The sequence below is a fragment of the Notamacropus eugenii genome, chromosome 1 (genome assembly GCF_028372415.1).
Source record: "Notamacropus eugenii isolate mMacEug1 chromosome 1, mMacEug1.pri_v2, whole genome shotgun sequence".
Lineage (NCBI taxonomy): Eukaryota > Metazoa > Chordata > Mammalia > Diprotodontia > Macropodidae > Notamacropus > Notamacropus eugenii.
In genome coordinates this window covers 300,238,630-300,310,718 of record NC_092872.1, presented here as the reverse complement: position 1 = coordinate 300,310,718, position 72,089 = coordinate 300,238,630, and the positions used below count along the sequence as shown (strand labels likewise).

General features: G+C 36.1%; 1 protein-coding gene and 1 long non-coding RNA gene across 6 annotated transcripts; one reads left to right on the top strand and one right to left on the bottom strand.

Moving 5' to 3' along the window:
- Positions 1 to 16,824: 16,824 nt before the first annotated feature.
- Positions 16,825 to 63,647, bottom strand: NAA30 (N-alpha-acetyltransferase 30, NatC catalytic subunit). Of its 5 annotated transcripts, XM_072629309.1 has the most exons (8): positions 63,533 to 63,647; positions 56,906 to 56,938; positions 43,786 to 43,842; positions 41,593 to 41,780; positions 40,523 to 41,330; positions 33,925 to 34,048; positions 30,466 to 30,521; positions 29,587 to 30,042 (listed from the first exon to the last, which is right to left on the bottom strand). In XM_072629309.1, exons 5-8 carry the CDS (start codon positions 41,327 to 41,329, stop codon positions 29,881 to 29,883), a joined length of 1,149 nt encoding a protein of 382 aa, XP_072485410.1. In that variant the 5' UTR covers position 41,330; positions 41,593 to 41,780; positions 43,786 to 43,842; positions 56,906 to 56,938; positions 63,533 to 63,647; the 3' UTR covers positions 29,587 to 29,880. The 5 variants fall into 5 exon arrangements, with proteins under 5 accessions (XP_072485414.1, XP_072485410.1, XP_072485409.1 ...); XM_072629313.1 differs by lacking the exons at positions 29,587 to 30,042; positions 56,906 to 56,938 and adding an exon at positions 16,825 to 20,391 and having other exon boundaries at positions 63,533 to 63,644; XM_072629308.1 differs by lacking the exon at positions 56,906 to 56,938.
- On the top strand, positions 41,813 to 65,426 carry LOC140517776 (uncharacterized). The gene is made up of 4 exons (XR_011971748.1): positions 41,813 to 42,367; positions 43,179 to 43,269; positions 62,146 to 62,209; positions 63,650 to 65,426. It is a non-coding gene; the product is annotated as an uncharacterized lncRNA (long non-coding RNA).
- Positions 65,427 to 72,089: the final 6,663 nt, after the last annotated feature.

Genomic DNA, 72,089 nt, shown 5'->3' with positions numbered 1-72,089 from the left:
TATGTAAATAGAGAAGATATGCTGTAAGCATTTGGGTGAGTAAAAGGCCCATAAGTCTTCATCCCCCTTCCTGGGCCCACAAGTGGCCTTGAATACAGATCTCTGCTCTATATCTCTTCATACTTGTTCTTTCCTACCTTTGGATAAAATATTAGACTAGACTCAACCTTGTGAAAGGTCAGAAAACAGAGCCACCAGAGCTCTAGGAGCTGGAATCTATGACAGATTTTGGGTACAGCTAAACAGAATGAGAATTGAAATCCCTAGCAATCTGCTTGACCCTTCATTAGACATAGATCAAAACAACAAACATGGAATTGCAACCCTGAACTGGTTACCAATCAGCACTATCTGCAACCAGTGCCAGCAAAGGGTCTCATGTAATCTTTTTTTTTTGAACAGTTGTGAAATTCCCTTACTGGTTCTGGGCTGCTACTGCTGCCACAATCACTGTCACAGCCATCTCCAAGGGCCCCTGCAGGTGCTGACCTAGTGTGAGCTCTGGGCCAGTTCCCATCTAGGTGTCATAGACCCCTCCTGCTGAAGCTGTTGAGCTGGAAAAATGTCTCACCTTAACTTTTTCTTGGCTCTGCCACTTCACTGTTTAATTTAGGTTGCTGCTTTTAAGATGTTTTCAAGGGAATGCTGTGAGTGCTGCTTGCACCCCACCACCTTGACTCTTTAAAGTAGTTGCAACAGGAGACATACCTCATTTATCAGCTGTGCCATTTTTGGAAGCAATCTTGGAAAGAAAATGGCTTTGTGGCAACCACTTTGTCTTTTTAAAAATAATTTATTTATTTAAACATTCTTTTTTTCTTTTTTAATTTTTAATTCCAGATTCTCTCCCTCCTTCTCACAGCTTCCCCATCTTCTTAGAAGGCGAGCAAAAATATATCAATTATACTTGTGACATCATGCAAATCATTTTCATATTAACTGTATCACCAAGAAAGTGAGAGCAATAAAGAAAGGGAGAAAATTATACTTCAGTTTGTACTCAGAGTTCATCAGTTCTCTCTCTGGAGGTGGATAGCAATGTTGTAATAATGATCAACTGTGAAAGACTTGAATGCTCTGATCAATAAAATCATCCAAGACAATTTCAAAGGACTCATCATGAAAAATTGAAAAGTTGAACCCACTCTCCTCAGGGATGAAGGTGATAAAGAGACTGTGCCCCCAGATACTGGGGGGAAACATGTGTACTTCTAATTTTGCTATATCTTCTCAGTAAATATCTTTTTGTTCAAGGCAGGAAAAAAAGTTTCTATGTGATCTCAAATGACATACTACCTAAAAAGAACATGAAAGGGTATTTTATCATTTTTGATCAAATGGTTGATTGCAGGATAAAGACTGATTCCCTTAGAATGTAAATTCTATGAGGGAAGTCATTGCTTCATTTATTGTACTTATGTCCTCAACTGTGTCAAGCACACAGTAATTGATTAATAAATACTTGCTGATTGATTGGTTGAGCCTTACAATACAAGAAGATCATGAGGTTTTGATCTTATCCTCTGCATATAGCCAGTAAAACTCCTGAGTATGGCTGAACTAGACTAAAATGCATTTGGGAAATGTTTAATAAAATAAGAATACAATACAATATGTTGCTGTTGAGTTGTTTTTTAATCATGTCCAACTCTTCATGACCCATTTGGGGTTTTCTTGGCAAAGATGCTGTAGTGGCTTGCCATTTCCTTCTCCAAGGGATCCAGTGGGTCTATTTTGTTTGAGAGGTTAAGTGCCTTAACCAGGACCACACAGCTAGAAAGTGTCTGAGGGTGTATTTGAACTCATGTCTCCCTAACTCCTGGCCCAGTAATCTATCTTCTGATTTTCTAAGTCAATATGCATCCCACAGAGATCTGTTTCTATTTGAATTTAGTACTGCTCACTGCTTTAAAGAATCTGTTAGCATTTTTTCATAATACTTCCAAATCAAAATTTTATTTTTTTAGCTAGCAGGTGATTTTATCATAATGGCTCAATAAATACAAAAATACCACCAAGAACAGTGGTAATCAAAATACTCCCAAAGGAAATGCCAAAATATCTCATGAGTTTTATCATATGTTGGTTTGCATACAGGAAAAAATAGAAAATTGATCAAAGAAGAATAAATGTTAAGTGCTCAAGAAACCCTGAAAGTTTAAATATGTAATAAATAATATGTTAAAGGGTATAAGACTGAACATACAAAAGTCTATCCTTATACATTCAGCAGCTTCCTCACTTACTACATAATTAACCTAAGAATGAGAAAACAAATCAAGAAATGCGAAATAAAATAAATAAGATAAAAAAATAAGAAATATAAATGTCTTAATGATATTAATTTTGGCATTAACTATGACTATAGCATATGTAAATGCTAAGATTTAGGAATGCCTTCTTTTATTTTCTCTTTAGATAAGTTTCTTTAATTTTATATGCATTTGTAATTTGTCCAACCCGTTGACCTTTTCCTACTGAAAGGACAACAACAAAAGAAAATCCTCATCGTGAATATGTACAGCAAAATAAATTTCCACATTGGCCATTCTTGAAAATCTCAATCTCTCTGTCTCTGTCTCTCTGTCTCTGTCTTTCTCTCCATTTTAAGCTAATCATCTTTCTGGCAGGAGGTAAATAAAGTATTTCATCTTCAGTTTTCTGACCTCCTGGTTTATCATTGCACTTAATCTAATTTGGATTAGAGTTCTCTATCTGATATCTTTTTAGTTAAAATTAAAAAGGAAACAGATAATGAAGGAAAATCTTTGCAACATGTTTCTCTGATAAAGATCTCATTTCTAAAATATATACAGAACTGATTAAAATTAGAAAACCAAGAGCCATTTATCAGTAGATAACTAGTCAAAGGATATGAGCAGGCACTTCTCAAAGGAAGAAATGCAAGCTATCAAAAACCATAGGAAAAAAGTGTTTTTTAAAAAGTCATTTATCTATAATATTTGTACCTATAATGTTACAGTATAGTAAACTGTTCTAGTTCTGCTCACTTTGCATTGTGTAAGTTTATAGAGATCTTCCCAATTTGCTCTGAAATTATCCATTTCGTAATTCCTTATGGCACAATGCCATTCCATTTTGTTTATATACCATAATTTGTTTAATCTTTCCCCAGCAGGAGGATATCTCCCTTAGTTTCCAATTTTTTTTGGCTATTACAAAAGGGCTGCTGTAAGCATCTTTGTATATATGGGTATTTTTCCTCTTTTTTTTATTTTTTAAATCCTTAGGGTCTAATAGGCTTAGTAGTGGGATTGCTACATCAAATAGCATCTTTGGGGAGCATAGTTCCAAAATGTTTTCCAGAATGACTGAAACAAATCACATCTCACATCAAGAGTGCATCAAAGTGCTTATTTTCCTACAGCCTATCCAACATTTAACATATAATGTAATATATAACATATAATATATTATATTACATTTATATTATGATATAATGTATTATATAATATATTATGTAATAATATATTATATATATTATATTATATATTAAATTAAACTAAATAAATAATATTATAATAATATAATATTATATTAATATATAACATATAATAACATATATAACATAAATACTTTGGAATCTATCCCAACTTTCAATATATCCAAAGATGAATAAAACAGGAGGATTTTAATTCATCACCTTTTTCAAAAACCTAAGATTGTAGAAGATTTCATATCTAGAAAAGATTCCAATTCCATAATGTTGATAGAAGTAATATAAGTAAGATAGCCTGGTGGAAAGTTTACTTGTGGCTCTAGTACAGCTCTAGGGGTGGCTGAGGAGGCTGAAGCAAAAAGAATGGCGAGTCAGGAGAAGATGGAAAAGGCTGTGGTAGTAGTGAAAACAGAGTGATGGAAGGGAGAGCTCAGTCAAAATTGAAATCAAGGTTATTCCAGCAATTGCTGGAATCAAGCACTATGGATGCCAGGAAGGATTTTGTGGTTAGCAAGGTCAGGTCCTCTCTCCTTATGACTACTGTTCATAGACCAGGCTTTGGGTGTAGTCAGGGCAGTATAAATTACAGAAACACTCCCAAGTATTGTGCTGGTCATGAAAATAACAACAGGGAATCTGAGGTGTTCCTGTGTGACATAAGGCAGCATGCTTAGCATTCAGAGAGGCAGCATATATTTTATATGGAAATGCTATGGGTGAACATTAAAATTATGTACCAAATTTAACTTGAAAACCTTCTGTGGCCTGTTCAATACAAATCTTATTTAAAATTTTTCCTTGGAAAATGTCTTTCACATGGAATATCCGTAGATTTCTAGGTGTACTAGACAGGATGTAGTATGTTAAAGGAAGTTTTTGAAAAATTTGAACTTTACTGTCATAAGTGAATATGAAAATTTCCACATGCAAAGGACAGAAATAAAGGAATCCACACAAAAGAAACTGTGACTCTACTGAACAAAACTCATTCTAAAAAAAGAATATGGCAAATTTCACGTGGTAATTATAACACAACCTTTTTTTTGTCTGTGTCCCCTTGTGAGCTTCCTTCTGCTCTCTTCTGCATATTTTTAATGTTTCATTGGTATTTTTGCATTTTTTCCTACTTTTCATATCATTCTCACTACCCGCACTTCCGCTAACACTCATTGATTTACAATTGGAAAGGATCTTAGAGGTTATCAAGCCTAATTGAGGAAACTGAAACCAAGAGAGGTTAAATGACTTGTTGATGATATTAAATGAGAGATCTAGGGCTTGAACACAGATTCACTAACTTTTAATCAGACTCTTCCCTCTTCTTTAATAAATAAAATCACTCCCTTCTAACTAATAAACAAAACTGTGGTTATGCCTAAAATGTATATACCTTATTCTCTAAAGACAGTTCATCTCACATATCCTCTAATAAGTGTGAATGATGCTTATCATCAGTCATTTGGAATTAAACTTGGTCATTGAGTTCTTCAGTCTTTCAGAATTTTGTCTTCTACAATTATGTACTGACTGTATTTCCTGGTTCTGTTTATTGTACTCTTCAACATTCACACAAGTGTTCACAAATTTCTCTGAATCCTTCCATTTTTTTCATTCCTTATCATACGATAATATTTCAGTAAATGCACGTCATAACTTCTTCAGCAATTGATGAGAATCCACTTTACTTCCAATTATTTGTTATAACAAAAATCACTGCAATAAATATTTTCACACATATGGATTAATCTTCCTTCTATCCTTGGTCTTTTGAGGGTGAGCTGAGTAGTGGCATTTCTGAGTCAAATGGTACGTATAGTTGTAGGGGTATAGTTCTTTTGGGGGTATAGCTCAAAATTACTTTCTAGTGTGGCTAAAGCAGTTCACGTATCCACCTAAATGTACCTGTGTGCCTGTATTCCCACAGCTTCTCAAGCAAATATTATTTTCCTTTACTGTCATCTCTGCCAATTTAATTTGAAGTGGAACTTTAGAGCTCTTAAATTTTTGTTTCTCTTAGAGTTATTTGGATGATTTAAAAATAGAATTGTTAGTTTGAAAGTTTTTAGAGGTATACATTTTCTTCTGAAGATTGTTTTTGCTGCATCTCAAAAGTTTTAGTATGTTGTTTTATTGTTATTTTCTGTACTGAAAATATCTATCATGTCTATGATTTGCTCTATGACTCATCAATTATTTAAGATTAAGTTATATATTCTCCATCAAGGTTAAATCAATTCTTCAAGCACCATGTATGAGTCATAATTTTATTGCTTCATAGTTTGTGAAAATGTGATTAATGGTTATGTTTCTCTGTATTTATGAAGTTTTTATTACTTGGCACATAATTTTTCTACAAGTTTCAATTACAGAAAGAAATATGTACAATTATTTCAACTACCATTCAGCAATGAGATATCTATGATATTTAACTACTCTTGAATTCTATTTCAATTCATAATTTTAAAAATTTTTTTTGTTATATTTTTCTGGATCAGGAAGGGAACATTTAACTTTCTCTGTATATTTCCCACTGTATGTTACTTAGTTTTCCCTTAAAATGTAGATTTTATGCTATTTAATGTATGTAGTATATATGTATTTTTATACATGCATATATATATTATGATTACATGATCTGTGGAAATCTGACAGGAAAGTTCTATGGCACTAGGCCCGGAGCAGAGTGGAGACTGGCCTTGGCTGATGTGTGGCAGGGACAGGACTGGAACAGGCTTCAGGGGGTGGAATCCCTGGCAGCAGCTGCAGTTCTCAGATTGCTCAACCCACAAACACCAAAAACAGCTTCAAAGGTCAGTGAGAAAGCTCTTTCAACTGAGTGAGAAGGGAACAGGGTCTGGCCCCACTAGCAGCAGCCACTGCAGCAGCAGTGTCCATTTCTGGAACCCCCCGGGGGAATTGAGCCACCCATATGAATCTCAGCCCTGAGTGACTCTCCTGGGTTGAGGAAGCTCCATGGTGGAGCTGGAGGTGGTTGTGGAGAGGGAATTGTACTTGCAGATCGTAGGCAGAACAGAGTGCTTGTGGTTGCTCACAGACAAGAGCACAGGGCAGGAGAGGAGTAAGCTCCTCTCCCTTGATTGTGCCACCTTGGAGGAACTGAGAACTTACAGGTCCCCAGAGTATACCCTCTTGAAAATGACTCAAAAGTAAAGAAATTGGCTGGGAAAATGCCCAAAAAAGGGGGAAAAAATAAGACTATAGAAAGCTACTTTCTTGGTGAAGAGGTATTCTTTTCCATCCTTTCAGATAAGGAAGAACAAGGTATACCATCAGAGGAAGACCTAAAATTCAAGGCTTCTGCATCCAAAATCTCCAGAATAAATATGAAATGATCTCAGGCTATGGAAGAGCTCAAAAAATATTTTGAAAATCAAGTAAGAGAGGAGGAGGAAGAATTGGGAAGAGAAATGAGAGTGATGCAAGAAAACCAGGAAAAGTGAGTCAACAGCTTGCTTAAGGAGACCCAAAAAAATGCTGAAGAAAATAACACCTTTAAAAATAGGCTCACTCGATTGGCAAAAGAGGTCCAAAAAGCCACTGAGGAGAAGAATGCTTTAAAAAGCAGAATTAGCCAAATGGAAAAGAAGGTTCAAAAGCTTACTGAAGAAAATATTTCTTTAAAAATTAGAATGGAGCAGATGGAAGCCAATGACTTTATGAAAAACCAAGAAATTACAAAACCAAACCAAAAGAATGAAAAGATAGAAGATAATGTGAAATATCTCATTGGAAAAACAACTCACCTGGAAAATAGATCCAGGAGAGATGATTTAAAAATTATGAAACTACCTGAAAGTCATGATCAAAAAGAGTCTAGACATCATCTTTCATGAAATCATTAAGGAAAACTGCCGTGATATTCTAGAACCAGATGGCAAAATAAATATTGAAAGAATCCATCAACTGCCTCCTGAAAGAAATAAAAAAAAAAAACTCCTAGGAATACTGTAGCCAAATTCCAGAGTGCCTAGATCAAGGAGAAAATATGGCAAGCAGCTAGAAAGAAACAATTTGAGTATTGTGGAAATACAACCAGGATAGCACAAGATCTAGCAGCTCCTACCTTAAGGGATCAAAGAGTGTAGAATATGATATTCCAGAAGTCAAAGGAACTAGGATTAAAACCAAGAATCACCTACCCAGCATAACTGAGTATAATACTTCAGGGGAAAAAAAATGGTCATTCAATAAAACAGAGGACTTTCAAAGCATTCTTGATGAAAACACAAGAGTTGAATAGAAAATATGACTTTCAAACACAAGAATCAAGAGAAGCATGAAAAGGTAATCAAGAAAGAGAAATCATAAGGGACTTTCTAAAGTTGAACTGTTCACATTCATACATGGAAAGATAACATTTGTAACTCTTGAAACTTTTCTCAGTATTTGGGTAGTTGGAGGGATTATACACACACACACACATACACATACATACATACATACATATATATATATATATATATATATAGAGAGAGAGAGAGAGAGAGAGAGACAGAGAGAGACAGAGAGAGACAGAGAGAGACAGAGAGAGAGAGCACAGAGTGAATTGAGTAGGAAGGGATGATATCTAAAAAAGCAAAATCAAGGGGTGAGAGAGGAATATATTGGGAGGAAAAGGGAGAAATGGAATGGGGCAGGTTATCTCTCATGAAAGAGGCAAGAAAAAGCTTTTTCAATGAGGGGGGAAAGGGAGGTGGTGAGAGGGGAAAAGTGAAGCTTATTCTCCTTATATTTGGCTTAAGGAAGGAATAACATGCACACTCAATTTGGTATGAAAATCTATCTCACGCTACAGGAAAGTAGGGGAGAAGGGGATAAGTGAGGTGGGGGGGATGATAGAAGGAAGGGCAAATGGGAGGAGGGAGTAATTAGAAGGAAACACTTTTGGGGAGGGACAAGGTCAAAAGAGAGAATAGAATAAATTGGGAGGCAGGGTAGGATGGAGGGAAATATAGTTAGTCTTATACAACATGACTATCATGGAAGTCTTTTGCAAAACTACACATATATAGCCTATATTGAATGGCTTGCCTTCTCAGTGGGGATGGGTGGGGAGGGAGGAAGGGAGAGAAGTTGAAACTCAAAGTTTTAGGAAAGAAGCTTGAGAATTGTTTTTGCATGCAACCTGGAAATAAGAAATACAGGCAATAGGGTATAGAAATCTATCTTGCCCTACAAGAAAAGAGAGAAGATGGGGATAAGGGAAGGGAGGGGTGTGATAGAAGGGAGGGCAGATTGGGGCAAGGTGTAATCAGAATGCATGGAGTTTTGGGGTGGGGTGAGGGGAGAGATGGGGAGAAAATTTGGAACTCATAATTTTGTGGAAATGAATGTTGAAAACAAATAAATAAACATAAAAAATATTCAAATTAGTTGATCATTAAAGGTCTAGTAGAATAAACTTGTAAATCCAAAAAAAAAAAAAAAATCCGAGCAAATTATGGATTTTGATGACAAGTCTGGGCATTCTCAATTTGGAATTTCTTTTAAGAGGTGACCAATAGAGTCTAGGTATTTTCATTTTGCCTTTTGGTTTTAATAGATCTGGGCAGTTTTCTTTCATGATTTCTTAAATATGGTTCTTGAAATATTATAATTTTGACCATAGTTTTTCAGGGAGATTGATGCTTCTTAGATTTTCTGTCCTTGATTTGTTTTTCCAGGGCAGCTTTATAAAACAGTAAATAACTTAGATTTTCTTTTATTTTTCCAATATTTTAATTTGTTCTAATACTTCTTTTCTTGTGGACTTAATGAATTATGACCGCTCCATTTTATTTTTCAAGGAGTCTAATACTTCCATAAGATCTTTTACTTTCTGCTATAGGGTATTAGGCCTCATAAATTTTTCCTTCTTAGCTTTTATTTCATTGCTCAACTCTTGCTTCATTTCCTCCAGGTACTCTTCTAGTGCTTGGGGTCAAACCATTCTTTTCTCTGAGGTTCTGAATTTGCTATGGACTTACTCTCCTCTTTGGGGTTTAGCTCTTGATAAACTCGTATTTTTTTTAACTCATAGTGTGTGTGTGTGTGTGTACATATATATGTATACATATACACACACTACAGAGAGAGAGAGAGAGAGAGAGGGGGGGGGGGGTTGTTTACAAGTTTACTTGTATCTCATCTCAGTTTCTGAAATAGATCAGATTCCATTCCTTCAGTGGTCAAACCCTGTTTGGTCCTACTCCCTCTGTAGTCTGGAAAGTTATGGATGTGATGACTAGCACTAGCCCCGCAATCTGCAGGAATTCTTGACTTCTGACTCTGTCTCTTAGTTGTTCCTCTCAGACTTTGGCTGCTTGTCTCTTATTCTGCATAAATCTCAACAAGGAGTTGTTTTGGTATCTTGCTATAGACCTGTTATCCCCGAACTGGATGCTTTTTATGTTATTAATAGGTATTCTGAAAGATCTAAAATGCTGCTCTGCCCATCTTCTATCATTGCCCAGCCCCAGTCTGACTGGGTGCTGTACTGGGTTTGCCTCCTGCTATGGTTCTACCTCCTTTAGCTTGTCTTAGCTAATAGCCTCCACAAGCTTCTGAAAGTCTTCCTGGGCAGTTCTGGACTGGATGGAGCTTATGGCTATTTCTTTTTGGTTTTCTTCATCATCGTTCCTTCTGATGCATTTTTAGAAAAGGAAGAAAGGAAGGAAAAAAAGGAAATGAAGAAATAGGAAGAAAAGCATTAAGTCTCTACTATGTGTATCTGGCACTATGCAAAGCACTTTACAAATGATCTCATTTGATTCTCACAATAACCCTGGGAGGTAAGTGCTATCATTATTTTCATTTCACATGAGGACACTAAGGTAGCAGAGATTAAGTGATTTGCTCAGGGTCATACACCTAGTGTCTGAGGACAGATGCGAATTCAAATCTTGACTCCAGGTTCAGTGCTCTATGCACCAAACCACTTAGCTGTCTCTACTTGTATGTTTGTAGATTTGGGCTCATCTGCTTCCTCTCATGTCACCAACTTAATCACTAAAGCAGCTTGTGCTGGACAGTAACTTCTTTAGACCTTCTCTGCTAAGGTGCTTCCCCTCCTTTCCAATTTATAGATCACATTTGGCTGCTTGGAGTGCAAGTCCTAGGCAAGGGAGATTTCTATTCTCTAATATCACATCTCCATACAGCTCCTTCTGAGAAAAGTCCAAATGATTTTCCCTCCTTCTGGGTGAAGACCATAGCCATATCTTTGAATGTCTGACTCTCATCAGGCATTGGTTGCCAGAAGCACAGGAACCATTCCAGGCCCCCAAAGCTCATTCCTTTTGGGAAAGGCAAAGCCCTTTGGATGTACACCTCCCAACAGACCCTATTATAGTTTAGGCCATGTGGCAGTCAGGTCCCAGTGCTGTTGGAAGATACTAATGAATTTACTAATAGGCTAAAGAGCAATGATTTTGATTATTTTCTTAAAACTAGGTTTAGCTTCTTGATTTGATCAGTCTCTTTAATGCCCTGGTTGTACAGACAAGAATGCCTTTTAATTTTTTATTATGTCTTACATTTCAGGCAACAAATTACTATTTTACTGTATTTTGTTGGGCATTCTTTGGGAATCTAATGCATTATAAGTTATTTTATATGTGTCTTGACTACCATGATATGGATATTGGTTATCCTAGTTTTGCATGTTTAAAAAAATCTCAAAAAGATATATAGTGCAACTCAACAAGAGCAGTCAGCATTTTACCAAAGATGGATATCTATACAGTCACCAAAAAACATATAGCACTGACTTCTCAAGTCCCTGGCTAATGTTATATTGTATCCTGGGTCCTGTCCAATGTCCCCTGATTTCGTTTTTCTCTCTTAACTCCCTTTGCACCAGTATTCACTACCTTTAGCATGTCTCTAAGATAAGTTATCTTTAAAATGGCCCTGCATCTCATGGCATGACTCAAGAACTTTCCCCTACAGCAGTGTCTCCATCTACTGCTACCAGCGTATTCCTCAATACCCTCTTAATTTAGATACCTTATACATCCTTTGTTATGGCTCTCTTCTGGCAGAACTTGTCATACATCTTACCTAAATAGAACTAATGTACTATTTAAATCTATCATTTCTGTTTTGAATTGAGGAGTCTTTTGGGTGTAAAATGCTTCAAGTTAAAGGGCTGGTTCTTCAACAAAGAAAAATTCTTCATTAATGGTCATTTCTTTGAGCACTCAGCACATTAACCAACAGTTAATCTGGATCATTATTCCTCTATGGCATTTAACAGTTCCATTTTATGGAGGAAACCTGACACTGTAATGAATGTCTCAAACTATTATTACATTCATGGCCTACCTGTGATCAATGGATTGAAGGTCTACTGGGCACAGATGAAAAAAATGTAAAATAAAACATTGTTTTACATACTGCTCAGGATATTTAACCTAATTTGAGTCTAATGGACTCAAATACTTACTACATGACAAGCTGATACTTTATTTCACGCACATTTCATCTATTCTCCATCAGAAATACACTTTGAAATAGAATATAAACCTAAGAACTTCAAGGATCTGCCACATCCACAATATGCAAATCACAACCCCTGAGATAATTTACTGATTAAAAGCAGCAATGAATCATAGAAAGAGGTCTGGATTTGGAGTTAAAGGAACCTACAGAGGTCATATCTTGGCTCTACCACTTATAGCTTGTGTGATCTTGGGCAAGGCATTTTTATCTCACAGGAACTGTTTTGTCATTGGTATAATAATGTGTAATTTGTTAAGAGTATTTGTAATGATCTTTCCAGCTCTAAATCTTCAACCCTATGATCTTAGATGATCCACTACTAATAGTAATAGAAAAAAAGTACTTTTGCTTTTAACTTTTCCATGTGTTTTCCACACCTATTAGATATAATTCAAACTAAAATCTGATTTGCATCCCTAAATTTATTCTAGATCTGATATTTGGTCAAATCTTCACCGCTTGCTTTCCTCACTAGTCACATGGTACACAATATGCTTTATAATATGGATTGACCACCTCTACAAAAATGAGTTTAAAGTATTTAAAAATTTATCTAAAATGTAAAATTTCTAAGATTAAATATGTGGGTATTTATATATTTAAAAGGAAAATATTAGAAATATTAGAAAATACAATTGGTATTTTTCTAATTAAAATTTAGCAAAAAAATTCTCTTGCTACTAATTTTGTAAGACTTTTCTAAAACATTACTCACTATGCAGATTCGATTTTCTAGACATTGCTATTAGTGGTATCTTAATAAGAGATGACAAACTGTACAACAGTTTAGAAATAAGACAAAACATCAATTAGATATAAGGAAAAATAGTAGCACACATTCCAACTACTTTCCCCCTCAAAAAGAAATACATGGAAAAGTTTGATTTGAATAATAGTTACCAGCATCCTAGATGACACTAACAAAATTTAAGAGCTAGAAAACCAATTAGACAATAAGGAAAATTATGCAACCTCAATTCTTTAATAGATTTTTTAAAAATAGGGCTAAGATCAAATGTTTAAATTTAAGTGAGCAGAATATTTATTTTATGCTTGATAAAATGAATACATTTAAATAATTTAGCAGGATTCATTTATAATGAATAATAAAATGCAACACATGGAGAACTTAAGTCATAAAACCTTTGTCTTCTTGAGCCCTCCCACAATTCTTGTTTAATCGATCAACAAACATTTATTAAGGATTATTTGCCTGCACCAAGCATAACAGAGGCAGTCCATACCTTCAAAAAGTTTACATTGGGTTTTTGTGTGTGTGTGTGGGGGGGGTAGTCAACATATATATAAATGAGCATATGCAAAATAAAGTACTTCAGAAGGACATAACTTTGTTGGAAGGGGAAAAGGAAAGGCTTCATCTAGAATGCAACCTTAGAATTGGGTTTTGAAGGAAATTAGGGATTCTAAAAGGCAGAAGAGAGGAGGGCATGGGGAGCAGCCTTTGCAAAGGCATGGAAATGTCAGATGGAATGCTCTATCGGAAGAAAAGATGGATTTGGCTGCAATAATAGATAACACCCTCCTCCTCACCCCAAATCCAAGTTTTCACCTGTAGGCAAAAATAACCAGTGCCAACAAGCAAAATATTCAGACTAGACTGAAGCAATCCTTTCTTCTACTTAAGTTATGGAAAAACAACTCAGGTGTCCAGTACATAACAATGTAATAGATAGTTACCTTGCTAAGCAATATCTAAATTCACCAATTTATAATTGAATGAAAATAGTATAGAAACTACTCAAGATAGTAAAACACTCCAAGATAGTAAGATGACTTAGGTAGCTATCATTTTAAAATAAAATCTTTAAAGAATAAAAAAAAATAGCTGTTTTGTGCAACATATCAGCCTCTAAAAACATGCAAATTTATTTGAAAAAAAAAACTGGAGAAAACATCAAAAACATGGCACAAGAAGAGAACACTAGATTTGGAGAGAGTGTCTGTTCAAGTCCCATCTCTATCACTCTGTTATCCTGGGCTTTGAGCTTCCTCATCTATAAAATTGGTAGATTACATGTATCTAAAAAAACTTTTCCACTTTAAATCAGTGATTTGAATTTAAAATGCAGTAATAAATTAACAGCAAGAGAATATATTTCCTGGAATATACACTCCTACAAATAAGACTACAATTACTGCAACCTTTGACTGATTACACCTGAAAATTTTAGGAAACACTAAATCAGTTTACCAATTAATAAATTCTCCAATAATTTATTTATACAATTTGCTTAAAAATTGAGCTCTCCTAGCACATTTTAAATTATTTTATTTACAGAAATTTACACACAATTTTTCAGGAACATATCTGTTGTGAGAAAAAAAAATGAGGTATATATCCACACAGTGAACAGCAGCTATCTTATAACAGAAAATCCATTAACTAACACATTTTATATATTACTGTTTGGCATAATATAACACTCCTCAAATAGAAAATATCATAGGATTAATTTCTCCAACTACAGGGTTAACATCTTACTTTATTCACATTTGTAACAGGTGCATTTTTAGTAGTTGGAGAGAGCTATTCACTATGTTCTACTGATATTGTTTAGAATTTGATTAAAAGCTAGAACATTTCCCCATGAAGGTCAAAGAAAAACAATGGTCCACTGTGTACCAATATATTCACAGCAGTAGTTTTTATGAACAGTAGGTAACTGGAAACAAAGTGCGTACCCATCAGTTGGAGAATGACCAAACAAAGGTGGTATATGAATGTAATGGAATATTATTATCCAGTAACGCATTACAAAAGTGAACTCAGAGAAACATTGGAAGATCATATGAACTGATGTAGTAGGAAATAAACAGAACAAAAAAAATTTAAATGACAAATACACAATGTAAATGAAAAGATCACTAAAAGGGAGCTGAACTCTGAGTAGCTGAAAAACCCGTAAAATACTACTTAATATAATAAAATATACCTCCTTCCCCTTAGCAGAGTGATAGGGTACTTCCAGGGCAGAATGTTGTACATATTATCAAGGAAGATGACTGAATTTTTTGTTTCTGTCTTAACTGGTGTTTTTTGTTTTTAATAATAAGGCAGGGTTCAATTCTGGGGGTTAGGGATGGGGGAAAAGGAAATTTCCAGAAATGACTGAAATACAAAGAAATCAATAAAACTTTTTAAAAGAATAGCTAACACATTTCAGTGCTTTATAATTCTAGCAGAGGCTTTTCAAAAATGTAAAATATATGCTGCGTTTTATACACAAAGATTAAACTGATCCAAAATTAAAAGAACTTGTGCTTTACGCTGTTTTTCTCCAAGACCAGTTATTAGTGGTTCTAAGCTACCCACCCATTCTTTGACTTTGTGCCCTTGTGATTTAATGCACAGGTATTTAAGGTGATCAACTGGAGTCTAGTCTCTATCGCCATGCCAGGACAACACTGACCTCAAGAACTAGCTGTGCTGAACTACAGTTTTAATCAGTCACAGACCTGTGATTTGGAAACTCTTATTTTCCAAGAATGTGAGCAGCGCATACAATTCACTAGTCACATGGTATACAATATGCTTTATAATATGGATTGACCACCTCTACAAAAATGACGAAGTTTAAAGTATTAAAAATTTATCTAAGATGTAAAATTTCTAAGATTAAATATGTGGGTATTTATAGATTTAAAAGGAAAATATTTCATAAAAATATTTCAGGAAGTAAAATGTAGGCACTTAAGGCTGGTTTTTGTTTTTTTTTTTTCTTTTCTAAAAAGCACAGATAACTTCAACATAACCAGAACTAAGGTCCTGCCTCTGGGTAGTTAAGTCACAAAATCTTAAATATTAGGGACAGAAAACAGTTCTATGTTAAACACATTATTAAGGTAGATGGGAATTAACTACACATTTTTCCTCCCAATAAAGGCAGTTTTTTTTCAACTTAATATTTTTAATTTACAAATGACTGTTGAGAGTTTGGGGCTCTAATATCCTATTCTTAAATACTTTCCTCAAAAGTCATTGTTCAAAGTGACAGGATTTGCAGCAACTTAAGTGACACTACTAAGTTCTGTTAAGATAACAGATTTCATTAAGACACTGCTTTTAAAGATTTTTTAAAATAAAGATTTTTTTGAAAGATCACTATATCTTTGGATTACCATTTTACATTGGTTTTTGCTTGTAATTGCAAAAGATTACATTCCATCAGTTTTCTAATTATTTTGATACTAAACATTAATTTGGACATATGAAAAATCTAGTATCACTGAAACCTCAGTAAATAAAATTTACATATTCAAATCCTCTCATATGATTACTGAACAGGAATAATAGGAAAAAGGATTTTTCATACATAAAGGTGAAGAGTCACCCAACACTCCCACTGGTGATTAATACTGACAATTCCCACTTTAACACTAATATTTTAAAGTCCTTAAAAATTACAATGTGCTTTCTGAGGCATAGAATGTCTGCCTTTTTCTTCTGTCCGAAAGCCTCAGCTAACAAGTCACTTAAGTCTAGCGATTACAGTTGTAAACAGAAATATAAGCACCTTAGCAACAAATTCAACACAAAAAAAATAAAAATATTTATAATAGAAACAATTGTTAAATGCACAGCAAAAGTACCCTGCACAACCTATTAATACCCAACGTAGAAGGCTCATTTTTCGTGTACTCCTTTTGGAAAATAAAGCTCATGTAATTGATATTCAAAATATTTACCCAACTTAAGTAAAACTACTGTTAGTAGAAAGTTAATGATTTTTTTTTCCCTAAGTAACTCTTTGATTCATTTAAGAAAGAGTAGAAGTGGGAAGGGGTCAGGGCATTTTCCTACCTGGCAAAATTTCCAGATCACATAAAAGAACACATCTGCATTTAAAAGAAAAATGCAAACACAACTTAACCATGTTTTATTTGACTGCATCTTGTTTAGACAGCTTGCACATTTCAAACTTCATTATAATCCCTTTCTCCAAAGGATAAGGAACAGAAGAAAATAATGCAGCATTATCATCAAACAGCAGTTCAATATTTTTGAAATACACGTGATATTTTATAGATACCCAACTCATATCCAACTCCAATGTAATTTATGGTTATGTTTTTACAAACCTGACAGCCCATTATAGCACTCGATTTTAGTGATGTCATGGTACACTGAAAAATAATTTTGATGCACTATGCCAATTAGATTATGTCTCCACTCCTGGAAAATGAGGAATTTCATGATTTGGGGGCACTGTAATACACATATCCAGACTTATACATGTCAGCCATCCAGGATACAGTGAGAAGTAAAGTTAAAGCCTAAGTGAAAAACACAAACTCCTTTGTGTATACCTGTCAAGCAAATGGGGAGATTGTTGGGGAGAAAAAAGGGGAGGGAAATCCTTAAAATCAAATCCCAAAAAGTTAATCTGTTGTTGCTAGCTTTAACCTGAAATACTGTGGCAATGTCTTCTGAATTCTGAATTCTGAATTTTCTGAATTATGAGTATTCTGATCTTAAAACAAGGAGAATTACAATTAGATCAAACATCAACCACGAAGAGTACGTACCCATTTAAGCTTCTTTAATGCTAATATGTACAGCTTCTTTATAGCCTGTAATAAAACTATGTTAGGCTGTGGAAACTGTCAAATTGTCAATCTTTAATAGGTAGCACTGTTTTAAAAGAAAGTTGTACCCATTTTGCTCAGTGTTAGCTGATTTTCAATGTCATTTATAAATACAAACTGAATGCTATTATAATTAAATTCAAATGAAAGTCCGACACCTCAAAATAATGGATATCCAATATTGCAAAATTGGAGGAAAACCCTATTTTTAAAAATGCATTTTAAATGCCAAAATGATTTGAACTGAATAGGGTTTTAATTTTGATAGTGGGTTGTTATGGTTCTATACTTTCAATTGGGCAAAATAATTTGTGTGCAGGTAAAAAAATATAACAAGTATGCATGGAATATGTTGAATAATTGTGTAACCATGTGACTTTTGAACTCAGTCATATAATTAAGGCTTTGTCTACATAATGCCAAAACAACCAAATGATTCACTCAGTTCAGCGAAACTGGTCAAACTGAAAGAAAAAAGGTGTACATCCATTATTTCAATGGTCTGACAAGTTAAAATTCTAGTCTGATTGGTGTATACAAACATCTTGCCTTCTTTACAACTATGCATGACAGTAGTCTAATCACACTGAATATTCATTAGCTTAAAGCAAGCATTCACCTCCAAACCATCAATTAAAAAAAAAATTAGTGAACTAATGCTTCAGGACTTTTTTGCAATCAGTCTGTTGTTTCAGTTCAACTTTCCTTTATAGTTAAAACACATGAAGTACCACTAAGATTGGTACTATTCTTATTAAATGCCAAGGCCTGAATGAAAACTGACTGCTTATCCTTAAAATATGGTCTGTTCTAAAGGTTGTCATCTTCACAGTGCTATGTGGGTTCATCTGCACCAATCCTATTTTTCATTGTACTTACTGTTTGTATATAAAGCCTTCAAAAGTGGCACCAGAGTAATAGGATTGGGCACCTTTAATAATAAAATCTCTTTAAAACTAAGGCAAATGATCCCACCAGCAGAATTAAAAATAATTTTTTTTCACCATACATACAAACTGAAAATTTTATTTGAAAAGTGCTTGTTCACTTCAAATACACTCTACTGAGCAAAAAGTAACTTTCCTTTAAAAAAAATTTTTCCTGAAAGTGGAACTTTTTCAAATATTAATGGAGGTAGGGTTTTTTTAATGTACAGTAATTATAGTGATTAAAAAAATTAAATTAAAACCAATTTCTAACAGTATAGGTATAGTAAGGCAAATCTGAATTCTGAGAAAAAGTATGCTTTCTATAGAACATTCTTCATAGTGAGTGCATCCCTTTCCATGGATACTAAGGTTTTCCAGTTATAGGAATAAACCAATATTGGTTTACTGCTAAAACTGAAAAACAATAAATTTATTTTAACAAGCTGCTGTATCATGCCAATTGACAAGTTAGCAAAATACAACGTGGCCAGTGATGATCAGTGGATCACATGGTGATCAATCACCATGATTGATGGGATTTTTTTGTGCCAAAACCCACATAACTCATTCAAAATGAGTTTATTTTTAGGAGGGAAAAAAAAAAAAAGATAGATCCTCCCCAAGAACTTGCTCACACAGTTGAGAGGAAAAAAAAAAGCAGCTGAAATAGATAAAATACACCTTGAAATTTATTTCCAAGACCAAGTGAAAATTAAAGCATTTTTAGAACACCGAAGCAATCTCAATCCAAATCAAGTGAAAAAAGTTCCAACTGCTTTATAAATGCTGTTTTTCACAGCTCATAGCAATAATTTTGATTAAATAAAATCATACCAATTTACATTAATTTTCTATTCCTTTCCAAAAATTCCTATCAAAAAGAAAAAGTGCATCCAAACCCAGCAATTTACTGGAGCCTTCAAGTTCCCAACCCTGTTACCCTCACCCCCTTTTAGTAATTACTCAAGAAATTTCCAAACAGCTTCTATTTTTTTTGTTGTATAAGAATAGCTCTGTCTCTTGCCTGGGAAAAGTATCCAAATTATAAAATCTGAAATAATTTATTATCAAATTCAGAATTTAAATAGCAGTTTCTTGCAAAGACATTTTAAAAGGAAAAAAAAGAAAGCATGCACTAAAAAATTAGAGATGAAGACAAATATACTTATTTATACAGGCACTGGGAGACGCAATTTAATTGTTACTGTTACTCATTGTAACACACACCCCACCCTACAATACACTTTTTTCATTCACTAATCACTGAGGTACCAATATTCAAAAATGGAAAATTCAATATTGAAAAATAAAACCTAAAATTGAAGCTTTCCCTCCCCCCAGAAAACTATGGCAAGTTTTGTATGAAATGTTAGTATACTTAGAGAATTTTACAATCTAAATTGGCTTTTTTCAGGAACAAAAATTATGTTCCACATACAGGTTCTGTGATAAAATGTTCACTGGGTATATAACGTTGTCAGTAGACTTGCAAATGAACAAACAAATCTTGGCTAGCAACTGGCACATCTCGCTGGTACCAAAAGAACTCTTGAAGTTTGAAACAATCTTTTAATTCAGAACAAATGTGCCATGCCATAGTGCAACAAATATGTGCGACACTCAATGAGACACTGACAGGTAAGAGCTGCATGGAAATTATGAAATCCACCTGCAAAGCAATTCTGTACAAATTGCATTGCATGCAAAGGCCGACTGTGCGCTGCTGGAAGTTGTTCCTTCATGTAATAGTTTCTTTTAACGCAGCCATAGTTTAAGACGCAGTGCATCAACTCCATTTAAATAGTATCTGAACAGCCTTTTATCTCGCACAAAACCAAGATTTTCATAAAGTTTCAAAGCAGATTTATTTGTTATTTCGGTTTCCAAGACAACCTTCAAAGAAATGAGAAAAAGATTTATTAGTTGTTTCACAAAGTAACATGATGTGAAAACTTAACTGTCTGACTTGAACAAATCTAACCACACTTGCACAAAACAGTTATTCAATATTAATGATCTGAATGTATATAACAGTCAATGCAGTTTACACATTTTTCTTTCATTAAAAACTATCAGAAAGCAAAACAGTTCACAAAAAAGGAGAAAGAAAATGTAAGGAGTTATTCTTAACACTGTACTTTAGTTAATTTTACTTATTTCCTCTAACAAAATATAATTTTTCCCAAAGGCTAACAGATGTGCCTGGAAAATAAACATATCAAAATTTAACAGAAAGGGAGCACAAGATTTCTACCCTGAGCAGCTGAATTGTCCATTACAGTTTTCTTGTGCTTTTTTTAATGAATTTTGTCTTATTATAAAAAGTAAATTCAAATTCAATATAAATTCATAAGTAATGCTTCAATTCAATTCCTTTTGTCAGTGCAAAGGAATCAACTAAAAACTTCAAAATGAAGTATATAAAGTTCTATCCAATATACTCCATAAAACATTGAGCTATGATACGACCAGTAGAAACACAGCAGCAGTCACTGAAGAACTATCCTTTAAGAGAATATTAACACATATCAAATAATATCCAGCCTAGCATCTATTTATTTGGGGGGAATAAACAGCACCTTTAACTTATCTAAATTAATCATTAAATCTGAAGCAAAATGTTGGCTGAATAACATCCTAATATACCAACAATGGGAGACACCTTTTTCAAGAAAACCTAAGAAAACCTTTTGCTTTATTGTGTCAATGTTTTTATACTTTTCACCATCAGTATATGCAGCATAGAAAGAGATGATTTATAACTTAATAATGACTTGTGAAGTCATGATTACTAATCACTCAGAAAGAAAAAAGTATTTGTCTAGCTGGCATGGGGAAAAGCTTTATAGGTTTTAACAATCATCTTTATTGACCACTAGTTCATTCATTTCCAAGTCCTGAAATAGTCAAAGCAATGTGAAAGCCACTATCTGTTTGTGCTCCTACTAGGTTCTATTTTTATGTTAGATAATAATCTTATTTTTGTACCTGTGAAAAGGAGTTTATAAAAGAGCTAGTATGGCAAAATCCAAAGTTATGAAGAGTGTGTTTCTTGTTTATCACTGTCACTAATCAGTTTTGTGCTCTGGGGCAGATTCATTGCCCTCAGCTATAGAACTTAGTTTCCTATCTATTGAGAGGGTCTGGATTAGATGGTATCTAAACCTTCCAGTTTAAAAGTCTCACTAAGGAAAATGTGAAAAATTAAAAGCACAGGAAGATCAACTAATTACTCCCATTCATGACAGTAAAGCCCATGTTTTAGTACTGAGATTTTAGTACTGAGCATAGTCTTGCATTGTACAAATGATTAATCAGTGCCTATTGATAAGTCAACGTGTTCTTAAGAATATAATTTTTTAAAGTTTCAAGCACTTCACATGTGCTAACTTAATTTGTTAAATTTAAAGCAATATAAAATCTGGATTTGATTTTCAGTTCTATCACTATTTCTGTGACCTTGGAAAAGTCATTTACTACCACCTCCTGCCCCCTACCTCAGGATGTCAGTTTCCTTAGTTATAAAAACAATGGGTTGAATTAGAAGGCCTACATGGTCCCTTCCCACTCTTAATCCAAATATACGATCCTGAGTACTTTTATTCAGTGTCAAAACCAAAGAAAAATATCTTACAATGAATTTATGTTTATCTTTTTAAATATCTGACAATTTTCTTGGGAAAAAATCCCCCAAACCTCAAGTAGTACTAGTAGTAGTAGCAGCAGCCATTTCTCTCTCTAGTTTTCATGACTCTTTCTCCTGGTTCTCCTACTATTCTGATTACTCTCTCCAGTCTCTGCTGGACTATAACATAGAGCACACCTTCACACAGTAGCATGCCCCCAAATTCTGCCTCTTCTCTTTTCTCTCTCAAGAATCTCATCAACTCCTATAGGTTTGATTACTACGCAGATGACTTAAAGAAACCTCTATACTTTGAAGTTCTCCCCAAGTTTCAGGCCTCCTCTTACCAACTTCCTATTGGACATTTCAAACTGCATATCCCAGAGACATCTCAAATTCAGCATGTCCAAACAGAATTCATTCCATTCTCCCCCAAACGCACCCCCCACTTCCAAGAATCCCCATTTTTGATGAAGGCACAACATTTTTCAGTCTCCCAGGTTCATAACCTGAGCATTATCCTCTCACTGTCCCTCACCCCAAATTTCTAATCATTTGTCAAACACTACAACTACCTCCATTAACAACTCTCAGGTCTGACCCCTTTTCTTTACTCATACAATGAACCACTTTATTTCAGAGTCCTCATCATCTCTGGCCTAGATTATTGCAACAACCTCATAATTGGTCTTCCTACCTCAAGGTTGTCCTCCACACAACTGACAAAAGTAAATTTACTGAAGTACAGTCCTGACCATGTGACTTCTTTATTCAATAAACTTCAATGACTCTCTAGTCCCTAAGATCAAATATAAGCTCCTATGTTTAGCTTTCAAAGTCCTTCATAACCTGGTCCCAACCTATCTTTCTAACCCTACTATACATCCCCCTCCCATGCTCTGCAATCCAGCTAAACTGGCTTCTCTGTTTCTTACACATGGCACTCTATCTCCCATCTCTATGCCTTTGCACTAGTCATTCCCCACGCCTGGAATGCACTTCCTCCTCACTTCTCTCTCACAAAAATTACATCTGTTAAGACACTTTCAAGAACTACTTTCTAACCTCAAGGCTTTCCTGATCCCCGCAGCAACTACAGCTCTCTCTGTGTGATGTATTTAACAGTGTTATGTTTATTCTCTACATATTTAATCTGCATAATCTACACACACACACACACACACACATACACCTCCCCTGTTAGAATTTAAGTTTCTTGAGAGTAGGAATTACTTCACTCTATTTGTATCCTCAGCACCTATTACTGCCTGGCACATAGTAAGCATTTAATAAATACGGATTAAAAACTACTTTTTGGAGTTCTGATAATAGGGATATAATTCAATTTCCATCAATCTGAACTGCACTCCCCATTAGAAGACTGGGCAAATCCTTCACTGGAATTCTGTCATATGGTCATTATTAAGAGTACCAAATCAAAACAACTAAGAAAATGCTAAAATTGCAGTTCTTAAGAGAATTGATTAAACAAACAAAAATAAAAATCTCAGTTTTGGGGAAAAATGCCTTAGAAGTCCTTAAGGAACCCATATGAATGTCAGTGAAGCTCTCTGACTGAAACCTGACAGCATTTCATTAATGCTTTACAATTTATCTACAATACATAATACTCATTTGAAGCTACTAAAAATTGCATAAATACAAGCTAATTTGGCACAGTCTCCAAAAGGTCTTCTCCCTATAACCCTGGTGAGCCATCTATTCTGAGTGCTGGAATTCAGATTTGTTGGCATCCAAATAGATTACTGAAATAAAGTATAGTCCCCTGGTTCTAAATAAGTCATGTAACTGACTTCAACAAAATATAGTTTCCTAAGACACACAGTGAATTTACCAAAGAACATCATTAATTTCATGCACTAAAGAAAACAAAGCAATAAAATATTTGTAAAACACTAATTAACAATGACTAATAAAAATTACTGAAATCCACATAAACATATTAAGAAGGTCATGGTTTCACAAAACTGCTACATTTTTAGGGTCCACGTTACAAGATTTCTTTTTATTGCTTAGAATCAAAATATAAAAGGAAGGCATCACAAGTTGGGACACCAAAAATATTCTACATGACAAGAAAATAAAGGCTTTGGGGCTTTTTAATTCAAAAGTATTACAAAATCATGCAATATATAACTTAAAATTCATTAGAAATTATAATTTTCTGTGTTGTCATAGATATGTAGGTTTAGATGATGAAAATAATCTGAATGTATTTTATTTCTTTGAAAAATTTTCAATTTCAAAACATTTTAGAACTTTAACCTCTCATGGAAAATAACTATACAGGATATCCTAAAAATCTTAGTGTAGTTTTAAGTTTTTATATCCTAAAACTGCACTAAAACTTCTGGGACACCTTAGCAAATAATAATAACAGATTTCACTTGGATAACACTTCAAGAGTAACCTTCCATCCTGGATATCTGAAGTCTCTACTCAATCTTCCCCAAATACAAAAGTGCAGTGCACAGGCCTGGTACAGGGCTACAATTATCATCCAAGGACCTGCCTAGTGAAATGCAGAGGTTAGTTAATAAGCGAGTGGGGGCAATGGTGATGGGAGGGGGGAGGTTGAAGTCACAGAAATTCATGTTTCTACACAAGGCATGAAAAGATGGTGATCTTCATTGGTGTAGAGTATATACTCCAATAAAATGACCAATTCTTGAAATTAAATAGGTTTACAACGCATTAAAAAAAAATTCTCTCATCTTATTCTCCTAATAGCTTGAAGTAGATACTGTAAGTGTTCACTTCATCCATTAGGAAACTAAGGATCAAAGAGGTTAAATGAGAGGTGGTATGGTATGATGGGAGCCAGTAGACTACGGTTTAAATTTAAGCTCTGCCACTTCCCACCTTGGACAAATCAAGTTAGTTGACTATCAATTTTCCTCACCAATAAAATAGTATGATGAACTGAGGACCTCTGAGGCCCAAGTCTATATTTCTATGTCCTGTCCAAGATCATGTATCTAAGTGAGGAGACGGAGATTTAAAACCAAGTTTTCTGACTCCATGTTCAGTGCCCTTTCCAATATACTCCTCCATCTTCTAAAAATGCATATGTATTAAGAACTTTGCCATTTGAAAAATACTTGTTTGTTAAGTTGGTCAATCACCTTTTAAGCTTTCCAGTCCTTTCTAGGAAGTTTAGGGACAAGAACATGTAAAAGCATATGGCACATGAAGGTGGTAACATTTTGTTTTGTTTTGCACTACCAAAGAAGAACTCTTTCATTATAGTGCAATCTCCTCAAATCCTTCCCTTGAGGTAATAGAAGTTTTAATCTGATACCTGAGAAGTAGGGACACATTCTTATTAGTCACAACCAGAGCATATTGTTTCATGGCCAATTCCAAGCCAAAGCTTCACACAACTAATTCATTTCCTATTTATGAAGCCATAGAACCCCTTGTTTTAAGGCCAATTTTTCTTTTTTTACATTGTAACTTTCTGTTCATTTATATTCATTTTATATTCATATGTATATGCTGTAGTAATGTATGGTCACATTTCATTTTTTTAATGTAAGATCACAACATCTTTTGGAAGAAAGTCATTGGTGTCTTTGACTTGGGTTACTGCTGATCTTGCCTTAAAATCACAAGTGATAATCTTTCATAGCTTAATTTACTACATCACTATTTATCAGTGGATACCATGAGTAATGCTGATTAATTTTTTAGAACAAATAAAAAATATAAATAAATGGTATGCTACTGATGCCATTTAATGGTGGTTATATGTTAAAAGTCTAAATAGAGATAAAGGTCAAATGTAATTATGTTTAAAAGTATACAGATACAGAAGTCTGTTCTTACAAAAACACAAGCCTACCCTTTTAAGCATACAAAAAAAATTCAAATACTTCTACAATATAACAGGAATAGTTACAGAGTTCTACAGCAGCAAATCAAATTTTCATTTCCCAAATGAATCAATATTGCTATTGCATGCATAATTTTAATAGAAATTAGTTAAGCCAATCTAAAATTTATTTAAAAGGATTTTTTCTCTTAATTTCTTTTGTTTGGCTGGCCATGAGATGGTCATCGTAGGTAAATGTTGAGTATATTTGGCTACAGGAACCAAAAGGTCTAAAGTGACTGTGTACATGTGGGTAAAAAAAAAAAAAGGCAGGGAGGAATTGAGACTGTTTGACCAGTTTGATTTACAATGCTGAAAATTTTCTAGCGAAATCAAAGTGTCTATGGATTCATATTCCTTAACTCTTTGTGTAAAGTTCAACCAAGCTAATAAAGACAAAAATTTACATTATCTATAGTCAATCATCCAACTTGATTAGGAAGCAGCTTTTATTAAATTCTTGGAGATCAAAACTTTCAAGGTCTTTCCTGGACCACATATTCTTATATGTAATTTTGTTTCTGTCAAAAGTAATTTGAGTAGCTAATTCTTCTGTAAATGCAACAACTTTTTACCTTGTCTACATTGTAATCTTCCAAATTTTTCCCTTCAAATGGAAGCTTGCCCTTGGCATTTTTAATCTACTCTGAGGTGATCGGAAGCAACTTACATATGACACGTAATAACTTCTTGTGAATGAACAAATCAACTTCCCAGATTTCCAATAGCCCTTGAGAAAAGTCTACATATGTAAATGACAAAGAATAAGACCTTTCTAAATATATATGAAAGGTATAGAAAAAAAATCATTGTACTAAGGACTTTTTAAATCTATGACCTTGGACAAACTACTTAACTACCAAGTCTTGGTTCCTCATATGTAAAATAAAAGGATTGGGCAAATTTAGCAGTGTCCCCTTTCAGCATAAAAAGTTCTACAATTAATAATTAGTAAGGAAGAAAAAGAAGTCCAAACTGGAAGGCTATTCATATCTTTAAAAAAAAAAAAAAGCCAATTCACAGAACTAGGCATTAAGATTCCTTGAAAAAGTTATATTCTCTAATTAACAGGTTCTTCTGTACCATAATCTCACTAAAGAACCATTCACCTCACTTTATTTGCATATGTAATTTAGATCTCTAAACTGTAGCTGCAGAAGTACTCTTTTCTTTTATGGCTATTCCATAGTGACTATATCATAAGTTTATGAACACTGGGGTGCAAGTTTCATCAATTTTCATAGGATTAATGCTTTATAGGACTATTTTTTACAGAGTTACACTCAAATGCTTCACATCTAATAGTTATGATTATATTCAGGACCTCTACAATCTGGAACACAAGCCTATGTCTCACAGAGGTTCTCAAAGTAGGTGATACCATTCCCTTGGGGGCATTGGAACACTGGGGCACTGAAACAATCCAGGGGAGCGGTAGCAGTCTGGGGTGCAATTGGGGAGCACTGAATAAAAATAAGGGAGCAGTGGAAGCATAAGAAAAAAAGAATAAAATTTTGAAAAACTGTGTGTACATGTTTCATTCATTGCGTAATACAGTTAGAGTAGTAGTGATTACATTATTTTCCAAATAAGCACACAAAAAGTAAATTATAAATGATCAGTGGTCAAGTATGCTGACAGGTCTTAATAAGCCAGTGTTGGCAGGTGAGCAAGGATGTTGCACATTATTGGGAAGTCCAGCATGCAACAGCAGGAATATGTGCATGTAATGACTTATTTATAATACAATAGTATATGATTACATGATGCAACACTGTGTCATCAAAATTTCAATGCAGTAAAAACACCACAAATTTTCAATAAATTATTAAATTTAAGATATGTCATTCCAAAAAAACTTTTTTTTGAAATGACACAAATTAAAAAAAAAAACAAAACATTTATAAGGCTAAAGAAAGCAGATTTCCAGGGTGGCACTGAGTAATTTTTTTTTTAAAGAGGGTGGTGGGCCAAATAAGTTTGGGAACCTTTGCTCTACAAATAAGTTCCCTATTGTGTTTAGGCTGTTAAAGGGTCTGACTACAACAAAGCAACTTGTTTTTGCATACTTAAAATCTTCCTCACATTTTTTCTTATAGGCTAAATCCCTAAAATTTCACAACTTCTCAAACCTTCTTACCAATAAAGTGAGATATATTAGAATTCCACTCAGAAACCAAATGCGATTAAAGCCATATGCTGAGACTCCTTATGAGTAAGTCCACAAATTCACCTCAAATTTGTACCTTCCTTCACTTGGAATTTTTAAAAATTGCCATCTTTAAGTCCTTAGATGAAATGGGGAAAGTCCTATAAGAAGGGAATAAAAAGCACAATAGCTCTATCCCTTTAAATAATTCATTTTACCATGGGAAAACTGTCCAAATCAGAAAAAAAATCACTTAAACTTTAAAAAGAGTCTGTCTATAACAGTGAACATTCTATGGAGTTTTTCCACGTTTCAACCACAAAGTATTAATGATTGTTGGCTTAACAGCAATAGAAAAATAAACCACTGATGATGAATAGACTTTCTGATGTAACACAATACAAACAGAAGATATAACATTCATCTGAAATCATATTTTCCAACTAAACTTTTCAAAACATTCAAAGAAAAACTGCTTATGCATTAACCATATGAATCAAAGCCAGGGAAAAAAGAAAGCAATCCTTAAGAGTAGGGTAGTTATAAAAGTCACTAAGATCATATTCCTTATTTTCTAGGTGGTCCCTGGAAATTACCTCTCTTCCCTATCAGGAGATTAGAGTATATTCTACCATTCAAAAGTTTTCTCCAACTTGTTCGTTATATATAGATACAGAAATTGACTTATTTTCCTAGTAGAGTGATGAAGCCAGCAAGATTGTAATGCAAAACCAGAGCTTCCTGCTTATTAATGTTCTCCAGTTTTTGCCTGAAAATTTCAGTTGCCAGTAATAATTTGTCTTTACTGAGCTTATTAAAAATTTCACAATTTTTCAAATTGTGCAGTCAACTGTTAAAAATTCCTATATGTGAATATGTGAATTATTTACTTAAGTTTTATCCACAGATAATTTTAAATCCCAGAATGTTTTTTTTTTCCTATTATACAGCATGGTTTTTGGAGGCCTCCTCAAAAATCTAATTTTCAGTAGTAACTTACACAAACTACATAACCAGGAAGATAAACCTACTACTGGGGAAAAAATTACCTATTATTTTATAAACTGGCTTGCAAATGTAAGGAAAAGTGAAGAAATAGTTATTCAAACTAAAGGTTCCCTTCATTTATGATCTGTCTTCTTCAGAAAACTACTACCTCAATCTGACTTCACTATTCCCCTTTGAAACTCCTTCTACATTCTTAGGATCTTAAAGATGTAGAACTACAAAGGACCTTAGAAATCACCTTCATTTTAGATATAATCCAATCAATCTGAGACCTAAGGAGGTAAAGTGACTCATTCAATGATATGCAAGTGGTAATTAAGAAAGCAGATATGAGAACCCAACTGAGTCTTCTGCCTCCAAATTCAGTTCTCTTTCCACTGTGTTTCATTACCAGAAGTAGCAATATAGTCATGAGAGTTAGAAGATTGCTTTTATTTCAGTGCTACTTAACTAGTTACATGATCTTGATGAGACATTTAACTTGAGTCTCTGCATCATCTACAAAATGAGGATAATAACACCTGCCCTTAAAGGTTTGTTATAAAGATCAAAAGAGTTAACAAACATGAAAGTACTTTGTAAACTTATATTTTATACACAAATACTTCTTCAGACTACTGACTCACTGCCATCTCCTGCCATGTAGTTTCATAGTAACACTACAGTATAACAGTGGTAAAAATCAATATTATCAATAACCATTTATTAAATGCCCACTATGTGGCAAGAGATTAAGTGCTGAAGATAAAAAAATGCACTCAGGTAAAAATGCAGAGAGCTATTTAGGTGTTTTCCAGTTTTTGTAGGTTTTGCATTAAGTTTTTCAAGTCTGAGTAGCTTTGTCTCTGGGGTAGGCAGTTTTCCCCACTGTAAAAAAAATGATTTAAAGAGAAATTAAAGATTGTATATGTAATTAAATTAGGATAATAAAAATAGTTGCAATTTATATAGCTCCTTAAAGTTGGCAAAGCACTTTACATACATTATTTCACTTAGAAATTCAATATAAACTACCTTGGTTGAAGTGATATTTTTCCATGAAAAGTGAGAATGAGGTAGTAATTTTCTCAGAAAGATACATAGGATTATTATTACACACAATTATTAAGAAACCAATTTTTAAAATGTTTATTGAAAATACCTACATCAAATCTCACTTAAAAGTTTCACTTATGTTTTCATTAACATTTCAATGTATAAACTATTTCTTAATTTTTCCAAATATGCAATAAATTAAAATTATTTAAATCTCTCAGGAAACTAGGCTATTAAACGTTCATAGGGACTTACCTCATCACAGTCTCCTTCAACCATGGCATAAATAGCTTTCTTAACCAAGTTAGTACCTAGAATATAGATTTCAGTGTTATCGAAATAAAAATGTAGGCATTTCTTTAAAAGTCTGAGTTACAGAATTCAGAACACAGAAACACAAAATACCAAGGTCTATATTGAAGACAGTCTCAGAAACTACCTTATTAGTTGGCAGTAGGTATATGTAATATTAAAGTGTACAGACCTTAGACCAAGTATACAGCTATATCAGGAAATTTCTACTATGTGAAACACTGTATAAGCCATAGGTAGCTAGACACTAAGTTAAGCAGACAGTCTCCAACCAGCAACCCCAAAAGATTGCAAACATTCTGGTTTATAAGTTCATGATACCTATGAACTGTTACAAGAAGTCTTCCAGCCAGTTTTCCAGATAAGAAACAGTTTTGACTTTATGATTGTCTTTGGAAAGACAGAAGAAGCACAAAAGAAAAATAAGAATATAACTGATTTACTGGAGATGGAAGCAGGGCCTAAAATAGACTCCCATTCCGTTGTTTCAGTCATGTCTAACTCTTCATGACCCTATTTGGGGTTTTCTTGGCAAAGATACTGAAGTGGTTTGCCATTCTCTTCTCCAGCCCATTTCACAGATGAAGAAACTGAGGCAAATAGGGTTAGCTGACTTGCCCAGGGTCATACAGCTAGTAAGTGTCTGAGGCTGCATTTGAACTTCAGCTTCCAGGCCTGGCACTCTATCCACTATGCCACTTACCTGGTTCACTGGACCTTAAATTCTACAAACCACTGGGTCTCATGAACACTAAGCTACCTAGGACAAATCTGTGAGGTGGGTCTAGGATTACTGATATCCTGATAATGAAAGTTTCAAAGAGTCTTAAGTTTAAAATATCTTTATAATAATTATCTCACATTACAAAATTTAAAACAATATTTATTCCAAACTAAACTGGTTTACATACCATTTTACATTCTTTAACTCTAGCAAAGAAGATTCTTCCTTCTTAAATTTTTCTCTACCCTCCTCCCACTTGTTCAAAATCAACACACCTTACCCAAGGCACTGGGTTAACTAGTCATGGGGTCCTTCTCTTTCAACCTTCTGCCAATTAACCTTCCACTCTCCTTCATCTCTCTCCCCAAGAAAAAACATCTAGAATTTCCAAGACATATCCTTAAGGTTCCCCCACTCCACATCTGTCGTCTTGCAGAGCTGAAATCACTTCTCATACCACTTGGATGTAGTTGATAACTTGGAGTTACCAACTACAATCCTCTTGGCAAGATCAGGCCTTATCATCTGTCCTAAAACTGAATCCTAAGGTGCTTCAGATTTTATGACCTGTCCTGCTGCTATACACTCTAAACACCCAGGCCCTGCCATGTGATCTGCAAATTCATCCTAAAGACTCTTGGGCATTGTCATCTGTCCTGCTGTTATAACCCTCAGGACTTCTGGGCCTTCCTATCCATTCTGAAGCTGAACCACCCTATAAGTGTTGTCTCCTCTAATTTGAGGAAGAGCTTCTTGAGAAAAGGTTTTGTCTTGTTTTTCTACTTGTGTCTTTCCCCTCTCTACCTCCATAGTACCTGGCACTTAGCAAGCACTTTAAAAATGTCTTTTCATTCATTCTTTAAATAAACTTCATAAAAGATCAATCATGTTACTATATAAAGTACAGAGGAAACCTTATTATGCTACCTGTTAATTGGTGAAATTACTCGTTTACTAAAACAGCTGCATGTAATTTTTTCCTATTATATCAGTGACTTATCTGTATCTTTTTTAACAAGAAAAAAACAAAATTTACATTTAAACAAAAATTTACATTTATGTTCAGTTGTATTAATAGGTTTCAAAGGAATTTTCTGGAATTTTTCTGAAAAAATGTATCAAAGGTATAAAGATTAAACAGTGTCAAAAAAGGGCCGTAATATCAAAATGGACCATAAAGGTTTTACAAAAGACCTATTACTTAATTAGCTTCTTGGACCTCCTCAAATGATACCAGTTCTTTTTTTAAACTAGTTCTTCTTAAGTACACAGTAAGTAGAAATCTTTGTCTACAAAAGAAGCTCCAAATCATAAAATTTTAACTGTCTTTATAATTTTCTGGTCTACCCCCAGTTAAATTTACAATCATGTTGAATTTTCAAGCTGGTTTGCAAACTTAGCTCAGAAACTGGTTAAGAAAACCAAAATTCCCCTATATTCAACTCCCCAAGGCCAAGCTCAGGTCTTCCAATAAGGCTTCACCCCAACCAGTAGGGACATTTTCCCGTTTCTAACTCTCTCAGGCCACTTTATAGCATCTTCTCCATTGGCTTAACTAGTCAAAAGCTTAAAATTAATATGTACATTTAACCTCTTCCCCCCTTCCCAGAAAAAAAAAATATTAAGATAGGGATGTTATTTTTTTTTATATCCCCAATGACTTAGAAATAGTAGACATGGGTTTGTTGAATTAAGCTTCAGAGAAGTTCACTCCCTAATTACTCCTGCTTCAGTAGTCAAACCATCTCCAATATGCTCAGATAACTCTTGCCTATTAATTCCTCTATCACAAAAAAACTAAACTAATAACCCAGTTAAAGTTGTATGGATATGTTTTTGACAGTCACAAAAAAGACAAGTTTGAGATTGTAAAATGTATCAATTTTTATTTCTTCTCCACCTTTTTGGGTCTTTCTTCTAATTGCTAGTGATTAATTGGCACTGATGACACCCAAACAAAAATTTTATCCAGATCTGAAGTACACTTAATTAAGTAAATTAAAGTTCCCTTAAGGACAAGTACAAGATACAATCACAACTTTGAGAAATCTGTAACGTATTAGAAACAAAAACATCTTAAATATGTTCCAAAGGTATTTATAAGTGGAAAAGCTCTCCAGAGGCTTAAAAGAGAATTTCTTCATAGACCTTCTTTCAAGTTCCAACCTGAGGTGACAGTTCCTACATGAAGCCTTCCCTGATCTTCCCCAGCTGACAGTAATCTTTCCCTCCACATTCATCTTAACACTTTCCCTGGCCCTCTCCTTTTGCTTCTAGCACCCTCTCCTCCTTATATCCATGGTTTTCTGTGTATGTTCTCCCCCTTCCCCCAATTAAAACTGCGAGATCCTCTGGAATAGTAACTATCATGTTTATGTATCCCAAGCACCTGACACAGGGTCTTGCATATCATAGGTGTTTAAAAATATGTATGAATTGAAACTGAAAAGCACAAAAGGAGAAAAAATTCAAAATTACTTTAATTGTTCTAAGTAAAATTTTAGTTTCAAAAAGAGAGCCTTTAAGTATTATGAATGGGCACCAGGTCCATTAGCTTATTTTCCCCAATTTCATAGGCTCATTTCTATATGCCACTTTCATTTTTATTGGCTTTTATTTCAAAACTTAAAAATACCCAATCACTGCTTTAACTGCATGAATAAAAAATTTTTTCTTACCAATGCCATTTCTCCTGTATTTGGAATCCACTGCTAACATGGCTATATAACCTCTGCGGAACATCTTTTTGTGCATATCCAACTTGCAAACGATGGCACCTACACACTCCTCCCCTACCACGGCCTTAAAAATAAATGAACAATTATGAAGTATATGTTCTCATCAGATTTAATACATTTCTACAATGAAATAGCTCCAAACTTTTCAAAGCTATTTATTAGGTAAGAACCTCAAGACAGCAAAAAATAGACTAACCAAATCAGAATCTCCTTAACAATTATAACCTAGGAACTCCCTGGGACATGCACTTCTTATTATGTTACTATACTTATTGATAATAGTCTGAAAAACAGGTCAACTAGCACATCTTGCACAATGTAGGTATTGAGTAACTACTGATTTGACAACATAATGAATAGGAATTATAATTTTTTGCATGAACCATGATAAGCAAATATCACTGTCTTTTGGGGAAAGAGATTGAACACATGTAGAAAAAAGAAAAATCATTGATTTAGGACAGGCTTACTTCTAATATTCTATGTTACTCTTTATTACAGTATATCTCAATATTGAATTTCTTTGACGGGTTTGCTAGAAAGAGTAGACATAATCATATTGGAATAAAAGTACACACAGCATATTACTTTGACCATAGGTCTTTAAAAATATATTGTTTTGAGTCATGTCATTCACTTTTTTAGAAAATAGATTTACCTTTACTAGTAGCCTTTACTACACAGAAAGGAGGACACGTATTTTGAATCCCAAAAGAATTTTAGTTATTTAAGTGCCAAAAAGACCACATGGAAGGCAAAGGCAGTCCTAATTCACAGGCTTTGAGGAGAACGTTATACAGTGAAGATGTTCAAGTATAAATTTCAATACCAGAGGAATATAAAATTTTAAGATTTTTAAGCTTATTAGTTTTTCCAGAACTTTGCAAAAAAAAAAAAAATAGATGCTTATTAGCTGCCGATTTCACAAGCACCCTAATTAATAGTACTGAGGAGATGTTTCACAAAATTCCAGTCACAAAAAGTTCGAGTCTTCTAACAAATTTCATCATAGCAGTGTCTCCACCCATCCATGGACTTGCATGGATGAGCTGTGATCCGCAGCACTGGGAAAAACATTCAAATGTTTATAGATACTTGGGAATACTGGAGCATCTTAATATAATTAAATATTTATGATACAACATTTATAGCACTATATGTCTCAGGTAAAAAAAATTCAGTTTCGCACCTAAGAATGAACTTTCCAAGAAGGAACTAGATTCCCCCTAGCCCCCCTCCCCCCAAGTAATAGAATCAAGTTTAAAGAGAAAACAAATTACTGAAATGACATAAAATCTTTCATTTTGCTCTTAAGATAGAAAAAGTTCAAATTGTAGTAAAACACAAAACACCATGACTTAAAAAATATTTTGGAACCTGATTTTAAAAGTTCTATCTTGAAAGGTAGTATGATAGATAGTGATTTGATTTTTAAACTGGATAGTGTTTGCTATCCAGTTCACATCCTAACTGTCAACTATTAGTATGACCTCAGAAAAGTCACTTAACTTCCTGGATTTAGTTTACTCAAATACCAAATGAGGGGGTTAGACTAGAGGATCTATCCCTAAGTCAATGACCCTACAAACTTTTTTTAAAAGGTACTTCATAGAAAACAAATGACTGAAGTATTGTTTCAGAATATGTTTTATCTTAAATTCCATGTCAGTTAAATATATTTGATTATCTCATAAAACATAACAAATTAATTCAATTGCTATCATAGTTCCCCAAAACTATTTGGTATTAACAAAACTCTGAAATTTTTATTCGTGCTTTCCTAATTCAAAACAAATCAATTTGATTCATTTTGACTTTTTTTAAAACAAAATTCTTTCTCTACTAAGATTCAAGGGTTAGTTTCATTCCAGGGCAAACTGTATACTAAACATGGATCCTGTGGGAAAAAAAATAGAGAATTTTAATTATGACAGGATCTTCCCCAGAAGAATGTAAGCACTTTTGAGGGCAAGAATTCTTTCTTTCTTTCTTTGTATTTCTAGTGCCTAGCACATAACTAAGAGCTTAACAAATGTTTGTCGAATGCAATTCCTATAATCATGATGAAAAAATCACATACAAATCATATCTTATATGGTAAAGTAAATGGCATATTTATAACTTGACCTGAATAAAAATACAATTACACAAAGTAGTATGACTGAAATTGTCATTCATTTTAAAAGTTATATAATTTAAAGAAAAATAGTTTTTAGATAAAAAAGGAGAAATAAAAGCAATACTAAAAAACAATCTGAATGAAAAAACCTACTTATTAGGAAAACTAATGATGCTAACCCATGTAAATTGAAATATCACAAAAAAAAAACCAAAAAAAACCACTAGCAAGACAGACATATCATTTTCTAGAGTTGTAACTTTCAAACGGGAAAATATCCATATAATTTACTTTAATTATCTAGAAAATTAAGACAAATCTCTATTAGCAGGAACTTCTGGAATGAACCCAGTTTCTATGAATAAAAATCTTAGGAAATCTGTATCTTTCTAAGACTCGAAACTGTGAAATTATCCAACTGAGAGTATTAAAGTCATCAAAAACACTAAGTCTAATACAGCTTACTATAAACAATTAATAACAACTAATTAACAATTAACTAACAGACTGACTTCTGACTGACTTCATTTCGTTCATCTCTGGACTCTTAGCCAAATAGAAATAAGCACACAAAATTAATACTTGTATTATCATCTATAAGAACAAAACCCAATTTTTTACAAAAAGGCTTAAGACGTAACATAAATGAAAAATTTCTTAGTAAAATATTAGTAACAAGTAAAAACCTTTTGGCTCAAAACTTAAAGAAAAGCTAAGTATATGTCATTTTAAAATTTTGGAATAAATTATTGGATTGTTAAAATTGTATCTGAAGAATTTTGACTTCATTTTCCAAGGAAAAAATTATTTCAAAGTAAAAAGTTTTAAACATGCACTCTCAATCTATTAATACTCAATATTTTTCTAAGCAAAGGAAATTATCCATCAAATGCTACAAAATCACAAAGAATATAAATTGTGCAAATATGGATTTGTTCACAAATCCAGGGAAAGACCAATTGAAGCTCTGGATCATGAATGTTTAAGACAAATAAAGTGCTACTTTATACATCTTATATATATATATATATATATATATATATATATATATATATATATATATATATATATACACTTACAGAACTCATTACCAAAGAGATGATACATATTAGAAACAACTGTTTCAAAAAAAATTTAGATAAATTCAAGGATGGTGATAAAAAGAAATATGTAACACCATTTTGTCAATGCATATTATTTTTATGGTACCTGCCATTTTCATGTTATCTTTATTTAATCCATTAGAGGTTAAGGATATCTTGAGAACTCACTAAAGTTTTTAAGTTGTCAGGGTAGCCAAACATACAATTTTACAAAATACCTTTGGTTGTTCAAGACATGAACTAGAATCAATTTCACTTATGTTCATAAGATCACAGGCATTAGGAAGAGGCAGTATCACACAGTGGGGAAAGGGCTAGCCCTACAGTCAGGAAAACCTAGGTTCAAGACCTGCCTGTGACTCATAATAGTTGTGTGACCATGGGGAAATGGCTTAGCATTTCAGTGTGTCACATGCAGGAGATGTTCCAAGGGGAGATATTCTGGTATGAAGCCAAATTACCTCTAGTATAGTACCAAAATTAAAAGAAAAAAACACACAACTCCAAAGAACATTAGTGATTGTATTGTCCAACCTTTTCATTTTATCAAAGAGGGAAACTAAAGCACAGAGAGGCTAAGTGACTTACTAAAGGTGGCACAAATGATAATAGGTCCCATATTTCAACCAAGGTCCTGTGACTGATAAACTAAAGATTGTATTAAAAGAAGAAAAATAGAGATAGGAGGAGCTTTGAGGTTAGTCTCCAGGGGTGGGGAACCTGTGGCCTCAAGGCTACGTGCAGCCTTTTGACTTTTGACTAAATCCAAATTTCATCTGATTTGTTCTGTGAAGTCTGGATTCAGTCAGTCACTTGAGGATAGAGGGTCACATGTGGCCCTGAAGCCAAAGGTAACCCACCAAACAATAGGTTGGCTGAAGAAATGAGGGACGGCATGATAGCTGTCCTCTTGTTGGGAAGATTCCTATACAGGTACCACTTGGATGAGATAGATTTTTAACTGTCCTTCAACAAGAAGATTCAGTGATTCAACATCTGGTATTCTTTTTAATCTACCATTTGCCTATTCTTGAATCTAAATTTTCATTATGAAATACAGTATCAGTCTGATAGTCAAAAGTTTTGGGTTGCCACTATAAGATCTTAGTCAAGCTGCAAATTCCACGAACTTCAATTTCTTCATTTATGGATAAATGAATAGGTTAATCTAGATAATCTCAAAAGTCTCTAGTAACTCCAGAGCTCCATAACTATGCAAAAATTTGCATTTGTTTGTAACAGCTCTGGTTCTAAATGGAAAATCTAAATTTTAAAAACTCCCAGGAAAGGAACAACAAGTTCTAACTGGACTCTAATCTTCAATGTCTAAAGATTTAGATATGCAAGCACAAATCTTGCCTAGAGAAATCCTGAGTTTTGGATATTAAGCCTCAGTACCTAAAAATTAGCAGGAAAATTAAAGTCTTTATAAAAATCAGGAACTATGTCATCTCACTACCAGAAAACTTCTACAGAATTGACAGTACAGCCCTATGAAACGAGAGAACAAACACAAACTGATAGGTGTCCAAAAACTGAATTAACAGATAAAGTTTAATGTATTTCCATTAAAAATCTAGCTCACCACAAGAAATGTAGTTATTTCTTTTGCTTATCTTGCAATTTAATCAGTGTTTTTTTATAGGAATAACAAAAAGGCAACTGACATAACCATCAGCTATTCCTAACAGAACTAGAAAAATGTATTTTAAGTATTTAAAATACAGAATGAAATGACTATTTCTTAAAAAGTAATTCCCTCTCTACTTATCAATTTGGAATCCTACAAAAGCCCAAAGAAACCCATTTCAACAAAAAGTAAAAGAATCCACTACCAATCCTAAGTCTACATAAGGATAGCCTGAAAAAGGGTACTATTAGTCACATTTATCGAGTCCTTTTCTCAGACTTTTCTCAGACACATCAGTGAAAAATACTTTGCGGTCTGATCACCTGTAATGAAAGCAATTAGCTTGTCAATGAATAGAAAATGGTTTGGATAATATGTAAAAGTTACTGTTACTACATTAAACTGAACAAAATACCATGCTAATGGAGCAGCTAGTTAGTTGCCCCTTTCAAAATCATAAAATAGTTCTAAGAATTTGGGGGATACCACTTCCTTTTATTGATTTTAAGGGGTAAACCAAATAATTTATTTGTATTTACACAATAAAACTCATGTATGTTCACTTGTAATCAAGCTTACTTAATAAGTTCTTCTGCTACCAGTGGAACTTCTTTTATAAAAACTAAAAACTTGCTAGGTGAATGCATTAAATCTCTCTTTATATATATAGATATATAGATATACAGATATCTGATTTGTTCTGTGAAGTCTGGATTCAGTCAGTCCCTTGAGGACCTAGAGCATCATGATATATATATATATATATATATATATATATATATATATATATATATAGAGAGAGAGAGAGAGAGAGAGAGAGAGAGAGAGAGAGAGAGAGAGAGAGAGATGGAGAGAGGGAGAGAGGGAGAGAGGGAGAGAGACAGAGAGACAGAGAGACAGAGACAGAGAGACAGAGAGCTCTCACTAATTAGAAAATTTTGCTAACTTAAAATACAGCAGTCATCTTTACTAGAGGTACACGGCACACAAAAGCTCTTATTTTTTGGTGTCTGCCCATTCTCAACTTAAAAAAATAAAATCAATAACAATTTCTACATCTTACACAAGTGCATCTCCTCGGATTTCAAGCTCTAAGCTAAAGTGTTAGCAGCACACCAAAAACCAGGCCAGGTATAGTTAATTGTCCTAAAGTTAAAAAAACAAACAAACAAAAAAACTACGATTACAGCCTGTGTTTGTAAGATTTAATGCTTCAATTTAGTCACATCATTATAGAAAATCATGCTCCTCAAAACATGTTTTTGACTACTCTATTAGCACTACAAAATTTTTTTGAATGCATTTCTCCACTGAAAGGTTAATATAGCCTGTATTTGGGTAGAATTATGCTCAAAGTTAATAACTGCAAAATGTTTTGAAGATGAACAGATCTCCTCAAGACTTGGTTGAAACACAATTACTACTGATGATACATGACACAGAACCCCCAAACCCTACTCATTAAGCTTCCATTACATCAATAGCTGACCTTATCCATGATTTCTTACCTTCAAAAGTTTAAAAAAAAACCCCTCAAATAATTGTGTGTATTACAGTTACTTTACACCACATTCTGTACTACGAAAAGCAGGGGTTTAGGAATGTGTCGGCTGCCACACATTCCCATCCCCGCACGGTCTGGATCCTCTGAGGAGTCACCCCGTTTTTCTCCTTCCACCCACTTACCAAGAAGCATAGCTGTGGCCAGTTGTGGATAAAATATCTATAGGTATAAATGGAGTAGGGTTCAGACAGATCTTTGGTGATCAGTCTCATGATATCGGGCATTTGCAGCTCGGACTCATATCGGACATATCGTATCGTCCGATCCTCCTCAGGTTCTGCCTCCCTGTCAGAGGAGGTGGTTAGGCTGCAGACAGCTGTCAGGGACGAGGAGAGCAGTAGCAGCGATTCATCTTCCTCCTCCTCCGGCTCAGTCCCTCCAGCCAGTCCGTTGCGGGCCGCCGCCAGGCCGCTCGCTGCTGCTGCTGCTGCTACAGCCGCCGCCGGGGCTGCGGGGTTTGGGGGCGCAGTTCTGGCATTATTGGGGAGAGTGTGAGGGGGTCTCTCACCGGGGGGCTGCCCAGCTCTTTTGGTTGCAGTGGCGGGGCCCGAGGTGCTGTCAGAGGCGCCCACGATCTTGCTCTTAATGGAGGAGGCTGCCCGAAGGTGTCTCAACTCGGGGCTGATCAGCCCGTTGAGCTGCTGCTGCTGCAGCTGCTGCTGCTGCGCTGGCGGCGGAGGCAGCGACGCCGGCGGTGTCTGCGGGCCATGGAGACGCTGATGCCCCTTGGAGGCAGCCGCCTCGCCGGCCGGGCTCCTGCCCCTGCCCCTGCCCCCGCCCCCTCCTCGGTGCTCCTCGTCGTCCTCTTCGTCCTCGCTGCAGCAGACCGGGGCGGCCCCCGCGGGGAAGGGGCAGCGGGGCTCGGCCGCTGCCGGTGGCGGTGGCGGCGGAGGGAGGAGGCTGCTAGGCCCGGGCGGTATCTCCGCCATCCTAGAAGCGACACACACCGAGAAAGGAGCCCATGAGTCCGGGCCGAGGGTGCGAGCGTAACCGGGGAGAGGGGCGGGGAACAAAGCCGGACACCGTCCCCCCCGGAGCAGCTGCCCCCCAGACCCTTTATTCTGACCCCCCGCCTCGCCTTTTACAGCGCCGCCCAGCTGCCCGGCGGCACCCTCCGCCGCCTCCTCCCCCAGCGCCCAGGCCGGGCCGCCGGGCCTGCCGCCCGCCTCCCCTGCGCCTCCTCGCCACTAACCCCACACCAGTGCCCGCCGCCGCTCCTCCTCCTCTGCCTCCTCCCTCTCCTCCTCCGCTGCCGCCGCCTCCTCCTCCTCCTCCTCCTCCTCCTCGGCCGCGCCGCAGCCGCCGCCGCCGCCGCCACCTCCTCCGGCTCGGCCACCACTGCCGCTGCTGCCGCCGCCGACTTTTTTCACTCAGCCTCCCCTGCCGTAAAGCGCCGTCGCTGTTACCCCCGGTAAAGTTTCCTGTCCCCAGCTTTACGACACTTCCCTGCCTAGCGGCTTTCCGAGTGCTCAAAAGGAAAGCGAGGAGGAGAAGGCGGGACAGACCCACCTGAGCTGGGGCGGGGGGCGGAGGGCGCTGGGCCGCGGTCTAGCCGAGCAGGCCCTCCCCCCTGCCCCGCCCTCCGCCTGCTTCTGGGTGGGGCTCCCCGGAACCCTTGGGCGAGGGTGGAGCGGCCCGATTCGGAGCCCTACTCTCCCTCCACCCCCCAGCAGCCCGCGGCCCCGCTCACCTTCGCCGGGCCTGAGTACAAGTAGGGAGGGAGCGGGGGCCGCGGGTAGGAGGCGCGCCTTCCCTCCCTCCCTCGCAGGGCCACCCCCATCCCCAGCGCGCCGGAGTCGGGGGAATTCCAGGTCCCCTGCTCCGCCCTGCCCGTAAGGGTGTTAGCCTCTGAGCACCTGCAGTTTCCCTAAAACGCTCAGGCTCTCGGTTCCTTCTGGGAAGTCCGGGCCGCTAACGTTTGCCCTGCTTTTGAACAAGCGCCTCTCACTCCTAGGACCGGGGAGAAGGTAAGGGGAGAACGGAAGGAGAAAGTCGGAATCCTCCTGCGGAGCTTCAGGGAGAAAGCTGGGGCTTTCCCGCGTCAGCGTGTGTAAGAATGTTTCACTCTAGTCCAGAAGGCTAATTTGAAGCATTTCTTTTCTCAGCAGTTATTTGCTTTTTAACGACAGAAACGGCCTAAACTTTATATTAAAGGGAAAGGAATGCCCCAGCCCCGTTGGCATTGCGTTTTGCAAAAGTCTACAGTTTAAAGCTCTTCGGGGGGAGGGCATTTTTACGCCTTCTGAATGTTAAAAATCAAATCACTAAGATTAAAAAAACTGTAATTAAAACAGAGAAAATCTACATACAATGAATAGTACAACATACAATCTACTACATACAATCTTATATTAGAAAAATGGAAAAGAGATGAAGAAATATAAAAATATCAACAGAACAAAATAAAAAACTTAATTCAAGAACAATTAGTACACAAATTATTTTTAAACACTAAGGACAGCAGAATAGGGAAACTCTATCATACTCTTCAGGAGACAAATACAATCCTAACACGTTAAGATAGGATAAAACCAAGAAAAAGAACTAGAGACCAATATCAGGAACGCATATTGTTTCAAAATATTAAAATAAAAACTTGGCCAAAAGGCTACAGCAAAACAAGCCCTGAAAATTGCCCCTACATTCTAAAGGACCTGTTGATATTTTGGTCTACTTGATTCATTTTTATATTTTACTTAAAATGCATTAAAATCAGATTTCAGTGTTTTGACCTAGTCGTCTTTCGGCAATAATACTACCTATGTGATCGTTCTACAGGAAATGTAACACTGAAAATGGATGTTTTGGAGTACAAATATGAATAATAACATTTTGAATCTTGAAATATTAATGAGCCTGTACATTTAAGGTAAGAACTTTATGGAAAGTTTCATTTGGACCTGAAGGGTAAGACCATTCTTTATGTTATTTAGATAGATAGGAGGTGCTACATTTACAAGTATTGCAAAACAGGACTATTGACTAATATTTACATATTTCTAAATTTTAATTTGTTGTCATCCTTAAGGTAATTGTAGGAATAGAAAAATACTTTGCATACAGCCAAAAACTTAGCTCCAACTGAAAACAATTCAAATCATTCAATAAAACAAAGAATGTGGTAGAATGCAAACTTAAAAATAGTCATTTACCTGCTTACCTGTTGCCATTGCCTGGAAGTTGAACAAAATATTTTGTTTCTCTTTAGAGTGAAAGGTAATAGTGTTGCACTGGTCTACTAGGACTTTTGTTAATGAAATGGTTCTCACTTCAGTGTGACAGAGTTGGCAGGAGGAAAGAGTTACCATAATCCAATTCTCCTCCCCAACTATTTGCTTAGCAATCCCTAGGATACTTTTACTGGAGTTCAGCAACTCAAACTTACTTAGTGTTGAGAATTCCGTAGTCATTTCTCCTTTAGCCAGTCTGCTTAAATTCAGTCCTGTAATGCAAATAGGTTGTGTGATTTACTACTGGAGGCAAATTAAAACAAACAAGAACTATTGGCAGAGTTAGAATGATGTACAATAGAAGTATTTTGAGGTTTTTTTTTAAGAATTCTGCTCCTAGTTCATACATTTAGGCAAGTCACTTAGCCCTCCTCTGTCTAGAAACATGGAAGCGCAAAAAATGTGCCATAAAAAAGTTACTAAGAAAGATGGCAGAGTAGTAGAACCAAGATCCTCCAAAGTAAAGCTCTAAAAGTGGTACAAATTTTGAAAAAAAAATCAGACCAGCATCTATAAAATTCTCTATCAGTCCAAGACTGTGTATGCAAGAGTGCACATGTGCACACACACACTCATACACACGAAAAGAAAAAGTGCCAGAAATACCCCCCGCCAGAAGTCCTGAAGGGAGACAAACCATGGTAAATGGGAGGGGGTGGGACAGAAAAGCAATCAGGTTCCATAGGAGTTGAAGAAAAAGTCTTGAGAAGAGCCCAATTTAAGGGAAATCCCAGAGCTCCCCAGAGGGAGAAAGGCCTCAGTGAAGGGGGGGGACTCAGTAATGAGAAATGGGGGCAGGTTGACAGAACCCTAGCCATAGCTGAAGAAGTGCGGCCTACGATGATATTATTTCGTTTGATCCTCACTACAACCCTTCAAGGCAGGTTCTTTCATTATCCCCTTTTCATAGCTGAGGAAAATGAAGCAAAGGTTAAGTGACTTGCCTAAGGTCACACAGGTAGTAAGTTTTTGAGGCTAGATTTGAACTTAGATCTTTGACTCCCTGGACAACTTTCTATCCATTGTGGCACCTGGCAGTATCCAGGCAGTTTGGGCCTTTTCCTGAAGATGATAAGGCCTAGTTTTAGCAACCACACTCAGGTCCAAGCAGGGCTTGCCCACATCAAAATCCAGGATCTGCTTTTTACTCAGGTGCAAACCCTCAACCCATTCACTAAAACTGATGATTTGAGCAAAGCAAAGAAAGTTCCGTATACAAAGAAGAAATAACTTAGACTGAAAATTGCCCCAAGGGTAGATCTTGAAGACACTAATTCCAAGCAGAACCTCAGAGAAGAAAAGTCCTACCCTTACCTTCACTACAGTGCCCAGGGAGAGAATGTGCCCAGGGCAATGGGGATTCCAGACTCCTACTAGGGCAACCTCAGACCCATACCAGGATACCAGCCACCTGCATGGGGACAGGTGCCAACTGGCAGCTTTGTGATCTACTACTCAGTTCTGAGTCACAGATCCAAGGTGGAGTGAGAAGGGAACCTGAACTGGGAGTGGTGTTCAGAGGTAGGGAGGTCTTGGGAGGTACATGGAGAAAAAAGGAAGTTCAAAAGCAAGTAGGAGCAGCAGTGTTGTGGTCCAGACCCCACACTAAAAGCAAGGTTTCTTGCTTTGCCCAGCCTGAAGTTCAATAACCAGGATAGTAATCTCAGTCCAAATAGGAACTTAAGAGTCCTGTCACTTTGAACCAACAGAGCTCTTAGCTGTTTGATGAGAGGTGAAATCCGGTAGCAATCTACTCTTGAACAGAATTCAAGTTAGGAACATGGAGAGCTCAGACCAGGGGCCCAACAATTAGAGATTACCCTGGATCATACTAATGAACATACAACACTGGAAACTTGCACATTCCCAGCCTACCCCTGAGATTCTGGAATAAATCAACTCTTAATACTCCAAGAAAGGAACAAGGGGACCACCTTAGACGTTTCTTCTAGAAATGAAGCAGAGCCCATTCCTAACATCAAGTCCAAAGTAAAGAAGGAGGTTGGAAGAATGGACAAACCAAAAAAGAACCTCACAACAATGACCTTATTTGGTGGAAGGGATGCACAGACACAAAAGAAGGAGAGAATGACTCCAAAATATCTATAAGCAGTTCTTCAGAGAAAAACACAGATTGGGCGCAAACTCAGGTAGAATTCTTGGAAGAGAAGAAGCAAGGGTTATTGAGGGAGAGAGACAAGGAGAGAGAGAGAGAGAGAGAGAGAGAGACTGTGTGTGTATTTATAAATAGAATGAGAGCACTGGAAAGAACAAATTGGAAAGGAAATTGGTGATATGGAAGAAAGAATTAACAGATTAGCATAAGATGTTAAAACCTTGCCCAAGCAACAAACATTCAGAAAATTAAAATGAAGTCAATGACTCCATGGGGCAATAAGAGATATTGATATGAAATCAAAAGGCTGAAAAAAATAGAAAATGTAAGGTATCTCATAGCAAGAGTAACTGACTAGGAAAACAGATCAAGGAGAACACATTTAAGACTCATTGGACAATCTGAATGTCATGACAAAAATAAACATATAAAAATAAGAAGCCTAGATATCCAGAAAACTGCTCAAATTTCAGAACCAGAGGGAAAAGTAGAAGTAGACTAAAGATTCATTTCTTAAAACAAAATTTCCTGGCACGTTGTATTCAAAATCGAGAGCTTCCAGGTCAGAGAAAAAATACTTCAAGCAGCCAGAAAGAATGGTTCAAGTACTGTGGAGCTATAATCAGGATCCTACATGATTTTGCAACTACCACTACAAAGGAGTAGAGAACTTGGAATATGATATTCTAGAAGGAGAAGAGTATGGGCTTACAGTTAAGAATAACTTATCTGGCAAAACTGAGGGAAAAAAATGGATCTTTAATGAAATAGAAGCCTTCCAAGCATTCCTGATCAAAGCTACATAGAAACTTTGAAGTTTAGTCAGAGGAGTGAAGAGAAACATAAAAAGGTAATCATTAATAAACAATGAAAAATATCTTGGTTGGTTGTTGTCCTTCGTCTTCAAAGAGGACCAAAATGACATCATCATGATAAAGTGAAATTTCAGTGTGTCCTACTGTGGTTGATGAGACCAATACAAGCTCGGAATGCTCTACCATAGGTTGGGCACAGAGAGTCTGTGTGAATATATGAGGTGGATACCCCAAATTTGTGCATCCTGAGTTTACTTTGTGCTGCCTCAATTCTGCCTTGCTCAAAGAGCACAGCACCCTTTCTCATGTGGGCATGCCATGCTGAGCAGTCCTGTGCCAGTGTCTCCCATATTACACACTCAAATCCAAAGTTCTTGAGAGAGACCTTGGGAGTGTCCTTGTATCGTTTCTTCTGGCCACCATGTGATCACCTGCCCCATGCGAGTTCTTCATAAAAGCTGTTTTGGCAAGCATACATTTTGCATTTGAACAACGTGGCCAGGCCATAGGAGTTGCGCTCTCTGAAGCATAGTTTGAATACTTGGCAGTTCAGCTCATTAAACTGCTTATATTCAAATATGGAAAGATGATATATGGTATCCCCTCTGAACCATATTATCATCATCAGGGTTCATAGAGGGAGGCTAATTAGACAAGGCCTGGGAATAATTCTGTTATGTCTTGATATACAATTTTAAGAAAAGGAAAGAAGAATATACTGGAGTGGGGATAGCGAAAGGAAGTTTTGTAGAAATTGCATAATTGGGGTACATAAGTAGACACCTTTAAAAAAAAGGAGGAGAGAGTGGAAGAAGTGGTTGACCCTTGAACCTCATTTTCCTCAGAACTAGTCAAAAGAAGAAGAATGCACCCACATACACTGTTATATTATCTATAATATATGTTTCTGTGTGTATACACACAGGCACATACACACTTAACATTTCACTCAGCAGGGAAATAGGAAAGGGGGAAAAGGGGAGAGGGAATTAGGAGGGTAGGTTAAGGAAGGAATTAGTTCTAAACAAAGCAAACTTAAGGATACACATTTCTAAGGATATATTTTTAGCTCTTTTTGAGGTGACAAAGAATGAGAATCTAAGGGAATGCCCTTATATTGAGGAATGGATGCACAAGTTACAGTATGTAAATGTGATAGATTACTATTGTGCTGAACTCTTATCAACCTAATGACCAAGTAGCATTCCAGAGGACTAATGATGAAACATGTTACCCAACTCCTGACAGAGAGGTGAAGGTCTAAGAATTCAGAATGAGACAAAAATATTTTTTTTGGGGGACATGGCCAATATGGAAATTTTCTTTGATTTACTCTGCATGCTTGTAATGGGGGTTTTGTTTTTCTTGTGTTCTCACTTATTGAGGTGTGTGTGTGTGTGTGTGTGTGTGTGTGTGTGTGTGTGTGTGTGTGTGTGTGTGTGTGTGTGTGTGTGTAGTAAGTTCGGGTGGGAGAGTGATAAGATGAATTGGTGATGATTAAAAGAAATAAAATATTTTTTAAAAAACTACAGCTTGCCCAGTATGGATTCTATTTTCTACTGAGTCAATGATGCAAGGTCATGCAAACAAGGTCCAGAGTTGTCTATTATGGGTTTGGTGACTCAGGATGGTCCCTTCCACAAACAAAAGTGGTATGGAACAGGAGACTTTTGCTAAATGGAAATGGTACATTAAAAATCACACTTGTTTGTATTCCTCTGGTGCTAGTGCCCTTCACAAACAGGTGTTAGCTATTCCAGAGATTGAAGCCTCCAATCCTGAAACCCTTCTTCTTTCACTAGCCCAGTATGTTCCCACCTATAAAGACATGGATCCTTTGGAATACCATTTTGCTCTTTTACTGATGGTTCCATCTGTTATGAGATCGGTATATAAAATTAGACTTCACTAGCCACTAATATGGCAACAAGAGATACCCTAGGGAATGGGGGTTCTGGCAAGTCTTCTTGGTAGGCTGCGTTCCAGGCTGCATGGTTGGCATGTGAGGGAGCTTGGAATAAGGAGGCAGAGAAGATCTTCATCTGCACTGATTCCTGGGCAGCGGACATGTTTTTGGTCAGGTGGTCTGGGATCTGCAGAGCACAGGACTAGGAGATCAAAGGTCCTCATCTTTGGGGTCACCATCAATGGAAGAATTTTTCCAATGCCTCCCACTGCATATAGTTATCTATATAACGTATCAGCACCCATCAGAGATAGCATATGTTAAACAACCAACTTGGAGCTATTACAAGAATAGCAGAGGTTAAGGAGTGGGTTCTTTGCCAATATGGACATAGAAGTAGTAAAGAAATGAGTTGGACACAGGACTTTATGATTCCCTCTTGCTAAGAACAAGGCCACTATTCCTGTCAATCTGTATTGAGTTGGATCACATGTCTAATACAAGTGGTTTTCAATCTGTCCCTAACTGGCAAAAGACGTTCTTGGTGCTACCCTTGCTCATTATCACTGCCTTACCTCCGGGGAAGTATCTGTGGCTATGCTGGAGGTATTCTCTGTGCTACATTCTTGATAGTCCTGCTACTACCCTAACTCATCATCACCCCTGTGCAATAAGAATATCACTGTGAATTATAAAAACTTAGCATCACCCATCACGTGGATCATATCTTTGAGATCTAAGACTCAGTTCTGAATGGGGGATAAAAAGATTAAAATTTTTTACTTCAACTATCCACATTTTTTTATTTTTATGATGACTCTTGGCAGGGAGGAGGGTTATAATTTTTTTCTTTTTCTTCTCTCTGTAGTACTACCTGTGCCAGGAGGGTTATCCAGTAAAAGCCCAGAAAACATTTAAATAGTGAAAGATCCTCTAAAAGATCCTTAGAATCTTGCCACCATGGATCAGGGTGATATGTGATAGGACCAGTGTCTACAAATGTTCCTCTTTCTCTCCTGCAGCATGGTTAGGAAAGCTTAAGCTGTGCCTCCCTTAACACACTTCCTGGTGCCTTCTGTCTCTCTTGATGTGACTTTTTGGTCATCTAGGAGCATAAAAGTCCCCAGTTATGTGGAGTTAGGGCCTTTTCAACTTATTGGATCTTTTAAGACTACATAACTCACCATATTCTGCTCTGCTGACCAGATGTTTCCATATGGACTTGAGGGAGGCTTCTTCTATAGAAGCTAAATACTACCCTATCCTTGTTACATTTTCTAACTATATCAGGGCTAATTAGATTTCCTTTTGTTAACTGTCCAAAAATTTATTGATATCCAATTTCATTCTAACATCAAACCTGCACTAAGGGTAATGAGTGTCAGCACCCCTCTCCCAACACAATGATTATCATTTAGCTCCTTCCAATTACTTTTTAGGTTTCTATTGACTCCTGTGTTTTTATTTCAAAATTTCTGCTCAGCTGTGACCTTTTCTTTAAGAATATTTGAAAGTTTTCTATTCCATTTCTTTTTCCCCTATAGGATTATATTTGGAAGATTATTTGTTTTTCTTTGAAAATCATTATCTTTTACATTTTGGAAAATCATTTGCCAAAATATTATCCATATAGTACTAGCTGCCAGTTCTTGTGTGATCCTGATAATAGTTCCTTAGCACTTGACCTCTTTCTGGTTGCTTATGATAATTTTTCTTTCACCTGGAAGCTTTGGATTTTCGTTATGGCATTTCTGAAACTTTTGATTTTGTGAGAGACAAGGCAATGGGGGCCCTACAGTTCCAGACTTGGAAGTTACCTGGGCCAAATGTTCTCTACACACGTGCCTCACTAACACTGCATTTTAAGATTATATTCATTCTTCCCCCATATACTGGTGAGAGTATGTACTTCAGGTTTTTGGAGAAAATGTTTTGTAACTAGTTTTCTTGCTGTGCCATTTAGTAAGATAAAGCTTATCTTTTGATAAGAGTTAACTGAGTCTTCAGGCTGATTTATTAATTGAAAGCGTATTAGTGGGTACCCTGGAGCTACAACAGTGTAACCACCTACAAGGTTTAACCTGCCCCATCAGCAAATCTCAGATTTAGATCATCAGCACAGGTTGGGGAGAGCATCACCAACTGGGGGTGGCTATATTTGCTTCAGTTTTCTCATCTCTCAAATGGTCTGATAACACTTGCATTCCTTACATGACATGGGTATGAGGAACAAATTAGGAAAATGCTTTTCAAACTTTAAATTGCTACATAAACACCAACTATTATAATTTTCATTACTGTTTTATTGATAATTACGCCTGAAGTACTTGAGAGAGCTGACATTGTGCAAGTTTTTAGTTTTGTGTTCTGTTAGATAACAGAGGTAGAGCGAGGTATAGATTACTCTGCATGAAATAGGAGAGTTGTGTAAAACTTAACCAAAGGATGAACATCATATGTTGTGCTTCACTATCTTTAATCTTGGAACTCTATGAGAAATGTCTGTAAACACGACTTTCTTATGGGTATAGCTTCTTCATTTACATTTTGAATCTTCCTTTTGAGATTTGAGAAGGTAACAATCAAAGGCTCCACACAGTATTGATCAGATCTCTTCCTCTGGTGCCAAAATGTCTGGAAATATATACTTCTATGAATAGATTCCTATTTGTACATCTTTGGACTGCAGTTAAATAGGAATTCTTGCGAGGGGAGTGGGCAGGGGAATCAGAATTCATTTGGGTTGAGAAGATAGTTGTTGCAGAAAAGACAGTTATAGGTGAAGTCAGTAACCCTCACCCCAAGGAGGAGACAAGATGGAGATAAAACCTAGAAGGCGGGTCCCAAGAGAAAGGTGTCACAAAGGGAGGACCTAGGAGTGATGAAGGTAGGATTGGGGAAAGCCTAGAAAGAAAGTTCCAGGAAAGAAGATGATAGTAATGGGCAATGAGAGAATAGCTTCCAGGAGGAAACTTGTGTCTCTTTCCCCCTCCATCCCTGATCTCAGCATCCTGGTGATAAATCTCCAGTTGCCTTATCCTGCCCAGTCTATTACTTCTCAGAGGGGGCATAAGGTATCAATACTAATCTTAGTTTCATTATTCTTATCCTTACCAATTCCCTATCCCCTAAGAAATACAGGTACAGTATACCATATACCTACATATAATGTCTGTCCTAAGTCCAGTGCAAGAATGTGATCTTCTTCCCATTTGGTTTGTCACTTATTTTAATGCAGCTCATTCCAGCAAAAATTATTGTTACTTAAAACAATTGGCTGCTTTCAAATTAATTGTTATCTTAAAAAAAAATCCCAGTGCTCCAGGGTTAAAGTGTAATATAGAATAATTATTCTTTAGTTTGAATAATATACACCTTAGAATTGGTATATAGCAGTTTTCCATATTTGCCTGCCCATATCTGTACATTCATATAGTCAATACCCTAGTTCAAGACTTTAAAACTCTTTACCTAGATTACTGCAATGAATCAGTCTCCTAATGGAGACTAGTCTCCTAATCTGAATGATCAGTCTCCTAATGGATCAATCTGCTGTCATTCTCTTTCTTATACAGTCTACTCACCATACAGCTACCAAAATAATATTTCTAATACATATATTGTCACCCTGTTACTCAAAAATCTTCAGTTGCTTCCTATTGCTTCTAAGCAAGACTGCTATTCATAATCTGGGCCTGTATTCCTTTTAGTCAATCAATCCATAGATATTTATTAAATGATTATTGTGTGCCAACCACAGTGGTGCACATACCAATACAATGAGTGAAACAATTTCTGCTCACAAGGATCTTCTGTTCTAACTGAGGAGACACTAAAGACACATACAAGTGTATATAGAATAAATATGAAGAGAGTAAATACAAAGAAAATACAAAGTAGTTAGCAAGGAAAGACACTAGTAGTTTGGGAATCAAGGAGGCTTTATATAGACTTTTTGAGTTGTCTTAAGGGAAGAGAGCTATGAGGCGGAGCAAGGAGGGAGTATATTCCACACCTTGGAATTGGTATGTGTTCTAGGCAGGAGGACAGCTAGTCTAAAGGCATGGAGATAAAAACAGATTATCCTCTATGAGAAACAAATAGAAGGCCAATTGGGTTGTACCAAAGAATACAAGAGGAAGAATAATGTAGAAGTCAGAAAGAAGTTGGAGCCAGGATGTGGAGGGCTTTAAAAGCTAAATAGAGGAATTTATATTTGATTTCAAAAGCAATAGGAAGCTACTCGAGGTTGTTGAATAGATGAATGACATTGTCTGGTCTTGAAAATTATTTTGGTAGGGTTATGGAGGACAGACTGAAGTGGGGAGAAACTTAAGGCAAGAAGACCAATTGAGAGGCTGTTGTAATAATCTAGGTGAGTGATGATATAAATATCTGAAATAAGGTGATAATTGTGCAAATAAAGAGAAGGGGTTGGATATGAGAGATGTTCTTGAGATAGAAATGGCAAGATTTGATAACTGACTGAATATGTGAATTAACAATGAGGTACGAATGAAGATAATGCCATAGTTACAAACTTGGGACAGTTGCCAAATGGTAGTACCTTCAACAGAAAAAAAGACATTTGGAAAAGGCATGTAGTTGGAAGGAAAGATGAGTTCTGTTTTGGACATATTGAGTTGGAGGTGTTTCTGATATATCCAGTTTGAAATATCTAATGATGGCAACAGGTGGTACAGTGGATAGAAAGCTGGTCCTGGAATCAGTAGGACCTGAGTTTAAATGCAGCCTCAGGTACTAGCTGTGTGACCCTGGGCAAGTCATATAACCCTGACTGCCTCCAAAAAAATCTAGTAGCCAGTTGATGATATTGGACTGATGTTCAGGGGGAGCGTGGGGCTACAAGTTATCAATATAAAAGCCTATGGAGTTGATGAGGTAAGAGAGACACAGAGATACAAAGAGAAAGGGAGAAAGAAAGAGAGGGGAAAGAGAGATGGCAGAGAGAAGGACAGGCAGAGGCTCATGGAATACCCACACTTGTTTCATTGTTAAGCATTTTTTCATACTTCTCATTTCCCACTTCTTCAGCTGGAACATAAGTTCTAGCCATAGTGGCTTACTGTTTCTTCCTTGAAGTCAACATAGTAGGAATTTGAATCCTAACTAACATTATGAGATTTTTCATTCAGAGAAACCCCATCCCTCACCCCCAACTCTGAGAGAGATTTGAACTATCACAGTCTTTTGACTCTTGAACCTGAGTCACTCCTGGAAGTTTTAAAAAGAGGTAAACAGTCTGAAGGGGAAGACAATACAACATATGGAGCAGATCAGATATAGAAAACAGAATAGAACACCATGAATTCCCTGTAGGCACCATGCAAATGTGGCTCTGGAACTATATACAAGGCTTCAGGTCAAAGCCTCTGTTTCATGGAGCAAAAAACTTGGGCAGATGTGAAAGGGTCCAACTGCCCCTTAAAAAAAAAATGCACAGATTTTTTTTTTTCATTTCTCCAAATTGCCTTCTCCATGCCTTTTCAGGCATCTTATATATTTATCTAGTTCTTTATCTAAACCTGTATCTTACCATGATTTTCAATTCATATAAAAATCTATGGCTAATTATAAGTACTTACACTCTAAGAACTCATACATACATACATATGCATTTTTACACATATAGATACATATATGCATATATGTGCACATGCATGTGCATAGTCAGCTAAAAAAGGAAACCAGTAACTAACTTACTTAAATTTACATAATAGTTTTTTAGAATTATGGACCCTGTCCTAGTGATCAGACTGAAATTCTGATCCGGGAGATTAAAGCTATATGCAATTTTTATTAATAATCTGCATTTTAAAAAAAAGTTCCCTAAAGTAGCAAGAGAAAGTAATCATATGGACACCAGGGTCACTTTTGCCTTGGTAACCTAAAATGAGCATGTTGCAGCAGAATGTGACTGCTCAGGATCATGAAGCAATTCAGCCTCTGAGACAGAGAGAAGAAATTTGTAGTTTGGGAAGGGTTCTGTGTCCAGTCAAACTTTATCCTCCACAGAGACATCTAGTGGTTACATTAGGCTTCCATTCCCTCTGTGATTTTACACCACAAAATTCCCCTTTTTGACTAATTTACTAGTCCTATCAAAAAACGGAAATGAACTTAATCTGGCATGATGATGCCTTCTGGCTCTTTGCAACTACTGCTTCCCCTCCTGGAAGTTCATAAACAATGAAATTGGAAGTCAATCTTATTGGAACTTAGACTGCAGATTCAATTCCCTTGCCTTTTTTGAAAACCAGGACAACTTTTTCCATTCTCCAATCTTGTGGTAGCTATAATAGCTACCAATTAGACTAGCCTTGTTCGTGTAATATTTCGAATCTCACTCACACTGGCTCAGTGATCACATTGAGAACCAAGAATATAGTTCATCTCTGACAAGAGACTTGAATTTGTCAAGGGCAGCAAGGCATTCTCTTGTTAGCTCCTTACTTATCCTGGGTATTAATCCTTTTATAGTAATTTTTGTTTTGTTCAAAGTCAGATCCTCTGTCTTCCTAACAGGACAGAAACAGGGCTGGGGAACCTACCTTCTCAAGGCCACACATGACCCTCTGTTCACGTGGCCCTTTGGCTGAATACAAAGTTCATAGAAAAGATTCCTTAATAAAAGGTTTGTTCTGTGAAACTTGAACTCAGTCAAAAGGGCACACCCAAGGGCCTAGAAGGTCCCATTGTGGCCTTGAGGACACAGGTCCCCCACACCTGGGCCAGAAGCACTGTTTTAGTACTTCATCCTTTTTGGACATTCTAAATCAAAGTGTTTTTTATTTATTTATTTATTTTATTTTAGATTTAAATACTAAAACAAATACACAATAGAGAAAAGAAATCTAAACTTAAATACAGAATAAGAAAAGAGGAGAAAAAGCATGTAATGTATACAACAGAGCATAAGAGAGAATTCAAAATATATAGCAATACATTTCCACTTCAAGGAAGCCTATGTAATAAAATACTACACATTGTTTTGAGAACTGTTCATCTTTTCTTTGCTTCCTTATGTTTTTCTTTTGTTCTCTTCTGTGCATTTTTTACATAGTTCTTTCTCCCCCTTCTTTCTCCCTCCCCCAAAGGCTACAATTAAGTGCAGATATATTTATATATAGATATATACATTCACATATACATATACACACATACACATACATACATACATACAAATATAGACCGATACTTTCCCTAACAAATTCTACTCCTGAGCTTTGCTTTTATGTTTGTGCATATCCCTTATTTCCCATCTTTTCTGACTCCTCTACTTTAATCCTACCTACTACCTTGTCCTCCTATTACTTAGCCTACTCCCCCCTCTAAGGATCCTTCTCTTATCCTCCCATTCTCATTAATCTAAACTCTCTTCTCTACCTACCTTAACCTATTCCCTCCCCCTCCCCCTAAAGATCCTTCCCTAATTCTCCCAAGGAACCCTCCCTTACCCTCCCATTTCCATTAATTTAAACACCCTACTATATCTACCTTCACCTTTCCCTTACTCTCCCCTCTAGAGATCCCTCTCTTATCCACTCCCCTTCCCTATCCCCTTAGCATTTTATTTCTTTCTGAATTTAGAAGACTTTTATACTCTTCTAGATATGTATGCATTGTTCCCTCTTGAACCCATTCTTGGTGAAAGTAGATTTCCCGAACTAACAGCCTGCATACCCCATCTGATTCCTTTTGGTTCTTCCTCTCACACCTCATTTATATAAAATAATTACTCTTTTGAGCTGTTCTTAAATGTTTTAACTTTTTAAAGTTATGTCATACTCATGCCTATCCCAATCTTTCTTATGAACTACCCAATTTCTAATCACAATCTTAGATATAGGTTTAACATTTTACATACAAGAAAGGTAAACAGTCTATCCTTATTAAGTCCCTTGTAATTAGTCTGTAAGACTTTCTCACTATTTGGTGAGAACAGATTTCAAAGGGCTTACAAAGAAATTATAGTAGGTTCTCATTTATTAAAATTCTACAAGTGTAGTCTGTCCAGGTGGGATGAGAAGCCCTCAAAACTGAAATGCTGATGACATAAAAAGAAAGAATTCTAGTCATAAAGAAAAAGAAGAGTCGTCAAAGGGAAAGGCACAATTGACTCATCAACAACTATAGATTTTAAAAAGGCATCTACAGAAAAAGAAGCAAAGGTAGGTAGGTAACAGAAGATAAATATGAGTGTGACATGATCCCATTGTAATATTACTGAGTGAAAAAAACTCAGAATGAGCTGAGGTTGTTGAGGAAAACCAAAGAAAATGAAAAAGCTTTGGGTTTTTTTTTTTTTGATGTACATATTAGGAAAAAGATTAGAATTATAGAAGGACAAGAATTACTGGTTGGAGTGAATGGTTAGATGACAAGAAATGATGAGAAGACAGAATTGCTTGACTTACTGTGCTTCTGCTTTCTCTGCAAAGTAGAATGATCTATAACATGAAAACAGAAAAAAAATGGCAACAAGAAATTGATAACTAATATAAGTTAGGAGAATGTCAGCATCTTGCTTTTTGACAGTAAGTTAGGTCATAAATATGGAAGAAAACAGTCTATATTCTGTGTTTAGACAAAATCTGTCAAAGTCAACTTGTTAACATATCAGCATTTCTACTTAGAGAGAGGTTTAGATTGGCAAAGTTCCTTCATCTAACTGGAACATCTTGTCTGACCCTAGCAACTTCCAACCTACATTTTACAGTATTTATGAAACAAAAAAAAATGAAATTTTATAATAAAGCAAAATAAAGATATATAATAAAGGATTTTTTATTTACCAGTAGAATAATAATTTATTAATGCTATCTTACCCTTAGAGTAAATTTCTTCCCTATCTGTCTTTAACTACTCTTTTTTAAAATTCAAGATGGTCACAAATGAGCAGTTACCTATCTTAAAACAAACCATATAATCTGGTCTCCAAGGAATAAAGAACATTCCTGAAAATATCTTCTGTTCAAGGGTGACTGATTAGATCTTTGATTTAAGAGAAAACATGGACTTGAAACCAGACCACTAATATCATTTCTTAATATTTTATGACAAAACTGAGACTTGAAGCTTCTGCACCTGGCTAGATGAGCTACATTCGTTCTCAGGTACTAATAGATCAGGTGAGTGTAATTGCTGAGCCACAATCAGTTATCTTTAAAATATCTTGAAGAATGGAAAAGGTGCTACAGGATTGGCATAGAGAAAGTATTGTTCTGATTTTAAAAAAAGAGTTTGACTTTATTCTTGGCAAAATTCTAGGATGTGTGATTAAGATGGTTAGTATATATCTAGAAAAGGAAACAGCATTCACAAAGAACCAGTATGATAAACTCACCTTATTTCTTTCTATTTTTTTTTTGGACAAGTTTACTAGATTGATAATTATAGGAATGCTGAAAATAAACTTTACTCACAACATATTCTAACAAAGCATTTGACAAAAATCTCATGTTATTGTTGTGGAAAAGATGTATGTATGTAAGCTCTGCATTGTCATAAGCAGGGGGATCTGGAAATGGATGAATGCTTGCATTTAAAGTAATTGTTAGTGGTACATTTTCAAGTTGGAAGTTGGGGTTAGGGGAGTGTTCCAGAGATAATGTGCTTGTTGTCCCCATGCTGTTTCATACTTTTATCAATGATTTGAACAAAGACTATATATGGCATGCTTCTCAAGTTTGTAGGATAAAATATTTAACAAATTGAATGAGAGACTGAAGATAAAAAAAATCTGGGCTAAATCTAGTATAATGAAGTCTCATAGAGATGAGTATAAATTTTTATATTTGGATGAAAACAAATCAACTTCACAATTAAAAGATGAAGGAATCGTAGTTGGGGAGGAGTTTTACCATAAGCAAAAATTCTGGGGAAATTTTAGTGGACTATAGACTGAATGTGAATCAGCACTTTTATAAAGCAGTAAAAAAAAAAATCAAATATGATTTTAAGTTGTATAAAGAGAAGGGCACAGTATCCAAGCATGTTGTACTCAGGTTTGGTCGTAGTATTCTGCTTTGTTTTGGCCATCATATTTTATGAAGCACGTTGATAAGGCATAGAACATCCAGAGGAGGGCAACCAGGATGATTTTCGCATTCATTCCGTAAAAGAATCAGATGAAGGGATGGTCATGTTTAACCTGGAAAGGAGAAAACTTAAAGATTCTATGACAGCACTCTTCAAGTAGGGAACCAGTAGAACAATTAGATTTCCTTTCTTTGGCTTCAGAGGGAAGAACTAGGAACAATGCACCTAGTTGCAAAGAAGCAAATTTAAGCTTGCATTTCAGAAATAGAATAGAAAATTGTTGCATATATTTGAACTTGACATTAAGACTTGTGGGAAGGAAAAGCCAGAAGAAATTCCATCTTAACAGAAAAACCTGTTGGAGTATTGGAGAGGAGGCACTTCCAGGTAAGGCACTTCTCTATCATATACCCCCTATATACTGGAACTCTTATGGGCTACTATTACAGGACAATAATAATCAGAATTTATGGAAGGGAGATTAATAACAACTTACTGGTGAGGTCTGACTCACCAGGGCTTGCTGGATGCTGTGTTTCTTCTTCTTATCTTTTAAGGTGATTAGCTCAAAGCCCCATTATCGCTTAACTATGATATTCTGATAACTAGCCTAACCTTCTTTCTTAGGGAAGGAAGAAATGGAGGTCTATCCCTCTTTGATGCTAGCCCACAGCAGCCAGTGTATATTTACATTGTTTACCAACTGATTGTATGCCTCTGCATTCTTATGCACATCTTTATGTCTGAGAAATGCAAAATCTGGAGGCTGCTTATATCCTGGTGTAATGTGGGTAGGGGTCTGGCACATGCCCAGATCACCTGAGGTGCTATCAGCTTAGATAGCATCTCTCCACATGGAAGGGCTATCATGAAGCTGTACTAGGGATGCACATGAATAGGGGGAGTCCCTCTGCTCAGCTCAATGGCATAGTGGTTAGAGTACAGGGCTGGACTTAGGAAGACTTGAGTTCAAATGTAGCCTCAGACATTTGTAAGCTGGGTAATCCTGGGTAAGCCACTTGACTTCTGTTTGCCTCAGTTTCCTTAACTGTAAAATGGAGATAAATACTACAACTCAGCTTCCAGGGTCATTGTGAGGATCAAATGAGATAAGTGCTTAGCACAATGCTTGGCACATAATAGGCACACTACATAAACGCTAGTTATTATTATCATTATCTGAGCACATGTGAAAGAAGAGGCTCTAAGATTGACTGTGGAATCATTTTGAAAGGCTGTCTAGCATCAGAGTTCTTTGGCTTTGGCACTTCTGGGAGAACTCAATGAATAGTGAAGGGAAGGGAACCTGTCACTTTTTGAATTAAAAATGTGCAGAGAGTCCCCAGGGAGCTTGGGAGTTTAGCTAGGGCAGCAATGATGCATGAGGCATGAGGAAGATAAAGCCCCCTTCAGCATCCATTCACTTCAGTCTAGGTTTCACAGGCAGGACAGCATCAATACCCTGAGTAGCAAAGTGCTTTTGGGAAGTGAAACTTCAGGAACTCAGCCCAAAGGCAGCAAGATGATCTGGCAGTCATGGCACATCTGGACATGAACTTGTTGGAACCAATTCTGTGTGGGAAATGAGCTATTTCTGGACTGATCCACATCCTTCTTCCCAAACCAAGGGGGTTATGACCTCAAGGCACTGGAGAAAAATATTATTATATTTGTTATTGCTATATCTTTGAAATAAATACTTTTGTAAAAGCTAACCAATGTTAATTGGTTAAATGGAACTGGACTGATAATCACTGGGCCCCCAAAATGGGATGGGGGCTGGAGTCAATGGTAAAGGATAGAGATACCCACAAACCCATCGTGGCACCCTAGAATACTGAATTGGCAGAGGTGTAGTCTACTAGGCGCTAAGAGAATGGGGCCAGAGCTTACAGTGTGCTTTAGATTAAATAAAGCATTTACTAATCAATTACTATGTGCTAGGCACTATTCTGGGCATATAAATACTGTACAAACAAAAAGAAAGTCTTTGCCTCAAGGAGCTTGTCTTCAAATGTAAGAAGATAATACATAAAAAGGAATTGAAGAACTGGGGTAAGGGGAAGGTACCTGAAGAGGGGCAAGGTAGAAAAGTCTGGAGACTCAGGAGCAGGCTTCAAAGTGAGCATGGCTGGTATGGTATCAAATGGAGGTTCTGGGAAGCAACTCACCAACTAATTGGAGGAGGATGCCATGTAGGTGAAGGCCTATCCACCAAGAAAAGGTGGCTGTGGTGGAGGTGAAAAAGTTTGGAGAGTAAAGGGCTGAATCATGTTACAAGTGAGCATGACTAGCATGGGTACTTTTTCAAATAGAGGCTTTGGGGAGCAACCATGAAATACATGTTTGTGCAATTAATGCTGGTGTGGTTAGAGCTTTGGGAAGAGGTTTCACCCTTTTGAAGAAAAAGGAGATGTCTTCCAGTGTGAGGTTGGGTGGCTTGAAATAATACTACCCTCAGAGGTTCTTAACAAAACAAACCCTGCTTACACATGGCCAAGACATTATCTCACATAGGTTTTCAGACCAAAAGTAGCTGTTCAGTTTAGGGATATGTAGAGAAGGGTTTTGTTTTGGTATGTTTTGAAAGAGATAATCTTTTAAGTACCTTCCACCTCTGAGGTTCCTTGTTGTTTTACACCTTTATGCCATTTCCCTTATAAGTTACTTCATGCATATAAAAATAGATTATATCAGAATGTGTGGGTATACATACACACACAAACACATATATACATACATACCACACATATATTCATTTTATACGTATCTGTATATATATGTGTGTATGCATTATATATGTAAGTATGTATATATGTATATATGTGTATGTGTATATCTATCATATCTATCTGTATGATAGAAGGCATTGCTAGATGTTTCTGCTTGGATCTTCTTCCTTAACTTTAGGTAATTGTGTGTTGGACAGAGCAATGAACTACAATTGAAGATCTGAATTCTCATTCTAACTTTGTGTTTATTGGCAATGTGACCTTAGGCATGTCACTTAATTTCTCTGAATTTCAGTTTACTCATCTGTCAAAAAAAGGTGCTGTCAGTCCTGCCTTCCTCACAGGGTTGTTATAAGGATAATATGTGAGGAAGTACTTGTAAAATATAAAGCACAACACAAACATCAGGCATTATTAGTATCGTATGAATCTGCAAAGTCAAAAGGAGGAACATTCTATAAAATGATACTAAAATAGAGCTTTGAACTGCATTTGAAAATATGTGGTTTTTAAAAATACAAACCAATGTACTTCATCATATAAAGTTATGAGTTAAGAACTTAAAATTTCTGAATTTATGTTATTTGAATAAATTAAAATGTCAGTACTGAACTTGGAAAAATAATCATGATTTAACCAGAGAAAACACAAGAGGGCAATCTTGCACAACAATAGTGTTTGCAGAAACAAACAAACAAAAAATCCCTTTAAATCAAATGAATTTAATGTTCAGTAGAAAAAAATAGTTGAGACATTGATAGTATTTATGTTTTGCTACACATTTTGGCAGTATAATAGTTTGCAAAGAATGACTGTCTAATGCTCAATGATAACGTCAATACAAATAAATTGCATAAATTTTATGTTGTTATCTTTTATCTTAGAAAGAAACAGATTTGTCTTCCATTTGTATCCCTGAAGAGTTGCCTGGTTTTTCAGCATACTAAGGTTAGATATATCTGAAATAAGAGGAAGTAAATCTGACAAAGAAGAGATCCCTTAAATCTTGCCTAATACTGAGTAGATACTATTTTAGAGAATTATACAGAAGGGTAAACTAGAAAGAGAAGAGTCATGCTCTAGTGATCAGGAGTCTTAGACCTTAATCCTTAATCTTTGACCAGACCTTCATTTCCCAGCAATTAAGTGGAACCGTGCTTTCAACTGGCTGACTATGCCCTCAAAATTGAGACCAAAGAGAAATGGCAGATTTAGTTCAATTACAAGTACATCTTTGTACCTACAAATTTTGAAGGAATTTCACAGACAAACTAAGCCAGAAATACAGTAAGTTCTGTGTTTGGGGTAACTATCTACTTATTTCTTACCTAAAAAATAATCTAAATTAGAAATTTCTTTTAATATCATTAGGAGCACAATGCCAATAGTTAAGATTAAAAAAAAACAATATCAGAAATAAATTTTCTATTATTCATTCTCTTCTAGGTTGTCTATGCAAATAGTGATCCACTAATTTCAGCAAATGTGTACTTAGAAACATCAGTTCATGCATGTCATTATGACATTGGCTATAATCTGGGCCAGTTCTATGTCAGGCTAGTCTAGTGATTTAGGTTTAAACCTAGTCTAGGTTTAAGATTAAAACATGAGATCCTCATCCAATAACAAAATGCAAAATCTTTATTTACAATAGAATTTGAAAGGATAAAATTCATACTTAAATTCAAATAAAAAAAATACTACTCCCCTCCCACCTAGCAATTGATAGCTCTCTGGTGGGAAAGATGTTCCAAATGGGAATTCTAATATAATTTCAAAAAACTACTTCCTATAAATTGAGTATTTTATTTTTCAGGCAATAAGGAAACCAAACTAATATTGAGCTCAGAAATGGCCCCCACCATAAAACAAAAACAGTTAGTTCATCCTGCATAAAACAGGGGCCACTGTTACCACAGAGGATTACTTTATTTATTTATTTTTGTAGGCTTAACCCTCAAGTGTTTCATCCCAGGTGAATAAAAAAACTGATTTTGCAATTTAGGGCTGCTGCTGTTTTCTGTGGTAGGAGTCTAACATATTCAAGTGGTCCAAGCAGTAAGAAATAAATCATAGGTGTATCCCACTTCTAATTGATTAGAATTAACCACAAATTTCCATTTTTAAAAAAAAATTTAGTAAAACAATTAAACATTAAACAAAATTTTCTTTTAAAGATGCTACTTTACATCTATTTTTAAAAGGAACAATTCCTATAGGTGCAATTAATCCCTAACTTTTCCTTTTTTCTAATAATTAATCCTAATTTACCTTTAATCTTAATTTCATAGTCCATAGTCCTTTCTTGTAGTTTGTCCTCAACCTCTGGACTAGCTTGGTGCCAAAGCACCCTAACTTGTTCATTTTTTATTTTCTCTTACTGCTTAGAACTTCACTAGTTGCCATGGAGAACAAGAAGGATGACAACAATAAGAATCTTCTCGTGTCTATGTGAATTCAGAAGAATCGGAAGGGCGAGATCGGTTAAATATGGTCAGGAATTTAAAACATCAATAAAATCCAAACCCTTTTTATTTTTCCTAGGACAACTGAATATAGCAAATTGAGGTAACTCTTGGTCAAGCAATGCCCAACTACTACATACTAAGTGTACATCTCATTAGTCCCCTTGGACACTGTCATGATACCCCTGGCTTTGATCCCTCTTCCTTTAGAGCGCCCTTTATTCTGCTAATTCGGTTTCATGATGCACATTCCCAGTTACTGACTGTGACTTCCCTCCACAACATTTCTGGGTTTTATCAATATAGGAACCCTCGTACCATGTATCTTCCAGCTCTCCAAATCTGGAAGGTCCTCAGTCAGCGCCATGATACCCTTCTAGTCATTGATATTGGTGAGCCCTACTCTTGCTAGCCATTTTCCATTTGTCCTAGTCATGTGAGGTTCATATATGTTAATAACTAAAATTTTTAAAGCACTTTTTTAAAACCCTTCAAGAAAGGTAGTATGACTATTTTTGCCCCATTTTACAGGTAAAAAAACTGAGGTTCAGAGAGGTTAGATGACTAAACCTGTCATATAGTTAATAGTTTTAAAAGCTGGGATTAGAAATAAAATTGATGATGATGATGATGATGATGCTAGTGATCTCTCTGTGGTATCATACTTTTCCCTGCTTAGCTGTATAAGTTTACCATGAAAAAAATTATTTATTTTTACATTTTCTTTTCACACTGAGCTCAAGTACCCTAGTGTAAGGGAAAGGATATGGCATTTAAAGTGTAAAGGTTTTTAAATTCAAGATCTGGCTCAGCCCTTTCCTCACTGTGTGACCATGGCAAATCACTTAATCTTTCTGGTCTAAACTTCTTCTTTTATAAAAAGAGAAGATCTACTTATTTTATCTATATCAGGGGTTGTTGTAAGGATCAAATAAAGTGTATGTGAAAGTATTTTGTAATTATAAAGCACTAATGATAATATTAGTAATAATAATAGCTAGTATCTATATAGCACCTACTATGTGCCAGGTACTTTGCTGAGCTCTTTGCAAATATTACCCCATTTGATTCTCACAACAACCCTACGAAGTAGGTACTAATATTATTCCCATTTTATAGTTGAGGAAATTGAGGTAAACAGAGGTTGAATGACTTGCCCAAGGTCAAACAGCTAGTAAGTATTTGAGGCCACATTTGAACTCAGTTCTTTCTGACACCAGGTCAAGAGCCTTTAAGAATAAAATAATAACTGACATTTATGTGGCACTTAGCATGTGCCAGGTACTGTGCTAAGCATTTCATGTATAGTAACTCCTTTTTGATCCTCACAACACCCCTGGGAGACAGGTCCTATTATTATCCCCATTTTGTGTGTTCGTACTTTATTGCCAAAGAAGACCATGACATCAGAGAAATGATGACATGACTTGCACTTGACTTTGTTTTGAGTGAGGGAGGGCATTTTACAGATGAAGAAACTGAGGAAGATAGAGGCTAAATGACTTACCCAAGATTACACAGCTAGTAACCATCTGAAGCAAGATTTGAATGTGAGTCTTCCTTCCTGACTCCAGGCTCAGTGTTTTTATAATCAATATACTATTTCTCTGTATAAAGGAATAGCTGTATGATTTCCCTGAGAATAAATCTCCTCACCTTATCTCCTCCAACAATAGGCAATAAAAGCCCACTTTATTGTATTTCATTTTTCTTTTACTATTTATTTAGCAGCTTAATCTAGACTTAGGAGTGACACTAGGAGTGTATGTAACAGAACACTGAGGACCAATGCCCCCTGGCAGATAAGAAATTCCCCCATGTTCCTCTGGGGCTGTGGTTTTTCATCTTCTTTTGTTAATCAATCTGATGAAGTCTTTGCACCCCTTCTTAAAATGTTTGTAAGTGGATAAAATAAAATACATATGATTAATTATTAAAATATTTTAAAAATACACATATTTTATGAACCCTCTGCTTTACTGGATCCTTTGTAGAGCTGTCTGACCCTTGAGACTGATAACATAGCCCCCTCCCTTCCTAAGAAAGAGAGAGGGAGGAAGAAGGCACTTGAAATTGAAGAGTGTGAAGATAAAGGATAGCATGGTCAGAGCTGGCCAGATGAGACAGGTATGCAGGCAGTTGTCTCCATGAGTAAGCTGGCAGAGAAGCAAAAGCTGAGATACCAAGGCAAGGAATGACTGCTCTGCGTAAGAGGGACATGGAGTAGATTCAAAGTTGCCAGTACCAGTCATGCTCCTGAGAACAGAAATGATGATTCCTCACATCCTTTGTTTCATCACCACACCCTCTTGCTCTCTCTTGGAAGAGAGATAAGTCTGTTTCTCAATCTCTACTATTTTGTTTAATTTCCATTTCATCATTGTTTTAAAAATTGGTTTCTCTAAGATAAAGTAGTTAACCATTGCATCAATACCTTTCTGTAGCATTACTCAAACACAACAGGGGTTGAAGTACACAGAGGGGAAACAGACATAGATTCTCTTTCTAATTGCTGGTTGAGGGAGGGAATTCCCTGACATGGAATGTTCAGAGCAGAAGAAAAAAAAAGAGAATTGTTCATTCATAATTTTGCAACTTTCCAAAGAAATGAGGAAAAAAATGGATTCGGATTCCCGCAGGCAAATGAGATTAGCAATTTTGCTGGGAGAAAGGCTGGGACAAACTAGAACTTTTACTCATGTGTGTACATTGAACACTCCCCCCCTTAGAACTGTTTCTTTCCTTCTTGAAGGGAAAACCAAGCCACATCATTGGAGCTGAGTAGTGAGAAAATTGTGGCTATCATGAGAGGCTGAAGAATAGAAGGTGAGGGACCAGAAAGAGGAAGTAACTATTCCTCTCCTCAGTAGTACAACAGCATCTACCACCACCTCCACCTAAAATGTTTCATTCTTTAACAACCTTTTGTGAATTACAAAGACTTCAGGCAGAGATGTAAGGTATCAAGAAAGATTTCTTTAAACTGTTTTGTTTTTAAGGTTACTTCAACTGAACAAAAGATTTTTTAATATAACTAAAATATACTATTATAAAATAGAGGTTTAAATGTGTTTCACTACAATGTTCTTAATATTTCTTCTGGTTAATGGATTAGAAGGAGCTTCTTTCTCCTATAGTGATCTGATCTCCCAACAGTTCAACTATCTTTATGTGGATGACTTCCAAATCTATTCTGTATATCCATTTCTAACTCCCTCCTGAACTCTGGTCCTGTACGGTGTGGATGTTGACCATCTTTATCCTGATGTCCAAAAGATGTTCAACACTAACAAATTCTGGAAGTCCGGGAAAGAAAAACAAAACACACCTGGGGTAATCGGCCCAAAGGACCTCTTTAATCATCATTTGAAGATTATTTCAGGTAACAAGAGATGCAGAAGACTAGACTTCAGAATAAGACCTCACCTTCCTGATGCCATGGTCCTTTTTGAGAATGAAAGACAAACAACAGAGGTGGAAACAGAGATCCTCAGGCATTGAGCTGAGCTGTTGCTAAGGAGACAGATATTGGGAAGGCTACTTCTAGAAAGAGAGGCCAGATTGGAGCCCAGCTAGGTCAACCAGCTGCTGGTTGGAAATGGGTGGAATTCCCACCTTGTAGCTTCCTGTTTTAACTAAATTATTCTTCTTAACCATCTCCTAAGAAACAGATTTGTCTGCCTGTTAGAGTGTAAATGCTGTCAATGTCTTTGAAATTTAGATCTCTTTGGGCAAAGTCCCATTCACTTACTCTGGTTATAGGTGTGCAAAAATAGAACTCATAAGCCAGTCCCTTCTTTAAACTTTCCATCTCTTTTGAAGGCATTATCCTAGGTAGTACTTCCTTCCACCTTGGTTCATTTAACTGAAGGTCAATGAATCAGGAGGCAAGGCTAGAAAATAAAATTTTATTAGCACCAGTGGATTGGCAGTTGCCAGATGGATAGCAACCCACTGATCAAAGTAAGATTACATATATATAGAATTTTACACAGACTAAGGGTGACATTAAGAACTTATCATGTCAGAGTGTTCAGCTACTTTTTTGTATTTGGGAGGCTGGTTATAGGGACAGGATGTCAGGTGATTTGAGGAAAATGTGTTAACTTTGGGGTCTTAGGAGTTATAAAAATAAAATTTATTCCCATGGGATAATGCATTTCTCTGAGGATAGTCTTATCAGAATATCCTGTTGAGGCAGACAATTTCTAAGATAGCAGAGTTAGAAGTGCTGAGTCTTAGTCCCAATGAGAAAAGAGCATTAGCACAGCAGAGCTTGCAGACCACAGGGGAGAAGGGACCCTAGTCACAGTTCCATAGTTGAAAAGAGTGCTTGTGGTCACTTACAAACCAGTGCACAGTATGGAAGAGTAATAAACATACATCTCCCTAGATCATATCACCTTGGAAGAGACAAAAACTTACAAGCCTCCAGAATCTGAAAAAGCTGCACAAAAACACCTGAAACTTGGGACAATGCCCCCTCCATTTGGAAAGCAGAGCCCCACTTTAGCGTAGAGTTAAAAGTTAAGAAATAGTATGGAAAATGAGGAAACAACAGAAAAAAATCCAACCATGGAAAGTTACTGTGAGATGTGGTAGAGTTAGAATACTAATTCATTGTTAGTGGAGCTGTAAGCAGATCCAACCATTCTGGAGACAACTTTGGAACTATGCCCAAAGGGTTACAAAAATGTGCACACCCTTTGACCCAGCAATATTGTTTCTAGGACTATATCCCAAAGAGATCATAAAATGAGAAAAGGTCCCACATGTACAAAAATAGTTATAGCAGCTCTTTTTATGGTGGCCAAGAACTGGAAATTGAGGGAAGGCTCATCAATTGGGGAATAGCTGAACAAGTTATGGTATATGAATGTAATGGAATACTATTGTGCTATAAGAAATGATGAACAGTTGGATTTCAGAAAAACCTGGAAAGATTTATATGAACTGATGCTGAGTGAAATGAGAAGAACCAGGAGAACATTATATACAGTAACAGCCACAATGTGCAAGGACTGTCTGATAGAATTAGCCCTTCACAGCAATGCAAGGTACTAAAACATTCTCAAAGGACTCTTGAGGCAAAATTCTATCCACATCCAGAGAAAGGACTATGGAATCAGAACACAGAATGAATCAAACTGTTTTCTCTTGTGTTGTGTTTTGTTTTGATTTTAATCATGGTTTCTCCCATTTGTTTTAATTCTTCTATGCAACATGATTAATGTGAAAATGTGTTTAGTGTGAATGTATGTGTAGAACCCATATAAGATTGCATGGCATCTTGGGGAGGAAGGAGAGAAGAAGGGGGAGAAAATTTAAGACTTACCAAAGTGGTTGTTGAAAACTGAAAACAAATAAACTAATTAAATTTTAAAAAATTATAGTGGTGACAAGAGAGATTAAAATACACATTTAGAAGAAAAGAAAGTCAAAATTTCTTCATCCAAAGCCTCAAAGAAAAATATGAATTGATCATAGGCCATGGAAGAGCTCAAAAAGTATTTTAAAAATCAAGTAAGAGAAGTAGAGGAACAATTGGGATGAGAAATGAGAGCGATGCAAGAAAATCATGAAAAAAGAGTCATCAGCTTTGTAAAGGAGGCACAAAAAACACTAAAGAAAATAACACCTTAAAAAACAGAATAGGCCAAATGCTAAAAGAGGTACAAAAATCTAATGAAGGGAAGAATGCCTTGAAAAGAAGAATGGACCAAATGGGAAAAAAAATACAAAAATTCACTGAAGAAAAGAACACCTTAAAAAGCATATTTGGTCAAATGGAAAAGGAGGTACAAAAGCTCACTGGTGAAAATAATTCCTTAAAAGTTAGAATTGGGCAAGTGGAAGCTAATGACTTTATGAGACATCAAGAAACAATAAAATGCAATCAAAATAATGGAAAAAAATGGAAGAAAATGTGAAATATTTCACTGGAAAAACAACTGACCTGAAAAATAGATCCAGGAGAGAGAATTTAAGAATGATTGGACTGCCTGAAAGCACTAATAAGAAAAGAGTCTTGACATCATCATTCCTGAAATTGTCAATGAAACCTGCCTTGATGTTCTAGAACCAGAGGGTAAAAGAGAAATAAAAAAAATCCATCAATCACCTCCTGGAAGAGATCCCAAAATGAAAACTCCCAGGAATATTATAGCCAAATTCCAGACCTCTCAGATCTAGATGAAAATACTGCAAGTAGCCAAAAAGCAACAATTCAAATATTATGGACACACAGTCAGGGTAGCATAAGATTTAACAGCTTCCACATTAAAAGATTAGAGGACTTGGAATATGATATTCCAGAGGGCAAAAGAATTAAGATTACAACCAAGAACCACGTATCCAGAAAACTGGGTGTAATTCTTGAGGAGAAAAAAAATGAATATTCAGTGAAATAGAGGACTTTCAAGCACTCCTCATGAAAAGACCAGAACTGAATAGAAAATTTGACTTTCAAATACAAGATGCAAAAGAAACCTGAAAGGTAATCAGGAAAAAGAAATCATAAGGGATTTGACAAGGTTTATGTTCCTACGTGGGAAAATCTCCTAAAAACTTTTTCATTATTAGGGCAGTTAGAATACATAGATAGAAAGCAGAGGTGTGAGTTGCCTCAGCTCTGCCTTGCTCTCTCCCAGCTCTGTCTCACTCTCACTTCCTGCTTCACCCATTAGGCAAACTCCTCCCACCATGCCATGTGACTCAGGCTTTGTGTGACTCAGGCTCCATCACAGCAGTCAGCTGGGCCCAAGCTCAAATCAGGCCACACAGGCCTATTAATGGGTGGGAAAGATCTTCTTATTCCATTAACATTACAAGCTGAAAGAAGGGAAGACAGCTTGGGGGAGGTAAAAGTCATAAGCAAAACACTTAGGGAATGGATAGGGTAAAAGGATAGAGACAATAGGATAAAAAGAGGGAAAATAGGATGGAGGAAAACACATAGTTGGTAATAATTACTATGAAAAAAATTTTACATTGAGTTTCTCTGATAAAGACTTCTTTTTCTCAAATATGTAGAAAACTGAGTCAAGTTTATAGAAATAAGTCATTCCCCAATTTGACCCCAATTTTATAGAAATAAGTCATTCCCCAATTTGACCAATGTAATGGTCAAAGGATATGAAGAGGCAGTTTTCAGACAAAGTAATCAATGCTATCTACAATTATATGAAAAAAATGTCCTAAATCAGTATTGATGAGAGAAATGCAAATTACAACAAGTGACTGGCACATAGCAGGTTCTATATGTCTACTACCCCTCACCTGTCAGATTGGCTAATATGACAGAAAAGGAAAATGACAACTTTTGGGAAGAATGTGGAAAATTAAAACACTCGTGTACTATTGGTGAAGTTGTATACCAATTCAGCCATTCTGGAGAGCAATTTAGAACTATTTCCAAAGGGCTATAAAAACCATGCATATTTTTTTTTTTTTTTACCAGCAACTACTCCTACTAGGTCTGTATTCCAAAGAGATAAAAAACAAAAAAGAAAATAACATATTTATAGAAAAATATGGAACTCTTTCAGAGGTTGCAAAGAACTGGAAATTGAAGGGATATCCATCAACTGGGGAATGGCTGAAAATGTTATTGTATATTATTGTGATAGAATAACATTGTGCACAGAGGAGATTTTCAGCATTATCTATGTATTCAATTACTCACTCCAGATTCCTCTTTTTCTCCTGCTGCAATTGTTGCTGTTGTATCTCCAGTCACTTAAAGGAGAACCTCCTGACTCTCAGACTTACCTTTTAGCTTAATAAGTCACAATTCTCCAAATTCCCTTATTGAATCAACAATTTGTAATGACACCTCAATATCCAAATGCTTATATTATTTCTCATTTTCTTTACCTTCTGTAGTCATAAAAAATATATATACAAATTATCCAAAATATTAGCATGCTTTGTGGCTCTCCAACATTATCTCAACAGGGTTCCCCATCTCTAGTTCCCTTGAAACTTTCTTTACATTTTATTTCTATCTCTTTTTAAAATAAGGACAATCTCTTTCTCCAGCTCTTGATAACGTTAAACTGCTCCTACACAAATGAGACATTATTCCACTTGTTGACAAAGAGATCTAAATCTTACTCTTTCCCAAGCTGTCCAAAATTCTATTTGAAAGCTATATTTCTTCATAAAAATATGTTAGTAACATATACAGGGTGTTCCAAAAGTCTTAGTGCAACATTAAGGTATTGGAACACTCTGTATTAAAACAAAGTTCTTTTTCTACTCATTTTAGGTATCAGTATGTTCATCTAAACAGCAGCAATATCCCACATATTTTGCCAACTAATATAAATGCCTTCCTTTACATGTAATCCCATTTTCTTCCC

Coding starts and splice junctions, on each gene's coding strand:
- NAA30 (XM_072629309.1), bottom strand. CDS start 41,329: ATGGCGGAGATACCGCCCGGGCCTAGCAGCCTCCTCCCTCCGCCGCCA. Junction 34,049..40,522: donor GGCCACAGCTATGCTTCTTG/GTAAGTGGGTGG, acceptor TTTATTTTTAAG/GCCGTGGTAGGGGAGGAGTG. Junction 30,522..33,924: donor ATACAGGAGAAATGGCATTG/GTAAGAAAAAAT, acceptor TCTATATTCTAG/GTACTAACTTGGTTAAGAAA.